Source organism: Schistocerca americana, chromosome 2 (genome assembly GCF_021461395.2).
Source record: "Schistocerca americana isolate TAMUIC-IGC-003095 chromosome 2, iqSchAmer2.1, whole genome shotgun sequence".
Classification (NCBI taxonomy): domain Eukaryota; kingdom Metazoa; phylum Arthropoda; class Insecta; order Orthoptera; family Acrididae; genus Schistocerca; species Schistocerca americana.
The window spans coordinates 914,754,708-914,826,796 of NC_060120.1; the positions used below are offsets into that span (position 1 = coordinate 914,754,708).

General features: G+C 41.5%; 1 protein-coding gene across 1 annotated transcript; it reads left to right on the top strand.

The window, feature by feature from the left end:
• The first annotated feature begins 15,295 nt into the window (after positions 1-15,295).
• On the top strand, positions 15,296-50,326 carry LOC124595844 (dehydrogenase/reductase SDR family member 11-like). Its single transcript, XM_047134746.1, has 6 exons — positions 15,296-15,477; positions 28,658-28,820; positions 41,663-41,792; positions 43,000-43,129; positions 48,019-48,165; positions 50,009-50,326. Exons 1-6 carry the CDS (start codon positions 15,340-15,342, stop codon positions 50,048-50,050), a joined length of 750 nt encoding a protein of 249 aa, XP_046990702.1. The 5' UTR covers positions 15,296-15,339; the 3' UTR covers positions 50,051-50,326.
• Positions 50,327-72,089: the final 21,763 nt, after the last annotated feature.

Here is a 72,089-nt window from a genome sequence, read left to right on the forward strand (position 1 = left end):
GGCCATTAAAATTGCTACACCACGAAGATGACGTGCTGCAGACGCGAAATTTAACTGACAGGAAGAAGATGCTGTGATATGCAAATGATTACCTTTTCAGAGCATTGACACAAGTTTAGCACCGGTGGCGACACCTAAAACGTGCTGACATGAGGAAAGTTTCCAATCGATCGCACATACACAAGCAGCGGTTGACCGGTGTTGCCTGGTGAAACGTTGTTGTGATGTCTCGTGTAAGGAGGAGAAATGCGTACCATCACGTTTCCGATTTTGATAAAGGTCGGATTGTAGCGTATCGCGATTGCGGTTTATCGTAAAGCGACATTGCTGCTCGCGTTGGTCGAGATCCAATGACTGTTAGCAGAATATGGAATCGGTGGGTTCTGTAGGGTAATACGGAACGCCGTACTGGATCCCAACGGCCTCGTATCACTCACTAGCAGTCGAGATGACAGGCATCTCTTATCCGCATGGCTGTAACGGGTCATGCAGCCGCGTCTCCATCCCTGAGTCGTTTGCAAGGCGACAACCGTCTGCACGAACAGTTCGACGACGTTTGCAGCAGCATGGACTATCAGCCTGGAGACCATGGCTGCGGTTACCCTTGACGCTGCATCACAGACAGGAGCGCCCGCGATGGTGTACTCAACGACGAACCTCGGTGCACGAATGGCAAAACGTCATTTTTTCGGGTGACTCCAGGTTCTGTTTACAGCATCATGATGGTCGCATCCGTGTTTGGCGACATCGCGGTGAACGCACGTTGGAAGCGTGCATTCGTCACCGCCATACTGGCGTATCACCCGGCTTGGTGGTATGGGGTGCCATTGGTTACACGTCTCGGTCACCTCTTGTTCCCATTGACGGCACTTTGAACAAATGTTTTCAAGATTTTCAAATCCACTCACTTGAGAGCCGTTCACTAAACGTCGCCCTTCAAGTCGTTCTTCTTTACGCCGCTGATGGGTCGCCGAACTGGTGCAAAGACGTGTACTTAAGCTCTCGTCTGGACGCCTTACTCAGACATTTCTGAAATATTAGAGTAGAAAAGATCCTTACATCACACGGAATTTAGTGAATTAGGAGAGGGTGCAGCAATACCCAGTACTTAAATTGATCTTGATCACACTAGACCGAGTCGTCAGACACTGTTACACATACAAACTTTGTGGGCCCTCACTAAATGCCATTACTCGTTAATGGGACAGAAAAAGAGCTTCTGGTTTACATTCTTAGGAATCACTAGGGTCCGGCCGTCGAACGGCTTCCACGCACCAGCTCTGTCAGGCGTTTGAATGGTGTGAACTTTTTGACGTGGCGGATTGCTGGTGGTTTCCGCAAGAGCGAAAATTTCATTCTAATAGTCGTCTCCACAGCTTTTAACATTTTCTATTATCTCTGCAACTAAAATATTAATGCAGATTTAACAAATATTAACTAATTGTGTTACCACCAACGGCATTTTTCTGTATTGATAAGTTAGTAATGTAGTAAACTACCGGACGTCGTGGATCGATCTCAGAACAATAATTCTAACAGTGATTAAAGAAAAATAAAATATGAGCTGCAGGTAGAATGGTTATTAGTTCTATTAGTAGCTCGTTCAACTACTTATTCTCATTTCGTTCGTTATTGTTCTGCTCATTTCGTGTAGGCGGACATCGTACGACATCCTTCAAGTACATTTCAACCCGCCTAGTTACCCTGCCGGCGTCCACTACACTAGCTGCATCTACGAGTACAATTGGTAAATCTGAACGATCGTCTTATATTGAAATCAGACATATTTTCCAAATAACAGGAACTGTTTCGATAATGTGAGCAGCGAAACCAAATATGCTGAATATCTTGCAAGAAGTAAAATTTCATGCATGAGATTAGACGTTTCAACTTTCTTCCTTTTAGTGGAGGTCGTACTGCGTGAAAATAAGGAAAACAAGAAAAAAATTACAGGGTTAAATGCTTCGTATACCTGTCTCCCCGATTTAAAATTCGTCGGCGGGACCATTTAATCAGTCTGAATTTATGATTTGAGGTTTGTGATAAATAGTTTTCGGTTTTATTTAGATTCTTATTTTATTTAGCGTCAGTTTCGTTTAGCTTCGATAATGAGGTGTACTCAGTATCACTCGGCGTAGAAATTGTAAATGAAGCCTGAAGATCGTTGCAGCCACAGTGATGGTCTCGAAGCTTTCGTCGCTGAGCTGCAGAACAGTTAAATGTTCTTCGGTCGCCTGAAAACTAAAATGATCCTTTAATTTGACTTATACAACTTTTACAATATGCAAGACGGCAACTCAGTACACATGTGGATATCCATATCGTTACCTACGAAACTCACGTTCTTTCCGGACAGCGTCTGCAGATTCGCCAGGGTGCATCCAAAAATCATTTTCCGAAACTCTGTACTCGTATTCGCGGTCCACAGTATCAGGTAAATCACTTTTGAATGAGGAAGAAATACTCATTACCTTTTGACATAAACTTCTATATTAACGGAAATATTACATTCATTTGTGAGTGGAATATCATTAATCTGATACAATTAAATTCGCAAACACTGCAAATTAACTTCGACAGTAGTGGTTACCGCTACAATAGTCTTAAATTTCCAATCAAACTAAACCGTACGCTATCATTCATATCTAGATAAGAGACAATGATGACACAACCGCTGCATTCTTCTAGTATAGCTTATGCTCTCCACAGAGAAACACAACAATCAAAGATTCTCCCCTGCGCACACGCAGTCGAATCACAACCAATATGTCATAACTCAAAACACCTAAACTAGCTTAGGTTATCTACGTTTTCCCGCTCTGAGTAATTGTTGGGACTATTGTTACCTGCCACATGATTACCGACACAGAGTTGCATGAAGCTCTCGACTACCCTCGACAAAACGGGCGCTATCAGGCAGCCATAATTGAGCCTTCTAGGTTATCTAATTAGAAAGTAGGAGAAATAATAGCGCAACTACTCTCCCTGAATATAACCTGGCCAATTACACGTAGTTGTCTCCGAGGCGTGTTTTAAAATCACAGTAGCATTTCAAAGGAACCTCTTTCCATTTACATGAAGAAGAAATATGTTTAAAACATTTTTTTCAAAAAGATTTTGCATACAGTTCATATTCACAACTTGACTTAGTACGTCACAAGCATTAACAAAATAGGTACTGATATTATCTTGTGTGATATTAGCATTGCTGTTGTTGTTGTGGTACTTACCTGATCTACACATCTAATCTTCAGCATTCTTCTGAAACACCACATTTCGAAAGCTTCTATTCTCTTCTTGTCTAAACTATTTATCGTGCATGTTTCACTTCCATACATGGTTCAAATGGCTCTGAGCACTATGGGACTTAACATCTGTGGTCATCAGTGCCCTAGAACGTAGAACTACTTAAACCTAACTAACCTAAGGACATCACACACATCCATGCCCGAGGCAGGATTCGAACCTGCGACCGTAGCAGTCGCGCGGTTCCGGACTGAGCGCCTAGAAACTTCCACACATGGCTGCTATAATATAATAAAATAATGGAATAGATGATAATAAGATGTTGAAATGCGTGGCTTTTTAAAATGTATTGAATTAATGAAATTAATTTTTCGGCATGAATGACAAGCACAATAAGCTGAGCTATGCCTGGAAATAAGTTCGTATTATTGTTCCATCATCTTTCGGGCGTGCACTCGGGACAGCGACAATTCTTCTTTCAATATTTCGGCTAGAAACTTCCGACCCATCTTCAAGGCGAGTCGGAGACTGAGTTCATAGCGTTTGCGCGTGCCTATTTATACGGAGAGTCACGTGATACAAAGCTGCTAAGGATTTAAAGCGCATGAGTCAAAGATATCAAAGTCGCCACTACTGCGCTTGTCATAGATAAGATGTATATACACTCCTGGAAATGGAAAAAAGAACACATTGACACCGGTGTGTCATACCCACCATACTTGCTCCGGACACTGCGAGAGGGCTGTACAAGCAATGATCACACGCACGGCACAGCGGACACACCAGGAACCGCGGTGTTGGCCGTCGAATGACGCTAGCTGCGCAGCATTTGTGCACCGCCGCCGTCAGTGTCAGCCAGTTTGCCGTGGCATACGGAGCTCCATCGCAGTCTTTAACACTGGTAGCATGCCGCGACAGCGTGGACGTGAACCGTATGTGCAGTTGACGGACTTTGAGCGAGGGCGTATAGTGGGCATGCGGGAGGCCGGGTGGACGTACCGCCGAATTGCTCAACACGTGGGGCGTGAGGTCTCCACAGTACATCGATGTTGTCGCCAGTGGTCGGCGGAAGGTGCACGTGCCCGTCGACCTGGGACCGGACCGCAGCGACGCACGGATGCACGCCAAGACCGTAGGATCCTACGCAGTGCCGTAGGGGACCGCACCGCCACTTCCCAGCAAATTAGGGACACTGTTGCTCCTGGGGTATCGGCGAGGACCATTCGCAACCGTCTCCATGAAGCTGGGCTACGGTCCCGCACACCGTTAGGCCGTCTTCCGCTCACGCCCCAACATCGTGCAGCCCGCCTCCAGTGGTGTCGCGACAGGCGTGGATGGAGGGACGAATGGAGACGTGTCGTCTTCAGCGATGAGAGTCGCTTCTGCCTTGGTGCCAATGATGGTCGTATGCGTGTTTGGCGCCGTGCAGGTGAGCGCCACAATCAGGACTGCATACGACCGAGGCACACAGGGCCAACACCCGGCATCATGGTGTGGGGAGCGATCTCCTACACTGGCCGTACACCACTGGTGATCGTCGAGGGGACACTGAATAGTGCACGGTACATCCAAACCGTCATCGAACCCATCGTTCTACCATTCCTAGACCGGCAAGGGAACTTGCTGTTCGAACAGGACAATGCACGTCCGCATGTATCCCGTGCCACCCAACGTGCTCTAGAAGGTGTAAGTCAACTACCCTGGCCAGCAAGATCTCCGGATCTGTCCCCCATTGAGCATGTTTGGGACTGGATGAAGCGTCGTCTCACGCGGTCTGCACGTCCAGCACGAACGCTGGTCCAACTGAGGCGCCAGGTGGAAATAGCATGGCAAGCCGTTCCACAGGACTACATCCAGCATCTCTACGATCGTCTCCATGGGAGAATAGCAGCCTGCATTGCTGCGAAAGGTGGATATACACTGTACTAGTGCCGACATTGTGCATGCTCTGTTGCCTGTGTCTATGTGCCTGTGGTTCTGTCAGTGTGATCATGTGATGTATCTGACCCCAGGAATGTGTCAATAAAGTTTCCCCTTCCTGGGACAATGAATTCACGGTGTTCTTATTTCAATTTCCAGGACTGTAGCAAAGATAAACATATAAGCGCAGAGTGCAAACAAAATAGTGCTGCTGCGAATCCACAGTGCTTGTAAACAAATAATTAATCTTTAAAAGTGGTAACATCTGTCGGAAGTGAAGACGCATAAATTCTTTCCGAACGAAGGTGTGAAGTCAGCGGTTTCCAAGCATTGTCAAGATGAAATCCTTCGTCACGGTTTAGCAGGTTGTCGGCTACTTGTATTTCTACAGCTTCCTTAACAACTGAGTCCCAGAAAGATGAAGCAGTAGTTAAAATCTTAACATCTTTATAATCCATGGCATGGCCAGTAGAAATGCAATGTTCGGCACCTGCTGATTTGTTGTACTGAAGATGACGTGTGTACAGCTGGTATTCGACGCATCGTTCCCGTACAGTGCGCGTGGTTTGCCCTATGTAACGTTTGCCACACTCACAAGAGATTTCATAAACTCCCGCCTTTCGCAAGAGCAGATCATCCTTAACGGATCCCAACAAGGCTGCAGTCTCAGCTGGTGGGCGAAATATCACATCCACTTAATGTTTCTTCAAGATTCTAGCGATTTTAGTAGAAACATTAGCCACGTATGGGAGAAAGGCTGTAGATTTCACTTCCCTTTCCACTTCCTCATCCTTTTCCTGTGATTTTTCTGCAGTTTTTATTTGCAGGGCTTTCTTAATCTGCTGTTGCGAATAGCCATTTCTCCTAAAAACTGCCTCCAGGTGTACAAGCTCATCCTACAGGCTGTCAACATCAGACACTACATGAGCCCTGTGGACCAAAGTTTTCAGAACAATCATAATTTGCGACAGATGGTGGCAGCTAGACGCCTACAAATACAGGTCTGTGTGTGTGGGCTTACGGCATATGCAATGACCTAGGGATCCATCTTCTTTCCGGCGAACCAGCACATCCAGAAACGGTAAACAGCCATTCTTCTCTCGCTCCATAGTGAACTTGATGTTTCCGTGAACGGAATTGAGATGTTCCAAAAACTCTATCAATTTATCCTCTCCGTGGGGCCACACTATGAAAGTGTCATCCATGTATCTCCAGAAGACCGTCGGTTTTAATACTGCTGAACTGTGCACTTTCTCTTCAAAATCCTCCATAAACAAATTAGCCACCAGGGGAGAGAGAGGGCTCCCCATAGCGACACCGTCAATTTGTTCGTAATATTGTTCATCAAATAAAAAATAAGTGGAGGTTAATGCATGCTTAAACAAAGCTGTTATATCATCCTCAAACTTGCTGCTAATGAGATACAGGGAGTCAGCCAGAGGTACTTTGGTGAACAACGAGACAACGTCAAAACTAAGTAATAAATCTGTGCTATTGAGCTTCAGACCTTTCAACCTACTGATAAAATCCGACGAGTTGCGGTTATGATGTTCACATTTCCCCACAAACGGTCTCAACAGAGAGGCTAAATATTTTGCCAATGAGTACGTTGGTGCACCTATATTGCTAACTATTGGTCGAAAAGTCAGCACTTTCAAAATCTGCTCCAAACATGGATTAAGATTTTCAGTTTCTTCTGAACTGGACTGGACTGTTCGTAGTAACTTAACCACGCTCCTGTTTTTTATTCATTATTAAACCTACTCCTGCATTACCCCTATTTGATTTTGTATTTATAACCCTGTATTCACCTGACCAGAACTCTTGTTCCTCCTGCCACCGAACTTCACTAATTATCAGTATATCTAGCTTGAACTTATACTTTTCCCTTCCACTAATTATCACTATATCTAGCTTGAACTTATACTTTTCCCTTTTTAAACGTTGTAATCTACCTGCCCGATGAAGGGATCTGACATTCCACGCTCTTATCCGTAGAACGCCAGTTTTCTTTCTCCTGATAACGACGTCTTCCTGAGAAGTCCCCGCCCGGAGATTCGAATGGGGGACTATCTCCGGATTATTTGATATTAACATTACAGTCATGATTATCATAATCCTTGCTTCGCCGCAGATCAATCTTTACAACATTCCGAGTGGCTATACAGTTTTTGTAGGCCTTATTGATGTACTTGTTATTTGCCTTACACTTTGCTGATCTCGTTTTTTATCTCTATTTACTCTTTAACTTGATGCAACTAGCTTTCTCTTCATTATGATTTTTATATTTATCGTAATAAATCATAACTAACCTTTTTAAGCATCTGCTGAATGGGTGAGAATCACTTAGGGATGGGTGTAGTCATGTTTTCAGGCCGTTGCTTAATTCTTTTCAGAACCTTTATGCAACAGCTTTTAAAAATGACTGTGAAGTATACTGATAAAAACTGCAAATGCATTCTCAACATTCTCACTTTCGAGCAGGATGTCATTCCATCTAATCATCCGCAGTTATGTCCTTTATTTGTAAATAGTCGATCACGCAGTAGCCTAATATGCTTCGTTTCAATGTAGTCAGATAAAAGCTTGCTAATTTTTAATTTGAACGGCAATCTTAATGGTCTGAAAAAAATAAGTATTCAACAATTGTAATTCATATAAATCTTCTTCAGTATCGGTGAAGACATTAACAGGACAGGATGACAGCTTTGTTGTAATGTTATCAACACAATATAGATAATGTGATCTCAACATATTCAGCTACGTAAACCTTCCCCTTCGGAATGTGTAGTTTTTGCCATCACCGACTTTTGAAATTAATTGGTCTGTTCAGTATCTGGAGGTATGTTTCAGGTCAGAAGCAAGTTCATAATATTACATAAATACTCAGAAAATTTGTGGTAAGGTCTTATGGGACCTAACAGTTGAGGTCATCGGTCGCTAAACTTACACACTGCTTAATCTGACTTGAGGTCATCGGTCCCTAAACTTACACACTACTTAATCTGACTTAAACTAACTTACGCTATGGACAACACACACACTCATGCCCGAGGGAGGACTCGAACCTCCGACGTGAGGAGCTAAGTACTCAGGTTCAGTTAAGAAAGGAGCATACTGGAGGCTCATGAATCATCTTCCAATTTTAGGCAAAAGTGTAATGCGCAATTCTGAGCCAATGTGGAGAAAATCACATTTGAAGACTGACAGAGTAGTTCTTTTCCGTACGGTATGTGCTTGTCCGTCTGGAGTAGAGGAGACTCAGCGGTAAGCCAGTAAGCGTTCTGACACATGCAGCCAAAGTCGAACTTCTGAGTTCACATATAGACTTCATTCTGCACTATGCACTGATTGCAGCTAGTAAAATATTTGACATTCGTAAATGTGTATGTTCTGTATCCTAAAACCTCTATTTAAGGAAATTGATTATTTAGAAATACGATCTGCCGACGGAAGACGTTGATATTATGATTCATATTATCTCTGTTCTATTATTTGCGTTGCCATGAAGGTGATGAAAACAGTCCTGCTCTTGTGCTGAGCGGAGCTTCTTATCCGATAGTTTTCTGATCACGTGTGGTACTGTGCTGTGTACAGCTAGTAAAATATTTGACATTCGTAAATGTGTATGTTCTGTATCCTAAAACCTCTATTTAAGGAAATTGATTATTTAGAAATACGATCTGCCGACGGAAGACGTTGATATTATGATTCATATTATCTCTGTTCTATTATTTGCGTTGCCATGAAGGTGATGAAAACAGTCCTGCTCTTGTGCTGAGCGGAGCTTCTTATCCGATAGTTTTCTGATCACGTGTGGTACTGTGCTGTGTACACCATTCTGAGCCTGTTTCAGTACACGTCCTTCACTTACCTGATAAGACATTTGACGATCGAGTGTTATATCCAGATGCTTCTTATTATTATTAAATGTTCAGAAATAAATAACTCTGGGCGTCACACGAGATGTTCCACAAGGCTCTCACATGAGATGTTCCACAAGTTTCCGTGCTTGGACCATTACTTTTCACAAATTATGTAAATGATTTGTCTAGTATGATGGCATCATGTAAGTCCACATTATATGCATGTGACACCACCTCTGTCAAACCTGATAGGGTCTTGGACACACAAGCATAAGGCAGAAGATCCAATATATTTTTCATGGTAAATGAATCACAAAATAACCATTCTAAAACTGTAAAAATTCATTTTAGCCTGTGTGACAATGACAACTGCAGTGGCTCCGTGAAGATTATTGGCATTCATCTTGATCCAGAATTAACTTGGGAAACTCACACAAAGTTAGCCTCAGTCACACATCTGCTAAATAGAATTATTTTATGAGTTTAAAGCTGTTACTGAACTGTTACCATTTCTTTTTCACAACCACCTCATATACATAGTGCTGCTGTGGGGTAATTCCTCTGGAGCGTATTTTTATCTGGTGGAAAAAGGCCATTAGGTGCATTTGCTGGGAATGCTCAACAGCCTGGTGTATATCAAGGAAAACCAAGAAAGCCATATGACACACGTCAGAGGCAGGTAGTTGACAACACATTTACTAAGCTTAAAAGAGCCAAAATAGTTATGTGTACATAAGGATGTGGTTATTTAATATGTTTCCAATTACTACATGCAGCAAATCGCTGAATATCTTCACAAATATTTGAAAAAAACTGGCTTGAATAAAAAGTTTTCTATGGAGTGTAAGAATTTAAAATACATTATAAAAATGATCTAATATACTAAAATTTTGAAACTGCTTTACGATGTGACTGGTATATTATTTGAGATTTTCTTAAATTATTTACTGTTTCATTGTGCTTGATTTTCATAATGATTTAATACTTAATGGCTAACAGTTATCAAGCACGTCTCAATTATATTTGTTAAAACATTTTTCTTACCATCTGTACTCTGTCACACATAACATTTCTTCCTTTTTCATTATGCGTGATGCATTTATATTTAATGATTATTACATGTATCCAATAAAACCATATGTACTTCATTTACATGCTCAGACTATGTGACTTACTATCCAGTTATACACTGTGTATAAAAAGACGATGTCAGCTACATGGAAAATGTTTAAAAAATGGAAAAATAAGTCAATCAAACTAAATGACTTAAGCATGGTTCATAGGGGAGCGACTTACACAAGCCGCTCCTTACTTAGTGGTCGCTTTCCCGTCTTCTGCTAGACATCCACCAGATTCACACAGGCCCATCTGAATGCAATATCATGTCTCAAGGCTTATAGCTCATAAATCTGTTTCCATTCGTTTATAGACACTGCCTGCCACACTCTGAACGACGTTGCGGTGTTGTTCCTGTTGCCACCAGAAACCCTTGTGTACAAAAGTCAACATAATTCTGTGTGAGAACGTTAACATCAACACTAATATCATAAATGAATCCAGCAGCACCTCATAAATATCCTTCAAAGTTTTGGCATATCCCTATTGGTCAATAGTGCAATAAGAGTTACTACAATGACTGCATCAGTAATTGATCATGTGGCCCAAATATGTACAGGGAAAAATGTACAATGGGTTTGACTGACTGACGTTAAAAGACTAAAAGTGCTTCTTACCTATAAACACTACTTGTTACTATAAGGTAGAACACCTGCAACTATAAAATAGAATGTGTATTCATCACTGTCTATGTATGGCTAAGCACATGTAGCAAACGTGAATGACCACCTGTAAGTTGTGGATAGCTTAATATCCGTAACAATAAATGACTAACTACCTTGTAACGAAAATGGCTAACCACTTACAACTAAACTTGTCTCACTACTTATCACTATAGAAGGCAAACAATGTGTATCTCCAGGTGATAAGTTAACTGAGAACGCCATGTTAAAAGGACAAAAACCAATTATATGTGACAGATTTACTGCACAATAAAATGTTGGCTAACTGTAACTGTCAGCAGCACTATGTCAAAATTTTAGCTCATAAGGCACACTGCAAGCCTTTTCCTTTTTTATTAACTGTTGAAAATTGTGAAATTGATAGCTTTCCAGGCGGCTAGATTAAAGCACACCCTTACCGTGGCTCTAGCAGTAACAGCACGCACAGCACGGCAGGTGCACAGCCTTGGTTGACGGCACATCGGTACCCAGGTAACGCGACAAAACGCGGTCGTAATTTCTATGGCGAATTTCACTTTCCGTCGGTAATTTATCGGGCACAGTTGTTCGCCACAGTTGTTGTTCGCTGGAATTTGCAAGTCATTCAATATCAATAATAATGAGCAGCTGTCTTTGCGGTATCCCTAAGTGTCAACAATGATACTAAAAAAAAACTTCGTTAATGTAACGTTATTTTCGTGATATGTTTCGAATACGTAACCAAGAAGAGAACTATGTGATGTGAACAGGCTTCTTCACTAATTTACAGTTTTATTAATACGACATGACGAAATTGATTTTTCCTGTGTCTTCGTCCCGAAAATGCTGCTGAGAGTTATTTTGCAATGTTTAGTCTGTTCGCAATCTTTCCTTCTCACAGCGTTCGGTCAGTGAACTTTTTGAGTTGGATTGATGGGAAACTTAAAAAAGGCTAATGTCTGGGGCAACTAAAATGGCGGACGTCAGCTTCAAGTTTGTGACGTATTGACAACTCCCTTTATTTTACCTCCATAGGCAGAATTTACTTACATATATATCATTGATCATAGAAGATAGAGAATAGATGTGAGCCAAAAATAAAGTTAGTGATGAGTGCATTTTGACTGTAACAAGAATCAATATTTTCAAGCAGTATTTAGAATGAAGTCCATATTCAATGAAACAATTCATTTTAGAAGCATTCTCGTAGGCGAAAGTATTTGGGCAGTTAATTATTCACTGTTATGGTAGAACATGTGTTTAATATATAACAACCAGGTAGTTATAATTAAAGTGCAGCTGCTGAGAGAGGTCCACGGTGTGCTGCGATTAGCATATAGCAGCGAAACTCGGTAGATGTTCTAATGCGTTAATGTGGAACCCAATTAAACTGAAAAAAAATTAGTTACGATTGTGGCTACCAGGTGCAAATCTGGCACTGTGAATACAAGAAAGACCCATAGACATGTTTCCATATGTTATGGATAAGGAACGGGACGTGGGCAGGAAAAGGAATAATATTGATTTTATTATTAACCACCGGTTACACAGTTTGTGCAGTATGAGACGTTGACAGGATGCTGCATCAGTAGAACGATGTGATCAATCGTTGTACGCAGCACTTCCGGTGATGTCTGAGCGACGTGTTCCGGTATAGTGGCCTTCAGATCAGATAGATAAAGAATGGGTCCCTGGCTAACGCATTCGTTTCGATACCCCAGAGCCAAAATCATATGGATTCAGATCAGGTGACACCGCAGGTCACGTGCATCGGGAAAACCTCTGGAGATAGGTGGCGTTTAGCAGATCTTTCACTGGACGACCGACGTGAGACGTTGTCCCATCTTGCATGTAAACAGAGCTTACCACATAGTTGCGCTCTACCAACGCGTGCTATACGAGGATGTCTTCATAACGTGCAGACGTTACAGTAAACCTGACAGGCCCTCTGATGAGTTCTCTTGAAAGAAGAACGGACCGAGAATGATACTTTGTGCATCCCAAATTCGGCACTTCTGTGTATTCACTGCTCACTGCAGTGTAAAATGTGCCTCGTCACTCCGAGGAATATTTCCGCGCCACATGTCATCAACTTTAATCAGAGCCAGAAGCCGAAGAGCAAATTCAAACTGTTGCCGCTGATCATGTATCAGTTGCTGCAGTATCTGGATCTTATACAGTTGACAGGGTAAATCACACAGCATACACTTGATCATGGGATGGACAGTTCTCGTGAGGTTCTAACAAGGGAACCTCCCCATCGCACCCCCCTCAGATTTAGTTAGTTGGCACAGTGGATAGGCCTTGAAAAACTGAACACAGATCAACTGCGAAAACAGGAAGAAGTTGTGTGGAACTGTGAAAAAATAAGCAAAATATACAAACTGAGTAGTTCAAGGCAGCATAGGCAACATAAAGGACGATGGGAGAACAGGCGCGGCATGGTCTCGTGGTAACGTGAGCAGCTGCGGAACGAAAGGTCCTTGGTTCAAATCTTCCATCGAGTGAAAAGTTTAATTTGTTATTTTCAGTTTATGTGATAAACTCTTATGTTTTCATCACTTTTTTGGGCGAGATTATCACATCCACAAGAAAACCTAAATCGGGCAAGGTAGAAGAATCTTTTTACCCATTCGCCAAGTGTACAAGTTAGGTGGGTCGACAACATATTCCTGTCATGTGACGCACATGCCGTCACCAGTGTCGTATAGAATATATCAGATGTGTTTTCCTGTGGAGGAATCGGTTGACCTATGACCTTGCGATCAAATTTTCTGTTCCCATTGGAGAGGCACGTCTTTTCGTCTACTAATCGCACGGTTTTGCGATGCGGTCGCAAAACACAGACACTAAACTTATTACAGTGAACAGAGATGTCAATGAACGAACGGACAGATAATAACTATGCAAAAATAAAGAAAGTAAAATTTTCAGTGGAGGGAAGACTTGAACCAAGGACCTCTCGTTCTACAGCTGCTCACGCTACCACGGGACCACGGCGCTCCTACGCATTGTCCATTATGATGCTTATGTGGCCCATGGACTACTCAGTTTGTATATTTTGCTTATTTTTTCACAGTTCCACACAACTTCTTCCTGTTTTCGCAATTGATCTGTGTTCAGTTTTTCAAGGCCTATCCACTGTGCCGACTTATAACTAAATCTGAGGGGGGTGCGATGGGGAGGTTCCCTTGCAAGAACACTAGCGCCTCCGAGGAGACGTGATGCAATGTCAGTTACAGCAACAGCAACCGCATCAATAACTTGCACCGGGATAGGACGCCTTCCTCTTCCACGTCCTTCACCAAGCTAACCCGTGTTTTCGGATTTCGTTATAGTCTTCTTCAAACCATTCAATGACGTCGGGACTCTCCTCAGACCTTTCAGTCGGCGATACTCTCTCAATGCAGTCCTATTATTACTACCGTTCCCTCAAAACAGTTTCACTAATAGCGCACGGTTTCTCCTTTCGATAGCCATACTGCTCAAAGACGTGATGCGTTGTCAAATGAAAGCATGGATGTCATACCGTCATACAAACAGCGTACAGACCCAGATTTGCACTTGGTGACCACAAATGAAACTAAATTCCGCATGAACATAGTAGCGTATCTACCAAGTTTCACTGCCATACGGTAATTACAGTCAGTAGCTACACTTTAATTATAACCACCCGGTGCATGTATTCTTGTTGCTGGATGTCCAGTGATGATAAAACGTTTGTAGCTAGCACGAAAACGACGCGTAACATATAATTATAAAAGACATCATATTTACTCCAGTGACTGTAACACTTTCTTTATTTCACGATTGCAATTTCGGCCTTGGGCCATTATCAAGTGAAGATGTTATAGCTATTAGGCCATGTCAACCTGATAGTAATAGTAATGACAACGACATATAAATGTGTCAGCTCATTTTAGGCTGACATAGCCTAATAGCCATAACATCTTCACTTGATAATAGCCTAAGGCCGAAATTGCAATCGTGAAATAAAGAAAGTGCTACAGTCACTGGCGTAAATATGACGTCTTTTATAAAGTTCTACATGACTGTGGATCCCAGGTATAAAAAGTTACGTAACATATCAGTTCTACTATTACAGAGCTATTCAAAATTATGAAAACTACGTAGCAGTCGATGTTGTTTACTTAATTTTTTTGTATGTGTTCTGGGTGCAATTTTGCTATCAGAAGATGGTTAAGTAGGTGGAGGACTTTTGTAAAGAAATAGAAAAGCATGGAAAATAACCGATACATTTATAAAGTGCTTCTGCATTTCCTTACGCTGTCGACTACTGCACCGTCAGTGAATAGTCTGATAGCGGTGCCGGTACTATCTGCTACGTATGCGACGCGGCAGAATGAAGATGGCGTACGGCGGGCCGGATAGGTGTAGCAGGGTGTGGAGGTCGCGGCCGTAACGCGTGTGTTACGTCACAGCCTCGTGGCTGCGCTGCGAGAGGAGCTGGCGTGACGTAGCGCAAACAGAAGGCAGCGGCTGTATAAAGCGAAGCTCGCGCCGGGAGCCGTCAGAAAAGCAGAGCAGCGATGGGAATCGAGAGGTACGCAGGCCGCGTTGCCCTGGTGACGGGCGCCAGCTCCGGCATCGGAGCCGCCATCGCTGAGGCGCTGCTCAGGAAGGGACTCACCGTCGTGGGACTGGCCAGGAGGGTCGACAGGGTTAAGGTAGGCGACCTCGTCACTGGAAAACGCCTCCCGCGTTCTCCAGGTAGATGAATTACAATTGCACACTACCAAAACCTACGGTTTGGAAATTTTGATACACTACATAACTGATGTAGTGAATAGCAGGATTAGCGGTACTATTCGTAGCACTGGTAGGGAAAGAAACATGTTGTTTTGTTCTTGTGGTCTTCAGTCCAGAGACTGGTTTGATGCAGCTCCCCATGCTACCCTATCCTGTACAAGCTTCTTCATCTCCCAGTACCTACAGCAACCTACATCCTTAGTTCAAATGGCTCTGAGCACTATGGGACTTAACTTCTGAGGTCATCAGTCCCCTTGAACTTATAACTACTTAAACCTAACTAACCTAAGGACCACACACATCCATGCCCGAGGCAGGATTCGAACCTACGACCGTAGCGGTCGCGCGGTTCCAGACTGTAGCGCCGAGAACCGCTCCCCCACTCCGGCCAGCACCTACATCCTTCTGAATCTGTTTAGTGTATTCATCTCTTGGTCTCCCTCTACGATTTTTACCCTCCACGCTGCCCTCCAATACTAAATTGGTGATCCCTTGATGCCTCAGAACATGTCCTACCAACCGATCCCTTCTTCTAGTCTAGTTGTGCCACAAATTTCTCTTCTCTCCAATTCTATTCAATACCTCCTCATTATTTATGTGATCTACCCATCTAATCTTCAGCATTCTTCTATAGCACCACATTTCGAAAGTTTCTATTCTCTTCTTGTATAAACTATTTATCGTCCACGTTTCACTTCCATACATGGCTACACTCCATACAAATACTTTCATATACCACTTCCTGACACTTAAATCTATACTCGATGTTAACAAATTTCTCTTCTTTAGAAACGGTTTCCGTGCCATTGCCAGTCTACATGTTGTATCCTCTCTACTTCGACCATCATCTGTTATTTTGCTCCCCAAATAGAAAAATACTTTACTACTTTAAGTGTCTCATTTCCTAATCTAATTCCCGCAGCATCGCCCGAATTAATTCGACTACATTCCATTATTATCGTTTTGCTTTTGTTGATGTTCATCTTATATCCTCCTTTCAAGACACGGTTCATTCCGTTCAGCTGCTCTTCCAGGTCCTTTGCTGTCTCTGACAGAATTACAATGTCATCGACGAACCTCAAAGTTTTTATTTCTTCTCCATGGATTTTAATTCCAACTCCTAATTTTTCTTTTGTTTACTTTACTGCTTGCTCAATATACAGATTGAATAACATCGGGGATAGGCTGCAACCCTGTCTCACTCCCTTCCCAACCAAGGAATGTTTAAGAGACAAGCTGGGATTTGACTATTTCTCTTTGTTTTTCGTTTGTTTTGCATATCACTGGAACAGCACATCAGCCTGTCTTAGTCTATTGTGTATTTCGTATCCTTACTGAATGTAAATTGTATTTTGCAAGTAATAAAAATTAGATGATCGCGTAACTTCTGCGCTTTAATGTAACCTAAATAATTACTTTTGATGCATGTCCAGTTTAAATGCAGAAACAAACAAAATTAAATTTATTATTGTTATTTTCTACTCTTCGTCCTGATCAAAGGCAAGAGTTTTCTGTTGTTATTGATAAATGTGAAAGTTGTTTATGAAGAAGAGAAACATGTTTTACATAATTTGAACGAAATACTGAAGCGATGTTTGAATATTTTTTTTGTTTTCTGTATGTTTTGTTTTACCTTCTTGTTGAGGACACTGAGTTTTCTAGCGCTGTTTGATAATTCTGTATTGTTTTCTTTCTTTCATCTGTTTCCTGTCATATATCAACAATTTTCGAATAAAACGTGATTTAAACATTGAAAATTTAAATTTTACTGTAAATACTGTTTATTTTTAAGCAACAGACAGGCGGATAACTATGTAGGACACAAATGTGTCTTAGGTAATGAAGCCTTTTATATCTCCTTACTCAAATTCTATACAGTTCACCGCTTCCGGTTTTTAGCGGAATATAGTAAGATATATGTTTTGATTTAACTAAGGCGTTTGATTGTCTTGATCACAAAATATTGCTCAAGAAGTTGCACCATTACGGAATACGGAGAGCTACTCACAATTGGTTCACCTCTTACTTCAGTGACACACAGCAGAAGGTCATTATTCACAGTGTTGAGAATGGCTGTGATGTGGGGTTTGATTGCGGTACAGGCAAATAGGGGGGTGGGGGGGGGTGCCCAGGGATCAGTGCTGGGGACACTCCTGTTCCTTATTTATATAAATGATATTCCCTCTTGTATTACGGGCAACTCTAAAATATTTCTGTTTGCTGATGACACTAGTTTGGTAGTAAAGGATGTTGTGTGCAACATTGGCTAGGTTTCATATAGGGCAGTTCACGACACAAGTTCATGGCTTGGAGAAAATAAACTAACGGTAAAAATCGTAAGACTCAGTTTTTACATTTTCAAACACATAATTCAACAAAGCCCGCCGTTTTAATTTCACAGATTGGGCATATGATTAGTGAAGCTGAACAATTCACATTTCTAGGTGCTCAGATAGATAGTAAACTGACGTGGAAAGGCCACGTTCAGGATCTTGTTCAAAGACTTAATGCTACCATTTTTACTACTCGAATGATATCTGAAGTAAGGGATTGTTCGACACGAAAATTTGTCTACTTTGCTTATTTCCATTCGTTTATATCATATGGTATTATATTTTGGAGTAACTCTTCCCCTTCTAAAAGGATATTTTTGGCTCAGAAACGGTTGCTTCGGGCAGGATCGGACTTCTTTAACTCTTGTGGGAAAAGGTGTGCAATATACTGCTGCATCCATTTTCAATAAACTACCACTCGAATTCAAAAATCTTACCACTAATCCACGCGCTTTCAAATCAAAACTGAAGAGTTTTCTCATGGGTCACTCCTTCTATTCTGTCGAGGAGTTCCTTAAAAAATTAAGGTGATTCTTGTTGTACTGTTGATTGCGTTTACTTAAACTTATGGCTAGACTTTTTTAGGGTTCATAAACATATTATTTTTATCTGTTATTACTTTTGTGTTGTAATTTCATGTACTGACACGTTCCATGACCTTGTAGATTTGCTCCTGGATTTGTTCCTATGGAACTTGGCGTGTAAATAAATAAATAAATAAATACTGATCACTTACTTAAAGAAAGTGATCGTTATGAAATAACGTCCTATAGGTAAGCAGAAACGTAACGTATAGGTGAAATAGGTACGATCTTAACTGACCAAAGGTACTAGGGAGATTACCGTAGTCTACGCTTGCTTACGATAGCCTACAATAGCCTACAGTATTTTCATAACTCTATATCTATTTTTATAGCACTACATCTATACTATTGAACGATTAACCCGCTTCATGGCACCTGGTCCAAATTGCAGGTCACCTATCTACCGGCTTCCTGTGGCAATAAAAATCTAATTTTCAGTATTTCATATAATGATTGACCAAATTTAAAAATTTTAGTTTTGTCATAATCTACCCATTAAGAGGTATAGCCTTATGTTCCAGGTTTAACACAGTAAGACAAGTGTTACTACAGTCAGTTAGTGTATAATTCTAGAGGCAGTGTAACTCATGGCGCAAACACCCAGAATACGTTCTTACAGTATTTGGGAATAAGAGCAGTTAGTGACTTTTAACAAACTTTACCCGTAATTTCTCACAAGTGTGACACTTTTTCTCGCTGCTAACCCCGACAGATGATGAAACGAGAAAACTTTATCGCTTACCATACGTTCGCTGTTCATACAGTAAAACTGCCGCATAGTGAGTGACGTTTTAATGTAGTACTTCTTTACGTGTAACTCTATTCGCAACACATTTCTCAGACATTATCCATATATACCACAGAATGTAGGTGGAACCTTGTATTATTCTGTGGCACATATTTCAGGACATGTGACGTAATGAAACCTGAGATGCGTTGAAACTAGATTGTACCGAAACTGGGTGCCAATTCCCAAACTATGATCATCCAGCGTTTGATAACGACAGCGCTTAGCGACTTCAAACGAACTTTAAACATTATTTAAAACCCTTACTACACGTTTTCTCGCATATATCCGCACGTAGTGTTTAATGTATTATCTCAATAGCAAATTGTTAGGTCGGGGCTTTGGTGTGATGGGTGCTGTAGTTTTTTCCATGTGGGTGACTGTAGTGGCGTGGGAATAGGGGAAGTAAATGAGACTCATCAGTGGTTTTGTAGGATTTGTAGTAGAGATAGGAAGATACTGGAACAGGAGGGGAAAATTGCTGCCCTTCAGGCTGAGTTAGACAAGGCCAGGGGAGATCTTGACAGGTTAAGGAGGGAGAAGGGTAAAGAGAGGTGGGAAGTGGCAACAGGCAACAGGAGGAACAGGCCTAGAACTTTGTCTGACAGCTTTATGGTGAATGTGGAAAATAGATTTGACCTGTTGCTTCAGTTAGAAGCTGGTGAGCCTCAAGCAGTTACAGGTGTAGACAGGGCACAACAAACTTTCAGCAGCAAATTGAAAAGTAAGAATGTAGGGAAATCAGTAAAGAGAAAGAAAGTGTTGTTGTTAGGTAGTTCCCATGGAAGAGGTGTTGGCCAACTCTTGCAGGATGAACTAGGATCAGAATACCAGGTCACCAATTTTTTTAAACCTAGTACTGGTCTGGAGCAGGTGACAGAGGATTTAGGATCACTTTGCAAAGATTTCACTAAGGAAGACACCGTGGTTATAGTGGGTGGGGCAGGTAACAGTATTGACAGAGATCCTGGGTACAGCATAGAGTGTGACCTGGCGAAGATTGCATCAGCATCGAGGCATACCAGTGTTGAGTTTGTATCTGTTCTTGGGCGCCATGACCGACCTCATTTGAACTCTTCTGTCAAGAGAGTTAATTTGGAGCTGGAACGGCTGCTCATGTCAGGTGCGGGGTCACACATTGGTGTGGTTCATGTTGATTCTGTCAGTAGGTGGGATTATACTAGGCATGGCCTTCACCTCAACAGGAAGGGGAAGGGTAAATTGGCTGGGGAAATAGCAGGAAAGTTAAAGGGGGGAGGCACTGTCATGAGTGGTAAAATACCAGTGGTTATAGGATTCAGAAAAGACCCTTTTTTAGGGTAGGGAGGACAGAAAGAAAACAAATTTTAAGAGAGGTTAGAACTGAGACAAACCTTCAGTTTGAGAAAGAAATCAAAAAACATAATTCCAGCTTATTACATCAACATAAACAGCCATTGGTTAAGAATTTTCAACTGTCAGCAGATATTTTAACTCCATCCAATTTTAAGTCAGTCAATGTGAAATGTCAGCTATCTTTATTGCATCAAAATATTCGAGGACTGAGAAATAAAATTAATGAATTAACTATCTGCATAGATGAATTAGAGTCTTCAAACCCAGCTGACATAATCTGCCTCTCTGAACATCATGTGACCACTGGTATAGAACTTTTAAGTGTTACAGGGTTTAGGTTAGCATCTCACTATTGTAGATCAGAAATGGAGAAAGGAGGAGTTGCCACATTCATCAGGAACTGTCATAAATTTAAGAACATAGACATTCATAAATTTTGCCTAGAACAGCATATGGAAGCATGTGCAACAGAATTAGATTTTCACAAAAAATCTTTCATAATATTAAGTGTATATCGAGCACCTGCAGGTAACTTTAATCTGTTTGTAAACCACCTTGAAGCTGTACTGGCCCATTTAACAACCAAAAACAAAGAAATAGTGGTTGCTGGTGATTTCAATGTAGATTTCCTTAAAGACTCTCCCAATAAGAACCTATTTGAGTTAGTAACACTATCATTCAACTTAATTCCCACAGTAAAGTTCCCCACTAGGATAACCACTTGCTCACAAACAGCCATTGATAATATCTTTATAGAAAAGTCAAATGAACAAAATTATATTACAAAACCAATAGTCAATGGCCTCTCAGACCATGACATGCAGTTCCTTCTGTTAAATGTTAATACTGAACAGGATATAAAATCTGTTAAATCTGAGCTCAAGAGGGTAATCAGTAAGCCAAAAATTGATTATTTTAGGACACTCCTCAGAGACATTCACTGGACTGATGTTTACAGTGCTCATGGCATGAATGAAAAATATAACATTTTTGCTAATAAAGTGCTTACCTTATTTGAACACTGCTTTCCCCCAAAACTTACCAAGGTTAGAGCAAAGTCTACAAAGAAGCCATGGATTACTCGAGGAATAGGGGTATCTTGTAAAACAAAAAGAAAACTGTATCTGTCAATCCGAAACATTTCCAATGTTGATGCTATAGCACATTATAAGAAATACTGCAAAATATTAAAGACTGTAATACGGATGTCAAAGCAAATATATTACAAGGAAAAGATAGTCATATCAGATAACAAAATAAAGACAATATGGGATATAGTGAAGGAGGAGACCGGTAGAACCAGACATGAAGAGGAACAAATAGCATTAAGAGTAAATGATGCATTGGTGACAGATGTGTATAGTGTTGCAGAACTTTTTAACAAACATTTTATAACTGTTACTGAAAAGATGGGGTTGTCAGGTTCGGTAGATGCTGCTATGGATTACCTTAGACCAGACATTTCAAGTAACTTCCATAATATGAATTTGACCCTCACTACCCCAACAGAAATAATGTCCATCATAAAATCTTTAAAATCAAAAACATCTAGTGGGTATGATGAAATATCAACAAAGTTAATTAAAGAATGTGATTCTGAGCTAAGTAACATATTAAGCTATCTGTGTAACCAGTCGTTTATCAGTGGAATATTTCCCGAATGGCTGAAATATGCTGAAGTTAAGCCACTGTTTAAGAAGGGAGATAAAGAAATAGCATCAAATTTCCGTCCAATTTCACTGTTGCCAGCATTCTCAAAAATTTTCGAAAAAGTAATGTACAGTCGTCTTTATAACCATCTTATCTCAAATAACATACTGTCAAAGTCACAGTTTGGATTTCTAAAAGGTTCTGATATTGAGAAGGCTATCTACACTTACAGTGAAAATGTACTTAATTCATTAGACAAAAAATTGCAGGCAACTGGTATATTTTGTGATCTGTCAAAGGCATTTGACTGTGTAAATCACAATATCCTTTTAAGTAAACTAGAATATTATAGTGTAACAGGAAATGCTGCAAAATGGTTCAAATCTTATATCTCTGGCAGGAAACAAAGGGTGTTATTAGGAAAGAGACATGTATCAAGCTATCAGGCATCATCCAACTGGGAACTAATTACATGTGGGGTCCCACAAGGTTCCATTTTGGGGCCCTTACTTTTTCTTGTGTATATCAATGACCTTTCATCAGTAACATTACCAGATGCCAAGTTTGTTTTGTTTGCTGATGATACAAACATTGCAATAAATAGCAAATCAAGTGTAGTCTGAGAAAGATCAGCCAATAAAATATTTGTGGATATTAATCACTGGTTCCTAGCCAATTCTTTGTCACTAAACTTTGAAAAAACACACTACATGCAGTTCAGAACTTGTAAGGGGTGTCCCAAGAGTATATGTCTAACATATGATGACAAGAAGATAGAAGAAGTGGACGATGTTAAATTCTTGGGATTACAGCTTGATAATAAATTCAACTGGGAGGAGCACACCACAGAACTGCTGAAGCGTCTTAACAAATCTCTGTTTGCAATGCGAATTTTGTCAGACATAGGGGATATAAAAATGAAAAAGCTGGCATACTATGCTTACTTTCATTCCATAATGTCATATGGGATTATTTTCTGGGGTAATTCATCAAGCCAAGCTAAAGTTTTTCGGTCACAAAAACGTGCAGTAAGAATTATATGTGGTGTGAACTCAAGAACATCCTGCAGAAGCCTGTTTAGGGAACTAGGGATACTAACTACAGCTTCCCAATATATTTATTCCTTAATGAAATTTGTCATTAAAAATATATCACTTTTTCAAACCAACAGCTCAATTCATGGAATCAATACTAGAAATAAGAATAATCTTCACAAGGATTTAAAGTCACTTAGTCTTGTACAAAAAGGTGTGCATTATTCAGGAACACACATTTTCAATAACTTGCCAGCAGCCATAAAAAGCTTAACAACCAATGAAATTCAGTTTAAGAGAAGCCTAAAGGATTTATTGGTGGCCAACTCCTTCTACTCCATTGATGAATTTCTGAGGAAAACCAACTGATTTGTATATAAGTACAACATAACTTCTGCACAATTTCAGTGCAGGAATGTGTTCACTGAAAATTTGTGTGTGTGTGTGTGTGTGTGTGTGTAAGTATAATCTAACTTCTGCACCATTTCAGTGCAGTAATGTGTTCATTGTAAATAAGTATTACAGTAGTTGTATTACATGTTTCTTACCTTATAAATAAATAAAAAACTTTTTTATTTTAAATTCAGTGCAATAGCATTTGTAAAATGACTCTTAGTGTTCATTAAAAATGACGATCATTCCACTTGGGACCTGTGGAATGGTACATTAGCTTATTTGTTTTAGTTTAAATATTTGTCATGTATTGTTGTTTTTCTGACATGTTCCACATCCTGGAGGACCTCCTCACTACGGATCAATTGGAATGAAAGTAAATCTAATCTAATCTAATTAATGAGACACTTAAAGCTGATTTGTGTTTGAGAGTTCGAGTCTCTTAAGAGCCGAGAGTTTACTGGTGCTTCACTGTGTCAAAAGTATTTGTTAACTCCAAACAAACATATACATTTCTGCACCGTCATCTAGCAAACAAAATGGGTTTATACGGAATATACGATCAGACAATGGGGATTAACTTGAGCTTTCGGCATAGCCCGTTAGATCTGGGCCGTGACGTAGTACTCTTGCTGTGGACAACATGGTTCTTCAGTCACAAATTAAACATTTTCTTTCGTTGTGACTAAACACTATCTTTGGTTTCCCTAGTAACGAGCGGAAGCAGTTACAACTTTTATATGTATGTGGAATTATTTACGAATACGTTTTCCTGTCGAAATAAAATTCCGTCCCCGACATGCTGGCCTGCTTGCTTTGAGAGGTCGAGGCACAGTATCTGTATTATAGATATAGCTTAATATCACCATAACTACGACCATTATTAATGTTTTCGATACAGCGTTTCGCTGGTTGTCGAAAATTTTCCCTTCGTGAATTATCGTTTTCTTGTCTTCCTATACTACCATACGTTTTTGGATTTTCGTATTCATATCGGCGTTTTAATTTGAGCTGTATAACAGGACAAGTCATGTTTCTGACATTATGTTTCCTTAGTAATCGCGAGTTTTGGCTCTCTGCATTGGTATATCTTGTTGGGGTGGAGCTGTAAGTTTTAAGCATCTTTCGTTTGTTCTCGCCATTGGTTTCCGTTTTTAGCTTTCTGGCCAAAGGCCTTGCCGCAGTGGTAACACCGGTTTCCGTCAGATCACCGAAGTTAAGCGCTGTCGGGTTGGACTGGCACTTGAATGGGTAGGTGTACCGAACGCTGTTGGCAAGCGGGTTGCACTCAGCACTTGTGAGGCAAACTTAGGAGCTACTTGATTGAGAAATAGCGGCTCCGGTCTCGGAAACTGACATACGGCCAGGAGAGCAGTGTGCTGACTACATGACCCTCAATATCCGCATCTGGTGACGCCTGTGACCTGAGGATGACACGGCGGCCGGTCGGTACCGTTGGGCCTTTATTGCCTGTTCGGGCGCAGTTTAGTTTTAGCATTTTTTAGCTTTCTGAATTGCGATCAGTCTGCTCAGTTGAGTTCTGTAGATGAAGTGATTATTTCTACATGGCATTTCTTTAATTTTGGCTACTGTGTTGGTATCTTTCTTTTTTTGTTTTTGTTTTTCTATTGCTATCGGTTTATGCGTTTTTATGTTCGTATAGTTCTTTTAAGTTGAGCTACGCTCAAGTGATCATTTCGATACTGCGTCTCGTTAGTGCTAACGATTTTTGTATCCGCATTTTCAGCTGAGCTACATCATGTGATGTTTTCGATTGCTCTTAAATTTGGTTAGCGTATTTTTTTTTTTTTTTCCTTTACGTCTTTGAAGCCAATAATTCTTTAGCGTTCCTCTGGTTGTTTCATTTGTAATTTTTTCTGTTCTTGTTTTAGGGTTGTTAGTTTTGTCCACGTTTACAAACACGAGTTTTTCACCTTGCTCCACTAGCTTATTATTAAGAATTTGTACGATTTTGTATTACATGTTAATTATTTCGGCGCCATGGGAGCAGACAACGAAATTGGTGACCATTTTGAAATCACGTTTGTGCTATATTTTAGGGCTTGTTATGACGTTATGTTTCGAAGTCAACGGATGGCATTGAAGGCTCTGATTTATCTGACAGATTGTGATTGGACTGATGACAAACGCAACTCATTATGACTTTTTAATGAGGAGAAATCGTCGGAAGAAAAGTGAGAGTTCTTTATCACTTCGTCGACTTCTAATCAACGTACTATTTTCTGGAAAATCTTCGCCCATATGTAACCGGCCCACTAAATATTTCATCAATGGAATCCAGTTTATTGTTCAAGACGGCTAATGTTTTACGGAAAAGAAATTAAAGTCAGGAATGCTTCTAGCAAGCATAGTATTACCTCAAATCACAGTATCCATAAACGATATATGAGGTGTGTGCCGCAGACCTCGGTTACAGCAAAGTACCCTGAAGTGAACAGAGTAGAAAAAAATACTGAAATAATTTTGCTGTTGAAGATCTCGCTTCGGCAAAAACGTTTCATCCAATGTGCAGCTTCATAAAGCCGCATTAATTTCTTCTCACTGTTTCTTGCCGTGATAAGCATCAAATTATGTTTGTTTCTTCGCTTATTTTAGGTTCAGTCATTCTCATCTGATGCCCGTCCATCTGCAACACTTACGATACCAGCAGCATCTCTCATAAAGCATTCAAGCTGTATGATGAGCTCTCACTACAGCTGCAATCTCTTCGGTTTAGCGACATTTCTCGCCATGCCAATCAAGACTGGCTGTTATTGTTGTTGTTGTCGCTGACGTCGTCGTCATCGTCGTCGTCGTCGTCATCATCTTCAGTCCGAAGACTGATTTTAACACGTGCAAGCCTCTTTGTCTCCGAATAATCACTGCAACTTAGTTCCTTCTGAATCTGCCTATTGTATTCATCTCTTGGTCTCCCTCTACGATTTTTACTACCCACACTTCCGTACAACACTAAATCAGGAATCCTTTGATGTCTCAGAGTTTGTCATACCAACTTATCCCTCCTAGTCAGATTGTACCACAAATTTCTATTATCCCCAGTTCTGTTCAGTACCTCCTCATTAGTTATGTAATCTACCACTCTAATCTTTAGTATTCTTCTGTAGCACAACATTTTATAACCTTCTGTTTTCTTCCTCTCTCTCTCTCTGTGTGTGTGCGTGTGTGTGTGTGTGTGTGTGTGTGTGTGTGTGTGTGAATTCCTAAGGGGCCAAACTGCTGAGGTCATCGGTCTCTAGCCTTACAAACTACTTCAACAAACTTAAAGTAACTTATGCTAAGAACAACACACACATCTATACCCGAGGAGGAATCGAACCTACGGCGGGAGCGGCCGCGCAATCCGTGACATGGCGACTCAAACCGCGCGGCCACTGTTTATCATCGCTGTTTCACTCACATTCTTGGCTACAATCCGTACTAATACTTTCAGAGAAGTTTCTAGAATGAAATTTTCACTTCGCAACGGAGTGTGCGTTGATATGAAACTTTCTGGGAGATAAAAACTGTATACCGGACCGAGACTAGAACGCGGCAGAGGTCCTGGAAACACCCCCCCCTCCCCCCCCCCCCCCCCCCCCCCGGTGGCTAAGCCATGTCCCCGCAATATCCTTTCTTCCAAGAGTGCTAGTTCTGCAGTGTTCGCAGGAGAGCTTCTGTGAAGTTGGGAAGGTAGGAGACGAGGTACTGGCGGAACTGGAGCTGTGGAGACTGGTCGTGTTTGGGTAGATCTGTCGGTAGAGCGCAAGGCAAAGTTGCCAAGTTCGAGTCTCGGTCCGGCACAAGTTTTAATCTGCCAGAAAATTTCAGTTTCAGAGAACATTTTCTAACATTTAAATTAATATTCCAAGTGAACAAATTTCTTTTATTTAGAAACGCTTTCCTTGCCATTCCACATTTTATATCTTTCCAGCTTCGGATATCACCACTTATTTTGCTGCTCCATTAGCAAATCTCAAATGCTACTATTAGATTCCCGTTTCCTAAACTCTCTATGTGTCACCTGGTTTAATTAGGCCACATTCCATTATCCTTATTTTGCTTTTGTTGATTTTCAGCTTATATCCTTCTTTCGAGACACTGCCCATTCCATTCAACTGCTCTTCCAAGTCTTTTGCTGTCTCTGACTGAATTACAATGCCATCGGAAAACCTCAAAGTTTTTTTTCGTCTCCCTGAACTTTAATTCCTACTCCAAAATTTTCTTTGGTTTCCTTTTGTACTTGGTCAGCGTACAGATTGAATTACATGGTGTATACCCTACAAACCTGTCCCACTCCATTCCTAACCACAGCTTCCCTTTCATGCCCTTCGACTCTTATAACTGCCATCTGGTTTCTGTACAAGTTGAAGCTAGCCATCCGCTCCTGTTGTTGTATCTTCGCTGCCTTCAGAATTTCAAAAGAGTTCATTCCAGTCAATACTGTCAAGAGCTTTCTTTAAGTCTACAAATGATATGAACATAGGTATAATTACTGTAAGTATCCTTATGAAGTCAGAGCCGTGTATGACTTCCCTCAGTTCTAAATACAAGTACCTCACAAATGCCAGATTCGTTTCGATATTCGTATATATTTAATCGTTCACATTTTTATGATTTTCAGCTTTTCAGTCCAGTAACTATTTGCTTAACTTGATCGTCGGTTGGAATCGTAGATCCATGTGGGTTATGGCTATTTAAGAATGTGTTTCGTATAATTGTTGAAAGGAACCCAATAAGTTCCCGTCCTCGTCCCTTTCCCTGTATCCTTGCATAAAATTTCTATTCCACTTCAGTCTCTCACGACACCTGTATTTTCCTTTCCTTTCATGCATTTGACTAGTTGATTAGATTCCTCATGCACTTTCTCCATCTCACCAGTTTGCGATGTGGTGTGCACTGCTGATTTCAGTCATGGGATTATTTTTTAAAACACTTATTTAGGACTGGAGGACAGTAGAATTCTATTTAGTCTTTCATTTCAGGCCCTCGAGTTGAAAGATGCCCCGGGGAAGCTTCATGCAATTGAGGGTGACGTCACCAATGAGGAAAGTATTCTCGCAGCATTTAAATGGATCAAAGAGAACTTGAAAGGTGTCGATATCTTGATTAACAACGCTGGCGTTGGCAATGATGCTGATCTGATCTGTAAGTATCTAAATGCATTCCTATAGATACGTAGCAGCGTTATAGGTATTTAAGCAACAATCCTTGAGCGTGATTACAATCATTGGATTTTTAGTTTTTTATTATTTTTAAGCATGTGTGAATTATTGTAGCTGCACTAGAATTTCACCATTGTGATGTGATTTTCAAAGACACTGTCCCTAACTAAGGGGACTGAATGGAAGTTCAGAATATAACGTTCTTTCGACTTCAAGGTCATCTCGTAAGGGAATTGTCCAATCTGATTTATCGGAACATGCTCTGAAATTTCTTTTACAGGAAGAAGACATCTTGAGACAGATCCTGTCCCAATTTTAGCTGCTAAGACGCACAGCAAATAAATAAATAAATGTTGAAAACTGCCAAACTCGTAGCTCAGCAGGTGGCGAGAGAATAGTACACCTTTACAAGAGTTGTACCACGCTGCACATGAACAACATGGGACGGGCAAATCTTTGGTAGATGGCGCACCGGTAAATACACTCCTGGAAATGGAAAAAAGACCACATTGACACCGGTGTGTCAGACCCACCATACTTGCTCCGGACACTGCGAGAGGGCTGCACAAGCAATGATCACACGCACGGCACAGCGGACACACCAGGAACCGCGGTGTTGGCCGTCGAATGGCGCTAGCTGCGCAGCATTTGTGCACCGCCGCCGTCAGTGTCAGCCAGTTTGCCGTGGCATACGGAGCTCCATCGCAGTCTTTAACACTAGTAGCATGCCGCGACAGCGTGGACGTGAACCGTATGTGCAGTTGACGGACTTTGAGCGAGAGCGTATAGTGGGCATGCGGGAGGCCGGGTGGACGTACCGCCGAATTGCTCAACACGTGGGGCGTCAGGTCTCCACAGTACATCGATGTTGTCGCCAGTGGTCGGCGGAAGGTGCACGTGCCCGTCGACCTGGGACCGGACCGCAGCGACGCACGGATGCACGCCAAGACCGTAGGATCCTACGCAGTGCCGTAGGGGACCGCACCGCCACTTCCCAGCAAATTAGGGACACTGTTGCTCCTGGGGTATCGGCGAGGACCATTCGCAACCGTCTCCATGAAGCTGGGCTACGGTCCCGCACACCGTTAGGCCGTCTTCCGCTCACGCCCCAACATCGTGCAGCCAGCCTCCAGTGGTGTCGCGACAGGCGTGAATGGAGGGACGAATGGAGACGTGTCGTCTTCAGCGATGAGAGTCGCTTCTGCCTTGGTGCCAATGATGGTCGTATGCGTGTTTGGCGCCGTGCAGGTGAGCGCCACAATCAGGACTGCGTACGACCGAGGCACACAGGGCCAACACCCGGCATCATGGTGTGGGGAGCGATCTCCTACACTGGCCGTACACCACTGGTGATCGTCGAGGGGACACTGAATAGTGCACGGTACATCCAAACCGTCATCGAACCCATCGTTCTACCATTCCTAGACCGGCAAGGGAACTTGCTGTTCCAACAGGACAATGCACGTCCGCATGTATCCCGTGCCACCCAACGTGCTCTAGAAGGTGTAAGTCAACTACCCTGGCCAGCAAGATCTCCGGATCTGTCCCCCATTGAGCATGTTTGGGACTGGATGAAGCGTCGTCTCACGCGGTCTGCACGTCCAGCACGAACGCTGGTCCAACTGAGGCGCCAGGTGGAAATGGCATGGCAAGCCGTTCCACAGGACTACATCCAGCATCTCTACGATCGTCTCCATGGGAGAATAGCAGCCTGCATTGCTGCGAAAGGTGGATATACACTGTACTAGTGCCGACATTGTGCATGCTCTGTTGCCTGTGTCTATGTGCCTGTGGTTCTGTCAGTGTGATCATGTGATGTATCTGACCCCAGCAATGTGTCAATAAAGTTTCCCCTTCCTGGGACAATGAATTCACGGTGTTCTTATTTCAATTTCCAGGAGTGTAGATAATACAACTCAAAGCGATCGTGATTTGTAAAGCGAATATCAGTTTGGAGAACTATATGCAAAGATCCTCATTCTGTTCATCGAACCACCTTCACAATCCTCTATTATTCCAATCTCGTACAGCGCGCGGAAAGAATGAACACCTGTATCTTTCCTTACGAGCTCCGATTTCCCTTATTTCATCGTGGTGATCGTTCCGCCCAATGTCGGTCTGTGTCAACAAAATGTTTTCTCATTCGGAGAAGAAAGTTGGTGATTGGAATTTCGTGAGAAGATTCCGTCGCAACGAAAAACGCCTTTCTTTTAACGATTTCCAGCCCAAATCCTGTATCATTTCTGTGACACTGTCTCCCATATTTCGCGATAATACAAAACGTGCTGCCTTTCTTTGAACTTTTTCGATGTACTCCGCCAGTCCTACCTGGTAAGGATCCCACACTGCGCAGCAGTATTCTAAAAGAGGCTGGACAAGCGTAATGTAGGCAGTCTCCTTAGTAGGTCTGTTACATTTTCTAAGTGTCCTGCCAACAAAACGCAGCCTTTGGTTAGCTTTCCCCACTACATTTTCTATGTGTTCTTTCCAATTTAAGTTGTTCGTAATTGTAATATCTAGGTATTTAGTTGAATTTACGGCTTTTAGATTAGACTGATTCATCGTGACCGAAGTTTAAAGCGTTCCTTTTAACACTCACGTGGACTACCTCGCACTTTTAGTTATTTAGGGTGAACTGCCACTTTTCGCACCAATCAGATATTTTTTCTACATCGTTTTGCTGTTTGTTTTGATCTTCTGATGACTTTATTAGTCGATAAACGACAGCGTCATCTGCAAACAACCGAAGACGGCTGCTCAGATTATCCCAAAAATCGCTTATGTAGATAAGGAACAGCAAAGGGCCTATAACACTAGCTTGGGGAACACCAGAAATCACTTCTGTTTTACTCGATGACTTCCGGTCAATTACTGCGAACTTTGACCTCTCTGACAGGAAATCAGAAATCGAGTCACATAACTGAGACGATATTCCATAAGCACGCAATTTCACTATGAGCCGCTTGTGTGGTACAGCGTCAAAAGTCTTCCGGAAATGCAGGAATACGGAATCGACCTGAAATCCCTTGTCAATAGCACTCAACACTTCAAGTGAATAAAGAGCTAGTTGTGTTTCACAGAAACGATGTTTTCTAAACCCATGTTCACTGTGTGTCAATAGACCGTTTCCTTCGATGTAATTCATAATGTTCGAACACAATGCAAGTTCTAAAATCCCGCTGCATATCGACGTTAACGAAATGGGCCTGTAACTTAGTGGATTACTCCTACTACCTTTCGTGAATATTGGTGTGACCTGTGCAACTTTCCAGTCTTTGGGTACGGACCTTTCGTCGAGCGAACGGTTGTATATGATTGTTAAGTATGGAGCTAATGCATCAGCATACTCCGAAAGGAACCTAATTGGTATACAATGTGGACCAGAAGACTTGCTTTTATTAAGTGATATGAGTTGCTTCACTACTTCGAGGATATTTACTTCTACGTTACTCATTTTGGCAGCTGTTCTCTATTGGAATTCTGGAATATTTACTTCGTCTTCTTTTGCGAAGGCATTTCGAAGGGTTGTGTTTAGTAACTCTGCTTTGGCAGCATTGTCTTCGATAGTATCTCCATTGTTACCGCGCAGAGAAGGCATTGATTGTTTGTTGCCACTAACATACCTCACATACGACCAGAATCTCTTTGGATTTTCTGCCAGGTTTCGAGACAAAGTCTCGCATTGAACTCCGCGCTATGTTTCGAGCTTCTGTAAAGGATCGGCAACCTTGGGGATTTTGCGTCTGTTTAAATTTGGCATGTTTGTTTCGTTGTTTTTGCAACAGTGTTCTAACCCGTTTTGTGTACCAAGGAGGATCAGCTCCGTTGTTTGTTGGTTGATTTGGTACAAACCTCTCAATTGCTGCCGATGCTATTACTTTGAATCTAAGCCACATCTGGTCTACACTTATATTATTAATTTGGAATGAGTGGAGATTGCCTCTCAGGAAGGCGTCAAGTGAATTTTTATCTTCTTCACAACTTCAAGAGACTTTTTGGTGATCAAACAACAGACAACCAATGAGATTACAATCGTCCATACCAGCACATCCAGCATGCTACATAAGTTCACAGATGTGGAATACAGATACCTGTAGTGGCCGTTGCTCAAGATGCAATCCAGTTAAGGTAGCAGATATCACGCGGATGCACTTCCTGTAACCTGTAAAGCCCTCCGCCGATTTCTTGGAATGTTCAATTACTTCCGCCGATATTTACCACATTTAGCTGAGACGCAAGGCCCTATTAATGAATTGCTTAATGGCAAGAACACGTGAGATAACAGGAAAGTCCCTTGGAACCTGGAGACCACTAAAGCTTATGAGATCTTTGAAAATAGCCTTTGAAAATAGCTTCAGCAGACGCCATGCTGCTTGCTCACGCTGTCCCTGGGGCCCCCATTGCTGTGATGGTAGATGCGAGTCAAACCGCCGTGGATGCTGTGTCACAGCAAATCGTTTCGTCCACATGGCAGCCTTTGGCATATTTTTTGAAGAACATGTCGGAGAAACAGAAGCACTGGAGCGCTTTCGACAGGGAACTCTTGGCCATTTACTTGGCAGTTTAAAAACTTTTGGCCAATGTTGGAGGGACAAGTGTTCAAATTTTCACAGATCGTAAGCTCTTGGTTGCAGTTTTCAAACATGTTAGTAAGCTCAATTTGACCCCACCAGGTAGGTCAAGCTGATTTTATCGCACAATTCTATACGGATATCCAACACATTCCAGAACAGCAGAATGTGATAACTGACTGTCAATCCCGTAGCTGCATCTGTTATTGACTGGGCAGGAGTGGCTGCCGTGCAAGAGGCTGACCCTTTCCTCCTCAATTGCCGATGAAACCCTGCTTCCACTGGACTGCATCTTGAGCAAGTGCCACTACAGGTATCTGCACTCGGCATCTGTTGTGACACGTCAGGCAACAGCACGCATCCTTTCATTCCACCAGGTAGGATTCATGCCGTTTTCTATGCATTCCACAATTGATCACATCCAGGGATCATGGCATCTGCAAAATGAAGTCGTGTGGCCTGGGGTGCAGGAAGATTGTCGTCGTTGGGTATGAAGCTGCTGTCAGACATTTAAGATCTCCCGACACATATTTGTCCCTGTAGAAGCTCTTCCTACAACATAAGGGAGATTTTCTCACCTACATGTAGATATTGTTTGTCCCCTAACCCCCTCAGAAGGCATCCGTTTCTTGGTTACCGTGGTGCACTGATTCTCTAGGTGGCCTGAGGCAGTTTCTGTTTCTGACACCTCAGCTGTTTCAGTCACGCGTGCTATTGTTTCCTCTTGGTTTTCCCGTTTCGGTATTCCACAGCTGACAACATCAGATAGAAGGAGGCAATTTGTCAGTTGTCCGAGGAACTCTTGCGTTTGTGTGGATGTAAGCATCTCAAAACTACGAGCTAGCACTCCGCCAGTAATGGAATGGCGGTTGCGAATGCACCGCACTTTAAAGGCTGCTCCATCTTGTGAGGCAGAATCCTGGACAGCTGCGCTCCCACTAGTGCTACTTGACTTAAGGACTGTTGTCAACAACGATTTGGGATGTTCCTCGACCCAGCTGGTGTACCGGGAGGCTTTGAGAGTACCTAATGAATGTAGTTCTCCAAAGTGGTGACCCCGTACTGAACGAATTTTTCTCATTTTCTCCGTCGTGCTACACACTATTCACAAATGAACCCTTTCGACGTGAAGACGAAAGATCCAGTTTTGCCATCCGCTTTTGGTGTTGTAGAGGCGTCTGCTGCTTCTGCATACGTCGACCAGGGCACCGACGGTAACAGATTTTCAAACATTAAAATTCCGCTCTTCTGGTCAACATGAGGACAGCTTTGGCCTACCCAAGTGGAACCATTTTAATGCTGCGTGGCATTGCGTCGGGTACTGACTGATTATTTCTCAACCGTCGCTTGATAATTCCGAGCTTTCTGCATTACAGGTGGAATATGCGACGCTTAACGGAAAAATCTGCGAGATCAACGTCTTGTACGCCAAGGAAGTGCAGAATGTTGCTACACTACGTGAAGAAAACACCGATTTGAAATTGAATGAGGCAACACGAGAACAGGAGTTGGGAAACAAGCTCGCGGAGCTACGGTACCTGTTTGATGGGACCAGTTCCCCTTCCTCTGCGCCCTACTTCTTGGACTCACCGGCAGAGGACAACGACCTCGGTCAGCTGCTTCCGCCAGAGTCCCAGAACTGACAAATCCTGTTGTGGCTCAGGGTCCAGTGAAGCACTCTACTACGCACCACATACGCATAACTCCAGGCCTTTCCGTGGCTAGTGCGCCTGGGCGCTCACCTCTTGAAAAACTACACACTGCTGGAGCGTTTGATGAAATGATTTCTGATGGGACAATGTCTAGGTCACGCAGTGCTTGGGCATCGCCGTTGCAAATGGTAAAAAGGAAAAACGGATCATGGCGCATTTGTGGGGATTATAAGGGTCTCAACGACCGCACTGTGCCTGACAGATACCAAGTTTCCAATGTGTCTGACTTCAACAATAATTTGAGTGGTGCTAGTTTCTTTAGCGTCATTGGTTGCGCCAAGGCTTTTGCACAGATTACGATGGCAGATCGGGACACACATAAGACAGCTGTGGCAACGCCATTTGGTCTTTTCCAGCATAATTTTATGCCTTTCGGCCTTCGAAACGCACCCCAAATTTGGCAGCGTTTCAGGGATGAAGCACTGCATACGCTGCCTTTCATTTTCTGTTGTGTTGACGACATGCTGGAATTTTCTAACACAGTAGAGCACATCAGACATATGTGTGCAGTACTATCAAGATTGGAAAAGTATGGAATCAAGATAAATATAGACAAGTGTTTCTTTGGAAGAGAGAAGACTTGACTTCCTTGGTTACATTATCGCACAGTTTGGCATATCTTCAAAAACGGTTAAGGTAGCAGATATCATGCGGATGCCACTTCCTGTAAACTTTAAAGGGGTCCGCCGATTTCTTCGAATGCTCAGTTACATCCGCCGACATTTACCACATTTCGCTGAGATGCAAGGCCCTATTAAGGAATCGCTTAAGGCCAAGAACACGATAGGTAGCAGGAAAGTCATATGGAACCTGGAGACCACCAAAGCTTACGAGGCATTGCAGATAGCTTTAGCGGACGCCACAACTGCTTTCTCACCATATCCCTGGGGCCCCCATCGCCTTGATGCTAAATGTGAGTCAGACCGCCGTGGGTGCTGTGTTACACCAAATAGTTTCGTCCACATGGCAGCCTTTGGCGTATTTTTCTAAGAATCTGTCGGAGGAAGAAGGAAATCTTGGTTATTTACTTGGCAGTTTAAACACTTTTGGCCATGGGTGGAGTGCCAAGTGCTCAAGATTTACACAGCTCACAAACCCCTGGTTGCTATTTTCATACATGTTACTGAGCTCAACTCACCCTGCCCGGTACGTCAAGTTGATTTTATCGCGCAATTGTCTACGGATATCCAACACTTTCCAGGACAGCAGAATGCGGTAACTGGCTGTCTATCCCGTAACTACATAGCCATGTCTGTTATTGACTGGGCAGCAGTTGCTGTCGAGGCTGACCCTTTCCTCCAAACTACCGATCAATCCCTGCTTCCACTGGACTGCATCCTGAGCAAGTGCCACTACTGGGACCGGCACTCCGTATCTGTTGTGACACGTCGAGCAACAGGGCCCGTCCTTTCATCCCACCATGTTGGCGTCGTGCTGTTTTCTATGCATTCTACAATTTATCACATCGATGGATCAGGGCATCCGCAAAGTTGATATCAGATAAAGTTTTGTGGCAAGGGATGGGCACGAAGCTGCATTCAATGTCAGAAGTGTAGGATCTTCCGACACATATCTGCCCCTGTAGGAACTTTCCCTAAACCATCAGAGAGATTTGCTCGCCTCCATGTAGATACGTCCTCTACTCCCCTTTGAGGGCCTCCGTTTCTAGGATACTGTGGTGTACCGATTCTCTAGGTGGCCTGAGGCGGTTCCTGTTTCCGATAACTGAGCTATTTCAGTCCGATCTGCTTTTGTTTCCTCTTGGTTTCCCGTTTCGGTATATCCCAGTTGAGAACGTCAGATGGAGGCAGGCAGTTTGATTCTGAGCTGTTCGAGAAACTCTTACGTTTGTGCGGATGTAAACTTCTCAAAACTACTAGCTACCACCCTGCCAGTAATCGGACAGTGTTTGCGTATGCACTGCACTTTTTAGGCTAATCTGTCTTGTCAGGCATAGTCCCGGAGCACTGCGCTCTTATCACTGCTATTGGGCTTAAGGACTGTCTAGGACGATTTGGGTTGTTCCTCCACCCAGATAGTGTACAACGAGTCTCTGAGAGTAGTTAATATATTTTTCCCCTACCCCTCCTTCACGTTTATTGGTTGGAGAATATTCCGAAATTTTGCAGTACTTCAAATCTCACATGCGTAGCCTTCAGCAAATAACTCCTATCCGACATTGTACTAAGCCATTGCTCTACCACAGGTAAGTCTTTACTTGTAAAGTCGTTTGGATCAAAGACGATATGGTCAAGCCACCACTCACCCCCGCAGCATGTGTGTTCTTCTCTGGTGATTGATAGAAATTGATAGGAAGGAAAGCGGGATACGATTCAGTTGACCGCCTTAAACCGGCATGCATTGAGGATGAACAGCCTGCCCTTGAGCAAGAGTTCTTGTCTGCCCTTGCCATCCTTCTTCTGAGCATTTTGATATTCCTTCCCCTTCACAGGCTGCCCCACAAGTAGTGCAGTCACGCTCCTGCAAGCCAGTGGTCAGTGTTGTTTCCTTGTGTCAACATTTGCTTGATCAGTTGCTTTTATCTGCTGTTACCTTGCTCTCACAATACCTCTATCTTTTCTTGTGTTCTCCATTGTTTTGCATTCATAGTAATTATAGCTCCACAACACTGTAATATTATAATAAGAATTTTTTGTGCCGATTGTTATGAACATATGGCGAATATGGCCGAGCTACAACTCTCCCAAAAAAGGGGAGGGATTTGATGTGCCGGATGCACACATAAATCGAAGATCGATTGTGAACTTAAGCTGAGTAAGTTCACAATCGATGTTCGATTAATGTGTGCATTTGCTACATCACGTCGGGGCACCACTTTGGAGAACTATATTCAGTGATCCTCTAACACACTTTCTGATGTGAGCAACTTCATTATTAACAGCTATGCGTATAACACAACTTGACAAATATTTGAGGAATAGACAACAAGAACCAAAGAGATTACAGTCTTCGATCCCGGTGCATCCAGCGTGCTGCATAAGTTCACTGTCTATCTTCGACATCCGCATCCGCCACATCAGTTTTCGTTGATTGACTGTCCGCAGTCACTGTTCATTCAGTTGTTAAACTCCTTTAATATCAGTAATAAATACCAGTTGTTTTTGCGGAAGCGCAGGTGTTACCACTGGATATAAAACTAAATTGATATCCATCGAGTTTAACGCTTGATGTTAATCAGTGTGCAAACCGGGTTTTGCTTCGTAAAATCTGACTGTGAAATGGATAAATGAAATGAAGACTAGCACTAAGTATTTAATAGATGCCAAAATGAAAATCGCAGAACTGTGAAAGAAAAACTGCCCGAAAGATTTGCCGTACAGGTGACCACAAAATCTCGTTACATCCCATTAATAACCAACATAAATTCACAAACTTGAATAAACAACATGAACATAATTTCTTTAGAGGACTTTGCTTAGGATGTGAACAATGTAGAGCTGCTCGTGAGGGTCAGTGCACGATTACTGATGGAGGTCCATGAGAATGGACCCTCTGAGTCGCAGTTGAGATGAACGCTCCCAGTTTGAAATCTGCTTCGACCTCTTTAAGCCCGCCAGGGTGGCCGAGCGGTTCTAGGAGCTACAGTCTGGAAACGCGCGACCGCTACGGTCGCAGGTTTGGATCCTGTCTCGGGCATGGATGTGTGTGATGTCCTTAGGTTAGTTAGGTTTAAGTAGTTCTAAGTTCTAGGGGAATCATGACCTCAGAAGTTAAGTCCCATAGTGCTCAAAGCCATTTAAACCATCTGAACCTCATTAAGCAGAGTCAAGAAATCATATAGTATAGGAAGATGCAAAGTAACGAAGAAAGATGTAGAGGAAATGCGATTAATTCGTTGCTAACGCCGATCAGTCAGGCTTCTTGAAAGAACTGCGAGCAAACCTCACTACGTCATTCAGAGGCGAAAAAGGACAGAGTCTGTTGTGCAATAGATTAATGCTATGACACATTCATATACAACAATGACGGTGATAAGTATGAGTGCCTCCCTGTACTGTTTTTGAAGCTTTATATTTACCTTCGGGACATCAAGGCATATTAGGAACAAAAATAAAAATAAAAGATCTGTTTAGTGGCCAAAATCTTATAATTGACCTATCAAAATCAGGAAAAATAGGAAACAATGATTTTTATCATTTCATTCGAAACAGTTTCTAACTACTTGCAGATATTAATTCTTTGCTTTTGTTGGACTCTTGGCCCGGGCGTAACTATACCTCTGTCTTTCAGGGGGACAACGAAAAGATTGTTGATATAATTCAGAATCAACCGGCAACAAGCAATGTGACTATCGATAAAGAATTATTTCGATTATGGAAATTATTTTTGAGGAAGTTGTCGGTCAGTATAATTTCCGATAGCTAGGTGTCATTTGAGGTTTATTAGGAGAACAATACTTTTAAATTTAAGTCATTTCCGCGCTGTCAGTTTGCATCGATATCTTTCTTTTACACGTTGCTTTACGTACGCTCGATATGCAGCACAATAAGCAAAGCAACAGCTAAGACCATTTCTTACTCCACAGTAATTCTGCCTGAATAGAACTAGTAGCTGCTGTGCCTGGAAGCACTAATTTTTCTTTCGTCATGTGTGCTTTGTGTAAGGAAAATTTTTGTTTCGTCCCCTAGAACTTAGACCTTCTTAAACCTAACTAACCTAAGGACATCACACACATCCATGCCCGAGGCAGGATTCGAACCTGCGACCGTAGCGGTCGCAGCCGGCCGAAGTGGCCGTGCGGTTAAGGGCGCTGCAGTCTGGAACCGCAAGACCGCTACGGTCGCAGGTTCGAATCCTGCCTCGGGCATGGATGTTTGTGATGTCCTTAGGTTAGTTAGGTTTAACTAGTTCTAAGTTCTAGGGGACTAATGACCTCAGAAGTTGAGTCCCATAGTGCTCAGAGCCATGTGAACCATGTGTAGCGGTCGCGCGGTTCTAGACTGTAACGCCTAGAACCGCTCGGTCACTCCTGCTGGCGTAGTGGTTAACACTGGACTCGCAGTCGGAAGGACGACGGTTCAAACACTCGTCGGGCCATCTAGATTTAAGTTTTCTGTGATATTCCTAAATCGCTCCAGGCAAATGCCGGGATGGTACCTTTCAAAAGGCACGGCCGGTTTCCTTCACCGCCCTTGGCACAATTAGAGCTAGTTCTCCATCTCTAATGACCTGGATGTCGATGGGACGTCAAACCCAAATCTTCCTTCCGTCTTTCTTCGTGCCCTGTCAGACCACTGAATCTCACTCGGACCATTCCCCTTGGACTAAGATATTTCAGAGAGTCGACTGTAAAGCTGAGCATCTTGATATTTTTCTCAAGAGTATTTGGAAAAGCGCGAAAAACTTTCATTGTAATTACCGGATGATGGTTTGAAACTTATTCCTTCTGAACAGAAGAGAGGAAGATTTTTCAACTTCACCTTCATTTAGTTAGCTTACCTTACTAGACTCGGATCTCAGGCAAAGATGTGTGGTATTTATTTAATTTTGGCAACTACTGCCTGTGCACAATTTAGAGAAAGTGTTTTCATGACGCCAGATATCGAATATTCTGGTGTAAACTACTTTGGAATGATATAAAACTGTTGTACGACTCCTTTACGTTCTGTCGTGATGGCAGTAAGAGACTTTCAACCATCTTTGTTCTATGCAAATGACCCTTCGGTTTCCATTTTGTCACCGAGAAATAAAAATTTCACTGATTTCTGTTTATTTTCTATGCATACCAAGCTCGCTACTTCGATTTTACTAGCGCCTTTGGACTTTAATATCGCTGTGTCAGTTACTTTCAGACATCTCGTCCAAGTTTTAGTTCATTTCCGTTGTTTGTATGTCATCCGTCGCGTGTTCTGGCTGAAAGGTATCATATGGTTCACTTCGTTATGTTTTTGAGCCTTCAAAAGCTCACATCTGACTTATTTTCGCAGGAACCAGATCCTTTCTCCATGTACATGATCAAACACATACATCAGGCTAGGTGAAGCACCTCATGCTCCATTGTTGCTCTTCATTGCTGGCATTTCTGTCTCAAGCTCATCTTAATCATACGGGGGCTTTTTCATTACATTTTTGTAACTTTTATCTTAACTGATGCTTTATAATATCTGAATTAGGTTGTGAACACCAGCGCACGCTTACGTTCTGATTTCAGCACTTAATATTCGTTTTCTATTGCTTTGTAAGTGTTCAACGAACTCTGTATCTCAGCTAAGGAATAGTATTTACTGTAATTGTTGTACTGCCCTTCCCGTGCACACGCATCACGACGATTAGCTTCGATTAATCAGTATTCAAAGTGGCTGCTTCATGCAAGTAGGGTCGATGCTGATGCTTCCAAGTCCAAGCTGTAGCGCGTCATCTTCATTGGTTCCATTTATTGACGGAAGCTATGGGCAAGCGATGTGAGACATGCACAAGAACCGTCGCTTTTTAAGTCGAGCTTCTGAGACGTTGAACTATAAGCTTTGCCGCATCTGCTTCGTGTACACTGGACCCTTGATAAGGGCTTTATTTTTTAATAGCTGGTAAAACAGAAGACTGGAAGCGCATTCTGGACGTGAACGTGCTGGGCCTCAGTATCTGCACCAGGGAAGCCGTGCAGGACATGCTGAGCAGGGGCGTCGACGACGGCGTCATCATTCACATCAGCAGGTAGGCAGCGCCAGCAACTAGTACTACTTGTAACAAGGCGATTGGTCTACATATAAAGCGTCCTGTTCGTCGAAGTCTGACATATAACGGTTATACATCTTCCTGTGCCACCTTCAGGAAGTTTTTCATTTACTTCCTTTGTCGGCAAATTTACCTCCTTACGTTCACGTAGTAATTCAGTATTTTCTTTGGTAGTTTTACAGCTCCCATTCAATTCACAAGTGGTTTTCACCTATAATCTGTGTATTCAATTATTTCCTCACTAACAGCAAATACATGTAACATTTATTTTCTTTTTATTCAGCTTCTCGCCAACTCACTCCCTGACTAGTTTTTATCTCCTATGTTCTTTAATTTCCTGTATTTATTGCTTTGTTTCAAGATATCGCCTTTAGACTGCCATTACGAGAGGTGATGCATAGCCATTGTCACTAATTGTTTCTCATGATTTATTTCGATCGACTAGTCCGAAATCTTTCTCAAAACTTTTAAAACTCATGTGGGTTTCTAGGCACAGTTACTTTTGTTTTTCTATGACTGACTTGCTTCTTTAAATATATAGTTTTATTCACATTCATGTCCCAAAATATACTACACATTAGCAGTATGATGCTAATGTGTTTAGTACATTGTTGTCATTGGTATGTCTATATCCACTTCAGTGTGTTAGTAGTTTTTCCTCTGCACCTTCCCATTAAAATGTCACACAATTTGCTATCTGGTGTTTTCAGCACAGTCGTAACTGCACCATAAAGTGAACTGTCAGTATAGACTCACCGTTTAGCATCCACGTGTCCACACACCAACATCTGACCTCCTGTACAGGGGATAATGCTCATTGATAGATTGCTCCTGTACTTGCAACCTAAAAGCTTACTGTTCCTAATAACTATAGCTACTAGTCCGCAAATGACGTAACTACTGATTTAACGTTGTTCAGTACGTTGTCCTCAGTCACCAATAGAAATAACTGCGCTTATAACCGTTACTACACACACACACACACATATATATATATATATATATATATATATATATATAATGTGCGTATATTGGTTCTAATTATACTTACAATATTACACTGTAATCCATAATGGATGAAATCATTAAGAACCTTCCTTTCGACTGAGAGGTTTAAACAGCAGCTTTGTCAGTCTAATGCCTCACACAACATGAAAGTTTTGAGCAGCACCCCTTCCGTCCGCAGTGGTCTGGCCCACATGTCGCCGCCCATGGGGAACATCTCGATGTACACTGCCAGCAAGCACGCCGTCAAAATTCTGCTCGACGGACTCCGGAAAGACCTCGCCAAGAGGAAGAGCAAGATCCGTGTTGGGGTAAGTCGTCATTGGCAGACTGATGATACGAACATTTGTTGTATTTTTTGTGTATTGTAGCTACATTATTTTCACAAAAAAATGGTATAACACTTGATAATGTCACTGTAATAGACCTCAGAAGTGTTGAAGGTCCTACGTATAAACAGCTGACCATTATTAAAGGGAAGTTTGATGCAAAAATAATCTTCAGTTATTGAGTTTTGATGTGTCTACTCAACCGCAGTTGTTTGGTTTCTGTAGCCCACAGACAGGTATTGGCGAACTGCAGTATCAGAATTTTATTGTCAGTTAGCACTTACGTGGAGCTCATCCTAAAACACTGACGCAGACATCTGACAAGGAATATCTATGGGTTACTGAAAATGAGTCATCGCTCAAAACCTGTTTACATGAGAATTTAACTGCAATAAAAAACTGGTTGTTGCTCTCCGCCAATAACGTGGGAAATATGGACACGTGCGTGTTTGAATAAAACTAATTTGGTAGGCTGCACTCACAGTGCCTCATTTGACAGAGAGACACGTGAGTGTCATTGTTGATGTTGGGGCCTCTAGGGATTGAGCAGGAGCTCAGATGCATCGCGGCATTCTCAATGTAGACCACCTCTATTCAGCGAACGGGTTTTTACAGTAAGTAATTTATATGTGAATGGGGGAAAACAATCTTCCAATTAATTCCAACCTAAAACCATTTATTTTGTTTCAAAGTCATGAGCAACAAAAGTGAGCTGAAAATTGACCTTAGTGTAATTATTAACAGACTGAAGGGATATTGCTACTAATGTGTGGTGGAAAGGTAAATCTCAGAATAAGTTTTGTTTTGTAATGTAATACAGCCATAGTTACAACCAGAATATTTTGTTGTAGAAAAAATACAATTGCAATGTACTTCGCATTACATTGCTGCACCTAGTGCATTTTATCCTCATATTTGTAGTTGACTGAAAGCGTCAAACTACAGTATAATACCTATAATTAATAAATTAATTCATGTAAATTATTCTCTCAAGAAAGGAATATTTATAATTTACTTATAGCTAATAAATTAATTCATGTATATTAGTTACTCAAAAGATACAAATAACAAAACCATCCCTACTTATTCAATTTCCTGAGTGGCGTTAACCAATCTAACACTATGTAAAAATGCTTTCCAATGTGTAACAATAAATAAAGCACCATAACATAAAATGGGCAGTTAGTGGCTGACTTTCGAAGATGGAACATTAGTGACGATATGACTTCGCGACAGCTACGTTATGTAAAGTTCAGTAGAAAGTAGCGTCAGGAAACCGAATGACTGTACAGAGAATATTTTCGGAACATGCGTCATCATAAAGGGAAGAAATTTTTCTCCGTGGTCGAAAATGTGCAAGAGGTTAAATCGTTGAGACAACATGGGTGTTCGAGAAAGAGTTGTTCACGTGGTAAGATGCCTATTTGGAAGAAAACAGCCTAGAAATTGCTGATAGAACAGATATTAAAGCCCGGGCACAAACAACACATACTAGCAATGGAGCTGAATGACGATGAACCCAAGGTCCAGTCCTCTCAGTGCATTACATTGTACTGGAACATTGGGTGTGGTGGTTGTCGCCTCGAGCCTTTGTTATGATATTTTTCCACTGTAATGTGTAAGCTTTTTTAAGACGAAATGGTTTATTCATAATTACCACTACTTCTTATTTGCTCTGAGCAATCAGTATTGGATTGTCTAAGACATAAATAATTATAAACAAGGGGATATAGATATTTTACGGTTAGCAATGGACTTAATAGAGAATATAGATTACGGATAAATAAAGATAACGAAAGCGATGGACACTAGAAAGAAATATCCAAAAACTCAGTGTTAAAACAGAAAACACGTAGTAATAAAAGACAAATAATTCATCTACCCAGGAAGCAAAATTATCCATTATGACTAATGCAAGGGAGGTATTAGAAAGCTTATCAGGAGGTTCCAACATAGTACACATTCCACTGAAAACTGGTAGATTCATTCTGGTTACAACCCCCTAGGCCAGTGGTTCCTGACCCTTCTGACATCATTACTATTAAGTGCAACGGTACATTAACTGGCACCGCTACCTCTAGTCTCCCACTGCTATCAACATTAGCGTCTAACTAATTTTTGGAATGCAGAATTATTTTTAAGACTTTTATTTTTAAAATGATTAAATAGAAGTGATGCTTAGTTTTTGTGTTGTATTAAACGAGGAAATAGTGAGTCAATGTGACAACTGATACTGCTTGTTCCTAACAAACTAGGTTTTAGAATGATGAAGCAGTTCTCAGGGCACCACCAGTCCTACCTACAACTCCTTCTCAGGAAAGAAAGCTATCAACATTGAGGGTAGACACTTGTTACAAAGATGCTTGCCCTGCAGCAATGGTCTCCCTAGCACCACTTTCTTCACCCACAGCCTGCAACCTCTCTAAATCAGTCAAGGTACAATGGGTGCACCACACTTACTCTTTGTAAATGTCTTTATTGCTGGGCTCCTCACTCATGAAATGGGAAAAACTTGTAAGACTTCAGAGTGCTAAAGCTTTGTGTCTGACCACTGCCCCATAACTGTAATAACATTAATAATAATAATAATATTGTGTAGGCCCTACAACAGCGTAGTAGCCACTACGTAGTTACTATTTTGTTATGCTGTCGATTAAGTTGTTTCTTGTTGTGAAGTGAATGATAAAGCGATTTTGATGTTTTGTGGGAACTACCTGCATCTCGGAGAAGGCTATTTCATGATACATTTAAGCATATTTTACTGCTATAGATGTAGGGTACAACGTAAGGATTCGTTGTAGTGGGTGGACTATGTGTAGAAGACGTTCATATATTCATTTCACATGCTGTAGCTTCTTCCAGACTACATGATGAGTTAGTGGTGGCACATATTTGAAATAAAAGAAATTAATTACGTTATTGATTACTTGCATAATTAGCATTAGTAACTGACCGAAACGCAATTGAACCATGTTTTTCTTTGTAGCCATCAGGAAATTTCATTTTACCTCAGGGGTTAGTTAAAGCCACGTTCCGAACAACTGGTATAGTCTGTTCCAGGAGTGTTAATGAAGCAAGATGTACAGGAGATCTTGTGGGAAGTTTGGAAAGTATGGGAGAGATACCAACAGACCTGTAATAAACAATATGAGTCACCCTATGACAGGTCAATAGGTAAGAACATCACTGATGAAAGGCAAGGCTGAGTATTTAAGTGCCGATTCCACACACAGTTTTTTTCTGCCAAGAAGTGTGTTTAATAAACTGATAACGGCGAAGAAAGCTCTCTGTAACAAAATATTTATAATTCTACCAAATGATGTTACGAAACTGCATTATAAGTGCGTGATAGTGTATGTTCAGAGTGCAGTACTATATGCAGGTGGAACGTAGACCATTAAAAATAGCCAAACTGGTCGGTGAATTTGAAATGTGGAACTAGAGACAGGTGTTTGACATTAGATGAAACAGATAATCGGAGACGTAACTCACCTTTCTAAACACTCACGTTGTTATGAATGTGGAACCAGCAACGTCTGTCACAGAATTTCCTCAAACTGTATTTGCTGACTTTCGTAACACCTTTGCAAGACACTGCACGTCTCTTTCAAACCAAAATATTAGCATTTAATTCCCATTAACATCCATTTTGCTGATAGTAATTTTCCATTATTTGTTGAGTGGTGTCACCACTTCATACCGAGATTCTTCCAGTCACCAAATCTTGTAGCTGTACTTATCAGGATAGCCTCACCTACACTACAATTTCATTAGCATCTCATTTCTCTGCTTAAAATTTGATGTTGAGACATAATTACATGCTTTTGGAGGCCAAAATAAATACTAGAACTAAATAAAAACGTGCAGGTGTGATTACTTTTGAGTCAGAACTAAATAGAAGAACTAATTAAAAACTTGCAAGTGTGATTACTTTTGAGTCAGTAATTCAAATTACAGTACCGTCCTAATGTCCGTATTCTAACATTCAGTGCTTCTGTTTGGGGAGCATTGCCTTATTCACATTTATATTTCGCTGTCGTCTGCAGCATCAAACAGTATAGAAATCTATACATGCACAGTGGGAAAGCTGAATGATGAACCAGACATATCGGGAACGTTGAAAGGCGATGAGGAGAAGAAAACTGTTGGAGGGGCACATTTAAAGCATTCAGTATTAGTAAACATAGCCCCGAAAGGAGCAGTAGAACTGAAAATTGATTAATAGAAAGAAACGTTACAATATTTAATGAAGATTATCGAAAATGTGGAACGCACATGACTTAAAGTAGCATAGCAAAGGGAAGAGATCGAGGATTTTATCAGCAGGTCGAATAATTGATAATTTTAAAAATAGAGCCTCAAGGTGAACTCATTTTCTCACACCACTGACTATAAAAGAATTAATATTTCCGCAATACATTTTATATGCACCTGAAGTTAGGGTGTCCATGAACGAGACTCGGTCTTGATGACGTCGAGATCTTCTGCCCCACTGGCTGACAAACTCGAAATTTCCCACCCTGAACAGATCTGTCGCTACATTTGTCCCTCAGAAAATCTGCGATTCCCAGGTACAAAATGAACAAACCACCAGCAAACACAACTAAAAATTAGCCTTCAGAGCCTTACTGTGAACTATCTCTTGCTAGACCTCTTCAAATAGTTTATAACGTGATTTTTGAGTAGGACGTTCCAAAATAAAGGTTTATTGGTTCTACATTTTGTTATTCGGAATGAAGAAATGTCTCTCTCTCTCTCTCTCTCTCTACCTCTCTCTCTCTCTCTCTCACACACACACACACACACACACACACACACACATTGAAGAGATAAGCATGTAACATACTGATGCTCTTCATTTATTACAACAGGCTGTTTCCCCGGGACTTGTCAGAACGGAGTTTGCCTCAAACTTCAAAGAATTCAGTCCGGAGATGTACAAACTGATGCCCGTGCACGAGTCAGAGGACGTAGCGGAGGTTGTCATCTGCATGCTGTCTCAAGACCCAAGAGTTCAGGTAAGGTCGTCTTACTTGATCGAAATATTGTGTTAGAGTCTGTACTGTGTTTTGTAGTTTGCCTCAATCGCCCTGCTCACGATTTTTATTCCTCGTCTTATTGGCATCGCTATTTCGGAAATATCATCATTACATTTTATTTTTATTTTCTGTATTCAACATCATACGCTTGAAATGGAGATTCTTAAAATGAACTTTCTGGGATAACGATCACTGATTTAGAGTACTGAATAGCCTTCCTGAGAAGACTGGCACACACGCTTCGACAGGTGACTTTTCCTGTCTAGTGCCGAGCAGTGCCATACAAAAGTTAAATAACAGGAAGTGAGCCAAATGAGGAGGGAGTCTTCAAAAGACTGGGGACTGGGTGTTACGTCCATTATCATTTCATCATCATCAACACACTAGTTGCCAAAGTGGCATCTTCTAGAAAGACTTGCACTAGGTGGCCGAGCAAACCAGCAAACCAGATGGGCTTTACCGGAGAACAATGCAAGAAGATCATTTTATTTTTTCCCTATCCTGTGCCAGTCTTTTCATCTACGCAAAACTATTATACCCAGGGTCCTGCGTAACGTTCATCTGCTTATTCTAGTCTTTGCCTGCCCATACTATTTAACCCCATTTGTCGCGTCTTTTAGCGCCAGGGTACGTGTTTCTGGCTGCTATGGCAGGCCTGTTGGCTTCTGCAGTCACCCCAGACAGTTTCCAGTTGCTGGTGGAACAGATTTGGGGGGAAGGGGGTACATTTGTTCGGCCTTAAGATGATGGCCAAATTTTTCAGTATGCCTCCAAAGGGGAAGGTGATCGGAGCGAACTAGGCGGATTTTAACGGAGAGTAATTTCCTCGGGAAGTCTGGGTTTTCCAACACTCATTGCACCAGAAAGCAGCACCTTGAAAAGGAACTGTAATCTGCCCTGTGACACATGGCATCTTGCTCCAGCCAGAGAGCTCTTCAGTATGTGTTGCTTTTGGCATACAGATGGCAGGGTGGCACATTTTACTGGAATGAGTTTTATTTTCGAAACAAAAGGTGGAAGCTGACTTTCCTACAGATTTACCTCTGCCTTAATTAACAATCAGACGAATGTGATATGACTTTTAAGGTTCTGTGAATTGTCCAGCTAGTTCCCCAAAACTTGAGGTTGACGTTTTCTGTGTGTTAACAGGGTGGCTCGCTTATCTGCGATTTATGTAAATGATCAGCCAGCCAGTTTTCACCTTGTCTTATTTAGATTTTACAGAGTCACAGTTGTGCCATTGCAGTGTCATTGATTATTTCTTTGTATATTAAATTTTGTCCCCCCTGTGACTTTGATTTCGGTTTACTTGGCGTCCAGAGCTTGTACTCTATTTAGACGTCTAAATCACACGTTCACATTGCATATTGAATTGTGCAGAGAAAAAATATAAATGCTTGTTTACAGAATTAAAAGATCAGTTTGTCAGAATGTTTCCCACAGTAATGTTTAAACAAACAGCATGATAAGTAAGTTACTGACTTCTGTGTAATTAATTCATGCTGTTTCCTAAATTTAGTCATAAGCAATAAGGAGAACTGAAAACATGAATACTATTGAAAACTGTCAAACATTCCAGATACGGGAAACATTAAATAGAGAGTAAGAAAGATGTACTGTCGATGTCAGAACTGTGTTATCACAAGATTGGGGAAAGCAAACACAAAATTGTGTTCTTTCACAAAGGCAGATCCTGTTTTTATTTCACGTAAGCTTGGGAATCAATCTTGGAGAGATACATGTGTAACAGTCTTACATTATTATTTGTGTAATATTTTTCTTTCTCACGCTAACGACTAAATAAAATTTACTGTTGTTACAGATTCATGACGTCATTATGAATCCTACAGGTAGTGTTTACTGAAGCTGCCAACAGTCACCTGAAAAATGTCAAACGCATCATTAATCAATAGAGAAGTCACATCACTGGGTGATAGTGTGCGATAGTTGCACAGCAAACTAGAACTTTTATCTGGATTGTGTATATTCCACACTGTTCTTGACAACCCATTCAACAGATGGTGATCAACAGTCATCAAGAAAGAATGGAAATTATTTAAACGATGTAGCTTATTTATAATTGCAACTAAAAGTAAAACAAAATACGTTTGCTGTTTTGTAGAACTATCTAAGTTGTATAAAAAATAAACAAATAAAAATAGAAAGGAATTTGACTTTCAGTTTAAAAAAGAATTATCGGTACCTCATAATACACCTCAGTGGTTCAGATATTTTTAGGGATAGAAAATAGACAAAAATTTCAATATTCGAAAGTAAGCAAAAAAAAAAAAAAAGAAGTGATGAACAGATGTCTTGATCAGTAGTTTAAGTTCACAAATAAGGGCATAGTTGTAAATAGTAGGCCCTATATATATAGGACTTTTTCTAAATTCAAATTACGTTAGTATTCAGATAATTTCTACCTTCCTTTCAGTAGTTTCTCATATACGAAAGAAAAAGAAATTTTGGACTAAATGTATGTTTAATGTCGAAGGCAATGGAAACTGGGCGTAAAGAGAAGTAAATTGAGAGCGGCGTTCTGGAAGAAGCAACAGAGTACATGGAATTAGTAAATCTAAATGGCAACATGAGATTTCAAACCCTAATCATACCTATAAATTCCATTTATGGGAGACATCTTCACATGACGCCTCTTTACAATTTAAGTTTCTTTACTTCAGCTGTGGCAATTTTTCACCTAAACCAAAATGAAAAAGCTCCATAGCTTTGTGTAAATTAGCGAATGAAGGAAAAAAGTCATCATTTCTAAATCGTGCACCAAAGTACCTGACTGCCAGTCAAGTCCTGACCCTTGTTTTCGGCGACCTCTACATTCTTTGCGGCTTTCACTCACAATAAGAAAAGGTCACTGCCTCGAGCCGACTGTAGGTATTTTACCCTGACAAGTTGTCCTTCAAATACCGACTTGAGTTTACGTGAGCCACGTTACTTGATCCACCTACAGCATTACATACAATTTCATCATAATGTTAATGATAAATTACTCGAAGCCCCTGCTAAACACGCGACAACTTCGAAGAAAAATGTCACTAGACACTCCAGTCCATTTAGATGGACGAGACAAGCAGTGAAGCCAAAAAAATCTGTATCATTAAGAAACATATGGGTCAAGTATACATACTGCACATGCAGTGTATGTAATACATATTCATGCACCAAATGAAATCGCTGGTAGTCAAAACTGTCCAATGTTTTCTTTCCAGTGACTTTATGGTACCTGGTAACCATATTTATAAATGCCAATTAAATATGTTTTAATGGAAAAGTTAAACTGCACCAATAAAACGAACCACAGTATTCTTAAAGAGATTAACTGCTAAAGCTTTGTGATATGCACTACAACGTAACTGAGGTTCATATATGAAACTGAATTTAGTGAAACAGGAAATCGATGTATACTTCTCGACTCGCTGAACACTGTCATTCTGGCAACTTTGCATTTCTTTTTTCTTTTCGGTTTTGAGAGTTACTTACAGTTCGATGTCTGTAAGTGTACTGCTCCATTATTCCCTGCGAGCAGAACACTGCAGTTTTCCAATGTACAGTAACTTAAAAAGTCTTCTCTTATTAATTGACTAAATCGATGAAGGAATCAGGAACGGAGTTCAAAGTGCCACTGATATGTATCACAAGAGGGAATCCAAAATACAGTTATAATTTTAGATAACAGAATTATCAGTACTCTAAGATTTTCGACACTAAAGTGTACTCGATTCTTTCCACCTCCCATTTACTGAAACGTCTCTTGGTTAACACTGAAATGGCATCTTCAACTACGTGTATCGCATCAAATGACTCTTTACTTTGCCAATAATCATACTTTTAAAGGTGTCGATGCTGCTAAAGACATAACTCGATCGTTACTGATAGGACGAATACACATTCGCCAGGCGTATCACATTTGAACACTATTGCAATGATTCTGATAGGCCTATAAATAAATTTGCTCTCGGTTTAGTTGCTCATTAGCCAGTCACAATTCTCTGCTTTACTGTTTTTGAAAACTAAAAAAAATGGCTCTGAGCACTATGGGACTTAACTTCTGAGGTCATCAGTCCCCTAGAACTTAGAACTACTTAAACCTTACTATCATAAGGACATCACACACATCCATGCCAGAGGCAGGATTCGAACCAACGACCGGAGCGGTCGCGCGGTTCCAGACGGTATTTTGAAAACTGTTACTTGAAACTGGTTCTCAGCAGAACATTAGGAAATAGGTCTAAATATACAACGTGAATGAATGTGTTAATGACACAAACTTTTAACAGATAATTTTAATTTCTTGTTCTAATCTAGAAAGATAACAAACGACCAACTCCTGAGTGTCATAATTACAAATCATCATTGTTACAATCTTTGCCACTGAGTGACCACAAACTTTGTTACAGCATGTCAAGTAGCCTTTATTGATTTATTATAATGACACATTAGCAGGAATTGCTGCAATAAAATGTTCATTCTAGCAAAAGTAGGCTGATCAAGGTCACCGAGAAAGAATTGTTATCACAATAGAATTTAAAATATTTTTCTTAACCCATCAGTTCACCAATAAAACGTGCAGTTCGAAAGTACAATGAGGAGGATACTGGCCAAACACCATGTACACCTCAGTGATAAACAACATGGTACCAAATGGCTCTGAAGTCACAGTTGAGTTCAGTCATGTAGTAATTCATGTATTGATGTAGATTATCATAATTATCAACAGCTGCTGCGTTTCTAAGGTATAACGTATTCAAATATAGAAAACAACCATTAGTTTACATTGGACAAATACTCGGGCTAGGGACTCAACCACATTCAACACCCCGGTAATATTACTTTGGGACTCACTGTAGATTAAATTTTAGTGTCTACCAGCATTTAATCTGTGCCTACAATTAAGCATTGCATGAAAAGTACACAAAACCGAATAAGTCAGCAAACCACCAACAAATAAAAAAAGGTGCAAGATGCAAAACGGTGTACAAATAAAGGGGGCCATGGATCTGTGATATTCAGTGTGAATGCACAGTAACCATTCACTGGCAGCTGGTGGCAGCGGTAGCAGTGAAGGGCATACAAAGCGTGTGCGGGGGAAGCAGAAAACAGTGGAGTCATTCTTGCAATGTAACCAATGCAGAGAGACTGGTGGCGCACCACAGGCCATAGAGGACAGAAGCGAACGATGGCTGCGGAGATGCGAATAGATATGCAGCTGCTGAGCAACTGACTGCTCAGATGAACCAAGGGGCTATCAATGGTGTTTCCTCAACGACCGATCAGCGAATGTTGCTGCGCATGGACCTCTGCGTCAGGCACCTGGCTCATTCACGTCATTATAGCAACTTAACGTCCACTGAGTGGTGACAGGTGAGCTTTTGATGTGAATCACATTTATGCTCCATTGGCGTGAATGTCTGAAAGCAAACATGTTGCAAACATCGTAGGAGCTTTATGGTCAGTGGAATGTGTTTGTGGTACTCTCTCGGTAATCTCGTCATTCTGGAAGCCACAATGGATGAACCCAGGTATGCATCTATGCAGTTTGTTTTTCTTCGGTATTATGGCATCTACGACGGTAATCCCAAAAGTAAGGTCCCCTATTTTTTTATAACTACAGAACGCTGTCTGTGTGGCAGTTGGTCACACTGTTATGAAGAGCGCTTCACGCGCTGTGTGTAAAATGCGCACGCCGCGCTGAGGCGCTGTCTTGGCGTGGCAGCCGTTGAGAATGGACCTCCCGTTGGCTGTTACCGCCGAGTGCGAATTGCGTGCAGTTATTCGGTTTTTGAACTCAAAGGGCACCGCGCCGATTGAAATGCATCGCCAATTGACGGAAGTGTATGGTGAGACATCGGTGGATGTAAAAAATACTCGTAAGTGGTGTAGAGAGTATGCAGCTGGTCGGACTGAAAATCACGACGAACAATGGAGCGGGAGACCGCCAATTTCTGAGGAGACAGTGTTGAAGGTTGAGCAAAGCATGCGTGAAGATCGGCGGAGTACCCTGGGTGATCTCTGCACGTTGGTTCCTGAGGTTTCCCGAAGCACCACTCACAGAATTTTAACGGAAACATTGAACTACCGGAAGGTGTGCGCAAGATGGGTACCTCGCATGCCGACTGAGGACCACATGCGGCAACGAGTTGATGCTTCCCGCGCATTTCTTCACCACCTTACTGCCGAACAGGACAACTTCCTGGACTCAGTTGTCACAGGGGACGAAACCTGGGCATACCACCTTACACCTGAAACCAACCAACAACCACGCCAATGGCGACATCCTTCTTCGCCAAAGCCGCGGAAATTCAAACAAACACAGTCTGCCGGTAAAGTCATGACAACCGTTTCTTGAGATCGGAAAGGGGTAATGTCGGTCGACTATATACCCACTAGGACCACAATTAACACTGAAAGGTACTATGAGACTCTGAAAAAACTCAAACGGGCAATTCAGAAGCGGAGAAGAGGAAGGTTGAGCAAGGGCGCACACATTCTACATGACAATGCTCGCCCAGACATCGCTCGGCAAACCGTTGCTCTCCTGCAACAGTTTCAGTGGAACATAATCACTCACCCACCATATAGTCCTGACTTGGCGCCCAGTGACTATCACCTGTTCTCTGAGTTAAAAGAAGATTTGGCCGGAAATCGATTCAGCTCCGATGACGAGCTGAAAGAAGAAGTTCATAACTTTCTGAACAGCATGGTGGCGAGCTGGTATGACATGGGCATACAAAAACTGCCACAGCGTCTACAAAAATACATCGACAGAAATGGCGATTATGCCGAAAAATAGCTAAAAGTTCAACCTGTAAACTGATGTAAACCATTGTAGAAATAAACAGGTCTATGTACTTATAAAAAGCAGGAGACCTTACTTTTGGGATTACCCTCGTACTAGCAGAGAACGCAACATGTCACATCTCGCAGTGCAAGACATGTGGTTCGAAGAGCACCCGGATAAGTTTACCGTACTCTCCTGGCGATCGAGCAGTTCGCGTCATAGATCCTCAGATGAGAACCCTAGCGCAGCTGCCCACAGCACTGGAGTCAGCATGGCTCCACATCCGTGCCGGTACCTTCCAGAACCTCACTGACTGTCTTCCCGCACGTATCGCAAAGATGTATGCTGCAGAAGGTGGTTATTCAGGCTTTCGACCGGTGGCCACACAAATCTGACTGGACAGCGTAAAATCAACTGAATGAATGAGTGAAAGCCATTGAAGGATGGCAGTTGGCTTAACCAAAGAGCAGCCACCTTCCTTGTGAGGAGTAGATGGCAATAGGAAACAGAACTACACCAGCACAAAGAGCTGAACAAAGGCGAAAAATGCCATGGACGATGTAACACGTTGGAGGGACGTTTAGCAGCATCTGCCCCAGATATACATGACAGTCTATAGCAACAATACTACTGAATACAAAATTGTTGAGGCTTTCGTGGCCACTTGTTGACAAACTGCCTGCTGGCTTCTGTCTCGGGTTCTTCGGCCGACGTTCATCTAATGATTTTTCTGACGTTTCGCCAGCACGAGTGGCTGGCATTGTCAAAGCTTCACCCTCCATTGCCGGTGGTGAACTGGAGCCGAGCTCGCGGGCGCAGACTATATGTATCTGGCGCGCCAACGTCCGAGGGCTTCTCCGCGGTCATTTCCGGTGCGGTTCTCCTCTTGCTACCTGCGACGGTCGTTCGCTGCAGTACGGGAAGCCAGGATCCGTTTACCTTAAGGCTTTCCTCTTTCTTGTTCAAACTATTCGCGTGTTTTTGTATTTCCACAGCTCCTCTGAACAAGCGCGTGTGATAGTGCTTCTCTACAGCCAGAACTTCCGTGTCGGCGAATTTTATTACGTGGTCGGTCTCATTCAGTGCGTGCTCTGCCATGGCCGATTTCTCCACCTGCCCCAACCTGCAATGTCGTTTATGCTCTTTGATCCTGGTGTTAATGGATCGTCCAGTCATTCCGACATAAACTTTTCCGCATGTGCATGGTATACGGTAAATTCCCGACATTGCAAGTGGGTCTCTTTTCTCCTTCGCCGATCTAAGACACTCTTTGATCTTCCTTGTCGGTTTGAGAATCGTCTTTACGCCATGTTTGCGCAATATACGGCCGATTCTGTCCGTCACTCTGGGAATGTAGGGCAGAAAGGCCGTACCCGACATTTCTTTTTATGGTTCCTTACTTCGCCGAGTGTTTGGCTCTGTTACACTTCTAATATAATTTGTGGAGTACCCATTGCTCCTCAGGACAGTTTCCAGGTGTTGCATTTCTCGTTTGATGTGTTGCGGCTCACATATTCGTCCTGCTTTCGTTACGAGCGTACTAATCATGCCTCTTTTCTGGCTCGGGTGGTGGTTTGACAGTTTGTGCAGGTATCGGTCCGTGTGTGTCGGTTTTCGATACACACTGTGTCCCAGGTTTTCGCCGTCCCTTGTGACCAACACATCTAGAAATGGCAGTTTCTTGTCCTTTTCTACTTCCATGGTAAATGTTATGTTGGCATGGAGGCTGTTCAGGTGTCTTAGGAAGTCACCGAGCTGTTCTTCACCATGGCTCCACACCACGAAAGTATCATCGACGTACCTGCACCACACCTTAGGTTTGCAAGTCGCCGAGTCCAGTGCCTGTGCTTCGAATTGTTCCTTGAAGAAGTTGGCCACCACTGGACTGAGAGGACTACCCATGGCGACGCCTTCCAGCTGTTCGTAGAAATCGCCATTCCACGTGAAATAGCTCGTGGTGAGACATGCATGGAAGAGCTTTCTGATGTCTTGCGGGAAAATGGAACCGATGTGCTCCAGAGCGCCACTAAGTGGCACTTTCATAAATAACGAAACAACATCAAAGCTGACCAGGATGTCGTTTGGTGCAAGTTTCAGTTTCTTAAGCTTCTCAATGAAATGTCCTGAGTCCTTAGAAATGTCCTGAGTCCTTAATGTATGTGTCGGTCTTCCCCACGTGTGGCTGGAGCAGAGAGGCCAAGTGTTTTGCCAGTTTATATGACGGTGATCCAGGAGCGCTAACGATCGGTCTCAGTTGAACGTGTAACCTCCCCTGAGTAATTTGGAATAAGTGACAATAGTGTAATTTCACCAGAGAATTTTACAATGACAATATTTAAATGTTAACGAGAATAGAACCTAGTGTAACCTCCCCGTAAAAATATAAGTCAAAGACAATAAATGTGAGAACTAGCAATCTGAGCCAAGTGTAAGCTCCCCACAAAAAATGTAAGTCAATTCAATGATAATGAAATCTCAGTGACAATGAAAACGCAAATAGACCGAAATGTCGATCTTAGGCCCTGTGCAACTTTGAATTTAAGTGAAACTTTTCTTTAAGGAAATGCATGGGAAACTTTCTTTCAATTCAAATGATTGTTTTCTTAAAAATTTGCTTTGAAAATAAAATTATTATTGGGGCATTTCTTGAACAAATTAATTACAGTTAAGATATATTATATTCTCAGATGTGCGCAATGCTGCTTCATTACCTTATTTAAAAAATATACCTCGTCCCGAATCTTGACCAGAGGCCCATTTCGACGCCCGCCGACTCCTCACACACAACCGCGACTGTCTTTCGCGCGCTACTACATGCTCTCGCGACTCGCTACGTACAACTGAACTCTGTCGCAACTCGACCGCAACTGCTACTGCCGACTCCCTACATGCAACTGAACTCTCGCGCGGTCAAGCGCAGACTAGCAACGATAAATAACTCTCTGGTCAGAGATTCTGTTATGCCTCGCCATCGCTGTACTAAATACATACGCGTTTCATAACCCTCCACTGGGGGGGCAAAAATTTGGCAGCGATGGTGAGTCATTTCGACTTGCCATGAGCAACAAATTTTGTCTTAACTAATTAACTGTACAATTACAAAGAATATACTGATCTAGCAAATATGGTGCACATGCACCGAGTACATAACATATCAGACAATGACAAAATGTGAGTACAAAACATATTAGCAAATCAGAAAAATGTATATACACTCCTGGAAATGGAAAAAAGAACACATTGACACCGGTGTGTCAGACCAACCATACTTGCTCCGGACACTGCGAGAGGGCTGTACAAGCAATGATCACACGCACGGCACAGCGGACACACCAGGAACCGCGGTGTTGGCCGTCGAATGGCGCTAGCTGCGCAGCATTTGTGCACCGCCGCCGTCAGTGTCAGCCAGTTTGCCGTGGCATACGGAGCTCCATCGCAGTCTTTAACACTGGTAGCATGCCGCGACAGCGTGGACGTGAACCGTATGTGCAGTTGACGGACTTTGAGCGAGGGCGTATAGTGGGCATGCGGGAGGCCGGGTGGACGTACCACCGAATTGCTCAGCACGTGGGGCGTGAGGTCTCCACAGTACATCGATGTTGTCGCCAGTGGTCGGCGGAAGGTGCACGTGCCCGTCGACCTGGGACCGGACCGCAGCGACGCACGGATGCACGCCAAGACCGTAGGATCCTACGCAGTGCCGTAGGGGACCGCACCGCCACTTCCCAGCAAATTAGGGACACTGTTGCTCCTGGGTTATCGGCGAGGACCATTCGCAACCGTCTCCATGAAGCTGGGCTACGGTCCCGCACACCGTTAGGCCGTCTTCCGCTCACGCCCCAACATCGTGCAGCCCGCCTCCAGTGGTGTCGCGACAGGCGTGAATGGAGGGACGAATGGAGAAGTGTCGTCTTCAGCGATGAGAGTCGCTTCTGCCTTGGTGCCAATGATGGTCGTATGCGTGTTTGGCGCCGTGCAGGTGAGCACCACAATCAGGACTGCATACGACCGAGGCACACAGGGCCAACACCCGGCATCATGGTGTGGGGAGCGATCTCCTACACTGGCCGTACACCACTGGTGATCGTCGAGGGGACACTGAATAGTGCACGGTACATCCAAACCGTCATCGAACCCATCGTTCTACCATTCCTAGACCGGCAAGGGAACTTGCTGTTCCAACAGGACAATGCACGTCCGCATGTATCCCGTGCCACCCAACGTGCTCTAGAAGGTGTAAGTCAACTACCCTGGCCAGCAAGATCTCCGGATCTGTCCCCCATTGAGCACGTTTGGGACTGGATGAAGCGTCGTCTCACGCGGTCTGCACGTCCAGCAAGAACGCTGGTCCAACTGAGGCGTCAGGTGGAAATGGCATGGCAAGCCGTTCCACAGGACTACATCCAGCATCTCTACGATCGTCTCCATGGGAGAATAGCAGCCTGCATTGCTGCGAAAGGTGGATATACACTGTACTAGTGCCGACATTGTGCATGCTCTGCTGCCTGTGTCTATGTGCCTGTGGTTCTGTCAGTGTGATCATGTGATGTATCTGACCCCAGGAATGTGTCAATAAAGTTTCCCCTTCCTGGGACAATGAATTCACGGTGTTCTTATTTCAATTTCCAGGAGTGTACAAATTATTTGATAGATAACAAAAGTGCACACGCACTGAAAAACTCTTTAGCATTTTCAGAACAAATAAACAGAATTGCAAAAAATCATGTTGACAAGTGACATAAGTGCACATGCACTGCAGTTGAGAATATATCAGCAAATCAGGAAATGTATATACAATGAGTAACAAATGACATAAGTGCATACGCACTGAAGTATTGAACATATCAGGAAATCACAAAATGTATACAGAATGAGTACAAATCATACTGAAAAATGAGAAAAGTGCACAGGCACTGAAGTTCAGTAGAAAACATATTAACACATGACATAAGTGCACATGTACTGTAGTTTAGAACATATCATCAAATCAAAAAAAAATGTATGGGTCATAAATACAAATTATGTTAACAAAAAATGTTTTTTTACTATTTTACAAGAATTAGGATAGGAAAGGGAAGGATTGCATCATGGTTGTAGCACTTTAGGTTGCACACAGTTGCACTGAAAGTCCATATCTTTCCACAGAAATACAACACCAAGTGAGACAATTGGCAGTTCTTTTCCCAGAAGTATTTATCAGCCTATCCAAGACACTGAAATGTCATGGTTGTAGCACTTAGGTTGCACACAGCTGCACTGAAAGTCCATATCTTTCCACAGAAGTACAACATCAAGTGAGACAATTTGCAGTTCTTTTCCCAGAAGTATTTATCAGCGTATCCAAGACCCTGAAATGTCATGGTTGTAGCACTTAGGTTGCACGCAACTGCACTGAAAGTCCATAACTTTCCACAGAAATACAACACCAAGTGAGACAATTTGCAGTTCTTTTCCCAGAAGTATTTATCAGCGTATCCAAGACACTGAAATGTCGTAGTAATATTCCCTGTTATCATTTTGGCAGTACATCAGGTACACCAAACAGTGGGACCATAATAACGTCGTCATCGCTCACGGTGGTGGACAGCATGTCGTGTCAACACCACGCTCTTACAAGGCACACCAACGTAGAATTAGTGCAAAAACCAAATATAGTGCTCCATGATCATGAGGATGGACAGGACAAATGGATATTGCAGTAATTCAGGGTAGTTAGCTCAGAAGGTGAAGGACATTAAGTCACATAGTAGTCTTCATTGAGAATTACATTAGTAATTTGCGGCATTCATAGCCCAGTTATTGAACGTTTCTGTACCATGTATTTAGTATTACAGAATAATGTTCATAAAATTAACTGAATATAGCAATTATTGGCATCATGGGTAACGGTATTACAATAAACAGCGGCAGTCCTTGGCCAGTTACAAAGCATATTTAGTATGACAGAATAATGTTCATAAAATTAACTGATTATACTGAACATTGGCACTTATTGGCCAATTATAAACCATCAGAAGTTATCATTGAAAAGGAGAGTCAATTATTGGCATAGCATTAACATAATTCATTGAGTTATACTAATTATTGTCACTCATTGGCCAGCAAGTATTGAATAGTACAACATTTTTAATTATTGGCAGTCATTGGCCTGTTACAAAACATCAAAAGTCATCATTGAAAACAGGAGCTAATGAATGGCATAGTATTAACATAATTCATTTAGTTACACTAATTATTGGCACTCAGTGGCCAGTTACAAAACATCAAAAGTCATCATTGAAAACAGGAGCTAATGAATGGCATAGTATTAACATAATTCATTTAGTTATACTAGTTATTGGCACTCATTCGCCAGTTACAAAACATCAAAAGTCATCATTGAAAACAGGAGCTAATGAATTGTATAGTGTTAACATAATTCATTTAGTTACACTAATTATTGGCACTCAGTGGCCAGTTAGAAAACATCAAAAGTCATCATTGAAAACAGGAGCTAATGAATGGCATATTATTAACATAATTCATTTAGTTACACTAATTGTTGGCACTCAGTGGCCAGCAAGTATTGAATAGTACAAAACATTGTTCATCATTCAGTATTATTCAGAACTCTCTTAAATGGGTAGCATTATTTGGAACTGGTGATACTTTTTTTTTGTTTTTTTTTGTTAGCAATGCATTGCTTTGGGTAATTATAAGGGAAAGCAAGAAGAGAAAAAGAAAAATGTGTAACGTCATTCGTCATGAGTCAGCTGTAGCAAGGTTATGAAACAAGGAAGTATATGTGATCACATTTATAAATGATAGACACAACTGGGTAAAAAAATGCAAGTACTAGTACAGGTTTAGTAAGTAACAGGTTTAGTAAGTATCATGAAAAGCTTCTCCTGAAAAAAATACAAAGTGGATTATTGAGCTGACAGAAGAAACGCATACTATGCTGAAAAGTAGTGATCTTCGAATTAACAGGTAGTGAAATGTGTATAAAAAATGTGTTCCATAGCTGTCCTTTCCAAAACTTTCAGTCATCATACCATACGATATAAAACATACTGTCAAAACAAACTGCAACAAATACTTAAATAACTACATAGCATAAATACATAAACTTCAACATCATCCTCATCTGTAAAGAAAAAACTTCATTATCCATCACTTCATTATCCATATTATCATAACTTCATTATTATCATCACCTGTAAAGAAAAAACTTCATTATTCATAGTAGCATATTCTTCATCATTACTCTTCATCAGCATTCATTATCATCTGCAAAAAATCACTTCATTACTCATTACACAACAATTCCTTATCTCTAGCATATTTCATCACTAAAACTAAGATGTGTAGTTCTGTCTGACAGCCTGCATCAATCGGCTTGTATTCTGAAAGAAAAAATTAGTTAAGACTGCTATTCTACGATGTGTATAGTATATTCTTGTTAATGCTTGTTAATACTGATCCATTTACTCTTCCTCATAAGGTTTTTGTATCTTCTTTTGATCATTCCGCAGTTGAAATTCCCATTTCTGTTTAATTTATTTCCTTTACACGTTATTTCTTTCTGAAAATGATGAACCAAGATTAATGTCTTGCATTTACATCGTATACCCATTAAATAATGACTGGTTTATAGTAACATAATTTGAGCATACAGCAGACCATGACAGAAAACGTAATATGTCGAAAGCATAAACAGTGTTCAAAGGCAAAAATTTACACAGAATATCACAATGCAGCAGCAAAAAAAAAAAAAAAAAAAAAAAAAAAAAGTAAAACAGTCACGATGTTGAGATATCATAGGGCAAAAACTGTCAAAGTCAACTGGTGTGTGTTATACCTTAACTATTTCACAGTGCATACAAACAAAACATGAAAACAATCGTACATACATAAGAAAGACGAAATGTGACGTTCGTTGTGTTCAGCTTCTATGTAGTGTAGTTAATAGAGGCGAGAATTAAAGACTTTAATGGAGAGAGAATTTGATAAAATTAATACGTCACTACATAGAATTGCATAATTATTCATAAAATACGTAAGTTTGTCTGGAAAAATATGCACGGTCTGATGTGTAACGACAAGAAGAGCGACCTGCTAACCTTACCTTGCCGGGCACTTGCCACGAAAAAATACGATAGTCATCAATAATTAGTCACGTGAATATAATTGTATCAGTGGTCATAAGTGGCATCATAGCACGTTAAATCATACAGTGGTTTCATTCAATAAAGGGTTTAATGTTCGACACATGGTGGTACCCTTACTTTTCCTGGTTCTCAAAGTTTCGACGTGTACAACATTGGGGTGAGAAAAGCTGCGAATCCGATATGGACCTGCGTCTAGAAGTTCAAATTTACTGCACTTACCTTTTATTCTGCTGGATAAATAGTGTGTACGTACTAATATCTTCTGTCCAATGTGAAAGTCACGGCGTGTACAAACCTGTTTTTGCTGTCTTCTTCGGCGCTCTGCTGCACGTTTGATGTTGTTTAGCGCAATGTTAATTATTTCATCGTGTCGTAATCGACGAGATGTAGGAAAGTTTACTAATTCTTTAATTTTGTTAGGTGGTTCAGCATTTTTCAGTATAACAGACGGAGATAGCATAGTGGATTCATTTGGTATGGAATTAATTACATCTTGGAAGGAGAATATGTGTGTATCCCAATTAATATATCTTTTGTGGACACATATTCTACACAGTTTACCAATTTCTTTCATTAATCGTTCACAAGGGTTCGAAGAAGCATGGTACCTGGATATATAGATCGGAGAAATGTTTCTAGCTCGTAACATGCGTGTCCATATAGCAGAACGAAATTGTGATCCATTATCGGAAATTACTCTCATCACATGCCCTACATAAAATAGGAAATGTTTTACAAATGCTCTCGAAACAGTTTTAGCAGTAGCTTTGCGTAACGGAGTGAAAGTAACAAATTTTGAAGTGAGTTCAACAGCGACAAAGATGTAGCAAAAACCTCTGTTAGTTCTCGGAATTGGATCAAAAATGTCTACAGCGGCCATATGTCTTAATTTAACAGGTACAATGGGATATAATGGAGGAATATGTGAAGTGGTGTCTGACTTAGCTTTCTGGCAAATTTTACAGGACGCTAAAACTCGCCGTATACGTTTTTCCATGTTGGTAAAATAACAGTTATGTCTCAGTATAAGAAAACATTTTCTGGCTCCGCAATGTGCGTAACTTAAATGAGTATACCATATTAATTTGTTAACCAGTTCGTCAGGAATGTATAATAACCAATTGTTCCTGTCAGGATGAGAGCGGCGAAATAGAATGTCATTCCGTACAGTGTAATGGTTTCTAATCGTAACATTATTCTTATCTTGCCAAAGGTGTTTAATTTCTTTCCACACATTGTCTTTACTTTGCTCTTTTGCTATGTCCTGTAATGACGACGAAATAAAATTTTCAAATGCAACTTGCTGAATGTACATGACGCTGAAATTTGCTTTGCAGAAGTTGGTTGCTACGTCTTGCTGATTGTTGCTGAGAGAACGCGATAGTGCGTCTGCTATAACATTTTGTGTGCCGGGAATGTGAACTATTGTAAAATTAAAATCCTGTAAATAAAGCTTCCATCTGCTTAATCTGTCGTGAGTGAATTTAGCCGAAAGTAAAAATTGTATCGCTCTGTGATCTGTGTAAACAGTGGTATGTCTGCCATAAAGAAAATGCCTAAATCTCGTAAAAGCCCATACAACACATAATGTTTCAAGTTCAGTAACGGAATAATTTCGTTCAGCAGGTGATACAATGCGGCTTGCAAATGCGATGTTTTTGATTACTGTAGTCCCATCTTCTTCAATTTCCTGAAAAATATGTACGCCTAAAGCGATGTTAGAACTGTCGGTGGCATGGGAAAAATTTCTGCTAAGATCTGGGTGCGATAAAAGTGGAGCATTCAACAAGGCTTCTATCAAGTTCACAAATTCAGAATGTGCTTGCTTATCCCATGACCAAATAGTGTTTTTACCTGTTAATTGGCATAATCTAGGTGTGTCTAAAGCAGAGTGATGAATAAATTTGCGAGAAAAGTTGATTAAACCCAAAAAACTGCGTAATTGTTTCTTTGTCGTAGGAACAGTAATGTCACGTAGAGCTTGAAGTTTTTCCGGATCAGGCGCAATGCCTTCTGCTGAAATTACGTGTCCAAGAAATTTTATGGAAGTTTTGCCAAAGTGCGATTTACTCAGATTAACTGTGAGTCCTTGTGCATGAAAAGTTCGTAACAGTCGTTCAAGAATCATATTGTGTTCAGACCAGTTAGCTTCTGCGATAAGAATGTCGTCTACGTACGTCGTGATTCTGTCTTTAAGTTCTGTCGGAAGTATTGTGTTCAAACCGCGAATAAAAGCTGCAGAAGAAATAGTTAATCCGAATGGTAATTTGCAAAATTGATAACAGTCGCCAAAACAGAGAAATGCTGTGTATTTTCTGCAATTCTGATGAAGTTGAATTTGCCAAAATCCCGATTTCAAATCTAGTGTGGAATAAATAGCAGTACCGTGAAATTTCTGTAGAAGTTCCTCTAGTGTCTGTGGTCGATCTGTTTCATTAATAATTATGTCATTGATATGGCGTGAATCAAGTACGGGGCGAAGTGAGCCATCTTTTTTCTTAACAATATGTAGCGGGTTTATGTACAGGCTAACTGCTGGTTCTATAATTCCTTGGTCAAGCATATCCTCCAATTCTTTCTTAACTTGTTCTCTATGGATATACGGAATGGGAAATGGGATAATGTTTAGCTTTAAATGCGTCGTGCTGTTTGACTTGAAATTCATACATAAAACCGGACATAGTACCAGGAATATTGTCAAAAACTGGAGCTTGCTGTAAAAGAATTTTGTGTAGTTGCATACGTTCGTCGTCTGTATTTGCACAGCTCTCCTGAACCTTATCAGAAATCATCTGCATTACATCATAGTCAGCTTCGTCTGGAGTATTATAGTTATGTACGTACGTATCTGTGAACAATGTGGAATTACAGTCTATGTTACGTGATACGGAAATGACCTCTGTGCGATTAATTGTTTGTTCTTCCGCAGATAGTGAGTGCTGAAATTCTATAGCAAATCGTATATTTTCATCCTTCAACATTAAATAAGAATTCTGAAAATCGATAACTGCGTCGTATTGTACCAGAAAATTCGTACCTAAAATAACGTCTGTTGTCAATAAAGGAACAATCCAAAAATTTGAGTGAAATGTGTGACCTGCAATACAAAATGATAAATGTGTCTGTAATTTAACATCTACTCCTTTACTCGATACTGCTCCTTTCACTTTCGTTTTGCCTAATGGTAATGTGGGATAGGTATTCTCTTTATTACACTCATTGAAAGTCTCCTCATTTATAACTGACATAGGTGATCCAGAATCGATTACTGCTGAAAATTTCGATGGACCAATTTTAATTTCGATGACAGGATGTGAAATAGTTTTCTGAACAACTGGTCTTTCCTGCAAGAGAGTGTCTCTGATGTCGTCAAAAGTAATAGCATTTTCGTGAACAACGTTCTGCGTGTCTAAAGTAGTGCTTGTGTTACTGGAAGATGCGACCTGTACAGTATCTAGTCAGATTTTATCTGACGTGCTACTATTTTCAGGAGGATGTTGTGGCATTTCTACTATTTGAACTGTTCTATTACTTCTTCCAGACGTGTTACGCTCTGGATGATACCTACTGTCGGGTTCATTCATGAGAATATGTTCTTGCGGATGATTTTGCTGTTGGTAAGACCGACTGTTATTATATGTACGTTGATAATTGTGCTCATCGTTTTTACGTCTGTCGTGATAGTCATTCCTATACGGTGCATTGCGATAGGAATTGAAATAGTGTGTTTCTATACGTAGTTATTTCTTTGCTGCTGTGCGTTACTATTTGTTGTAGCTGAGATTATACGTGCACGCGGCGAAACATTAAAATTTGGTTGACCTTGTAGACTGCATTGTTGGTTACGTATGCTAAGCGGCTGACTTTCATGCTATTGTGGTGAAAAACATCTATTGTTACAAAAATGTGGTTGCGACTGCTCAAAATTCTGTACATACTGATGATTACGATTTTATCTGTAGTTAAAGTTCTCGTGATTCTGAAGAGCCTAATGAAAATTGTCACTTTCGGTAAAACTTTGTCATATCCAGTTTTCATTACATAATCTTAATACTAGGTAGAGCAAAAGTTAAAGAGCTATTTTGATAGATATAAAGGATAGTAAAAGAGAAGGCAGCAGTGCAGAAAACTAAAGATGAAACGGCACTACTACAGCTCGGGGCCCTATGCACACTACAGCACATGTTCATTAAAGCGTAATGAATCCCCTGAGGTCTATTACGCACTGCAAATAAATTTTAGCTTTTGCGTTACAGGCAATAGCGGTAAAAATCCAAAAGCAAATTGTTGTATCCATGCTAATTCCACTTTCTGCATTACAGGTAATAGCGGTGAAAGTACAAAAATAAATTGTCGTATACAGCTCAAAGCGTGTACCTGTGTTCTGTCATTATTAAATTCCTTTGATTTTCTTACAAATGCAAATTGCTTATAATCAACGTTCTCGTAACTGAATTTGAGAACACGTTCAGTTTTGTGTGAGAATCTGTTTGTCTGTGTCATTTCGGATTTCAAGTTGCGTAACTTTTCAGATTTTAAGTCGCGTAGTCTCTGTAAATTGCTCAAATTATACACGCTGCGTGAGTCAGACAAATGTTCGCAAAGTGGCGTCTGCTGTGATGTGTTATTAACTGAAATATTTTTTATCTCTGTTACCTCTTGCTGTAAACGTGACAATTTTCTATGCAATGTGTTATTAGACGAATCGATCTCATTAATTGTCTGCTGTAGATTTTGAAATTCAGGTGTTTGATTAAATGAAATCGGTGCAGTATCGTCTGATTTATTGTCATTATTACTTTCAATAGCGTCAATACGACTGACCAATTCATCACATTTTTCAGTCAGTATTTTTACCTGATCATCGCTTTAAGTGACAGAAGTATTAATCTGTTTTTGTAATTTACGTGTAGTTTCGTTCAATTTTTTAACATCAGCTTTGACGACATCGGAATCCTGTGTTAGTTCTAATTGTTCGAGTCTGTCGGTCACTGTTTGAAAATCTGTTGTGTATGTGTCTGTTTTCGATTTAAGATCAGAAATTTCGTCACGTAATTCTGTGTTCGACTGTTTGATGGTATTAATTTCGTCGGACACTGAAGCAATATTGTTGTCTACGTATGTTTTTGCTTTCGCAAACATTTTACGTTTGTCGTCTCGTCTCTGTGCAGTGATTGTTTCCATTGCTTGACGTTTTACTTTATTTTGATCCTGAATAAATTTGCGGAAACGCGTATCACTGTTTTGTATGTGGTGATTAAAACGTTCGTCAATTTGAGAGTTCTGTTGGTCGAATTTCGCGTCTATCTTTGCATCCATTGTACGCGAAAGTTCTGCTGTCATTGCTTTAAACTTAATTGTGTAGCCTTTTCAGAGCATTGTTTACCGACTGCGCTAATTTCTTCCCTAAGTGTTTCTGTTGTAACTGTTTGCATATCGCTTAATTCTTGAGCAACAGATCTAATTTCTTCGCTACTTTTCTTTGAACAAGCCTCAATTTCCTCGCGTAACTGTTCCTTAGTGTCATGGCACTGCGCGGCAACGGCTCTAATTTGTTCACTAAGCTGTCTGGAATTGTTGTCTAATTTTTCATTAAGCTGTTCGGAATTGTTATCGAATTTTTTATTTAACTGTTCGTTCTGTTCACTAAGTTGTTTGAAATTTTCATCATTGGTGTCTAGTTTTTCATTAATTTTATTAAATTTTTTGTCCTGTTCACTAAATTGTTCTTTGAAATCTTCGCTCTGTTGTTTGTTTGATTCAAGAATTTGTAGCAATAATGCCCTAATTGGATCCGAGACAAAATTAGCATTTCTATTCTCTGTGCTGTTTAATGGTGGATCTGGAATTGTCTCGCTTTCTGTAACCATTTGGTTATTCTGACATTTACAAAAAGGTTTGCCAGTCGAATGTACACTGTCGGTCACTATTTCGGAATTAAATGGATCCTTCGTACCTTCAGTACCCTGTCCATTTTCATTAAAAAAATTTGTCTGTACATTATTTGAATTTTCCAAACCAGGTGTGTTATGCTGGGTAGCGCTCATTACAATAGGGCGCCCCGCGTCATCAATTGTCGTCAAATTAACAGAGGTGACAATTGAGTTCGTTTGTTCATCAGTAAGATAAAAATCATCATTAGTGGTTGGAACGCATTGATTGTCAGTGAACGCAGCATTGTCATTATTACACTGCGTGACACAATTACTATCGGTCACGTTGTTTAAGTCGGTAAATTCATTCATAATACCTCGCTATACACTATTCATAGTCTTTCACGGCATTTTTACAATAGTCACAATTATTCACAAAAGAAATAAGCACAAATGCAAAAAGCAACAAACACCAATACAGCAGAGCAACGAATTGCCGATGATCTGAGGAGAGAAAGTCACAAAATTAGTAAAAGCGTTGCGCCAAATCCTAATTATATTTAAGCAAATAAAAGCAATTACCTGACTGTTTCTTAGAAGATTCCCAAAGAAATACGATCCTGGCCGGATGTCGCCAAGTGTAACCTGCCCACAAAATTTTATAAGTATTCTTATTCAAATTCTAATGGACATATAGCTAAGTGTAACCTCCCAGCAATGGAATTTAATGACGACAATAAATAAAAAATAGCAATCTGACCCATGTGTAAGCTCATCACAAAAAATGTAAGTCAATTCAATGATAATGAAATCTCAGTGACAATGAAAACGCAAATAGACCGAAATGTCGATCTTAGGCCCTGTGCAACTTTGAATTTAAGTGAAACTTTTCTTTAAGGAAATGCATGGGAAACATTCTTTCAATTCAAATTATTGTTTTCTTAAAAATTTGCTTTGAAAATAAAATTATTATTGGGGCATTTCTTGGACAAATTAATTACAGTTAAGATACATTATATTCTCAGATGTGCGCAATGCTGCTTCATTACCTTATTTAAAAAATATACCTCGTCCCGAATCTTGACCAGAGGCCCATGTCGACGCCCGCCGACTCCTCACACACAACCGCGACTGTCTTTCGCGCGCTACTACATGCTCTCGCGACTCGCTACGTACAACTGAACTCTGTCGCAACTCGACCGCAACTGCTACTGCCGACTCCCTACATGCAACTGAACTCTCGCGCGGTCAAGCGCAGACTAGCAACGATAAATAACTGTCTGGTCGGAGATTCTGTCATGCCTCGCCATCGCTGTACTAAGTACATACGCGTTTCAAACGTTGTTCTTATGGATCTTGGGTAATCCATACAGCCGAGGTGGTAGGACTTCTGTGTTGCGCAGGTTTCTCTGTATGTCCGCCGCCAGAGAAGACGCCTTGATTAATCGATTCGTATTCCGTGTGATACGCTGCGTCGGATCTGAGCTTAGTTTTCGGTACGTCGTCGGATCTAACAGGTCTCGGATCTTTTGCTCATGATCTTCGGTCTTCATTACTACGGTCGCATTCCCATTATCGGCAGGCAGTACCAATATACTCTGGTCGGCGTTGAGATTCTTAATCGCTTCTACCTCTTCTCTCTTCAGGTTGCAAGCTGGTGGTTTTGCTCGGCGCAGTATCCTGGCTGTTTCAGTGCGTATTTCCTCTGCCCTTTCACAAGGAAGGGTCCGAATGGCTGCTTCGGTGTTGGCAATGATGTCCTCCATAGGTATAGTTCTCGGGATGATAGCGAAATTCCCTCCTTTTTGCAGAACAGACACTTCCTCTTCGGTCAGTTGTCGTACAGTGAGGTTGATCACTGTGTGTGACATGTCGGGAATCGCCTTGACGGTCTGCTTCCGGCATCTTTCAAACTTTTTCTTCTGTCGCTCGGCGCAGCGCTCGAGTTCGTTCTGCATGCTCCTGTGAGTGATGCTGTCGATCTTGTCCCAGTCGTCTCGCTGCATTCTGCTACTTAGTTGGTAGAAAATGTCCAGTAGTACCTGATCCGTTCTTGCCAAGTCTCTCCGTGTTGTATGTATTCGCTCACGAAGAAAAGCTCGTTCAATTCTGTCGTAGATACGATGTGCTTGGGCGGTGGTGAATAGGCGCTTACATCTCAAGAACTTCGGTGTAGCACATTCATTTCGGCACCGTGACAGAAAGGCGAGAGAGGACATCAGTCGCGCTTTCTTCTACCGTCGTTGGTCAAGGCGTCGGTACAATCTGCAAATCTCCTCCCCGTAGAGGCGTAATACGAAATTGTTGAGGCTCTCGTGGCCACTTGTTGACAAACTGCCTGCTGGCCTATGTCTCGGGTTCTTCGGCCGACGTTCATCTAATAATATATCTGACGTTTCGCCAGCACGAGTGGCTGGCATTGTCAAAGCTTCACCCTCCATTGCCGGTGGTGAACTGGAGCCGAGCTCGCGGGCGCAGACTATATGTACCTAGCGCGCCAACATCCGAGGGCTTCTCCGCGGTCATTTCCGGTGCGGTTCTCCTCTAGCTACCTGCGACGGTCGTTCGCTGCAAAAAACATGGCCTCTCTGCTACAGCCACACGTGGGGAAGACCGACACATACATTAAGGACTCAGGACATTTCATTGAGAAGCTTAAGAAACTGAAACTTGCACCAAACGACATCCTGGTCAGCTTTGATGTTGTTTCGTTATTTACGAAAGTGCCACTTAGTGGCGCTTTGGAGCACATCGGTTCCATTTTCCCGCAAGACATCAGAAAGCTCTTCCATGCATGTCTCGCCACGAGCTATTTCACGTGGAATGGCGATTTCTACGAACAGCTGGAAGGCGTCGCCATGGGTAGTCCTCTCAGTCCAGTGGTGGCCAACTTCTTCATGGAACAATTCGAAGCACGGGCACTGGACTCGGCGACTTGCAAACCTAAGGTGTGGTACAGGTACGTCGATGATACTTTCGTGGTGTGGAGCCATGGTGAAGAACAGCTCGGTGACTTCCTAAGACACCTGAACAGCCTCCATGCCAACATAACATTTACCATGGAAGCAGAAAAGGACAAGAAACTGC

Bases quoted from the DNA above. Each gene is read 5' to 3' on its own strand.
- LOC124595844 (XM_047134746.1), top strand. From the start codon at position 15,340: ATGGGAATCGAGAGGTACGCAGGCCGCGTTGCCCTGGTGACGGGCGCC. The intron at 15,478-28,657 runs GTAGGCGACCTC...CTTTCATTTCAG, and splicing joins GGAGGGTCGACAGGGTTAAG to GCCCTCGAGTTGAAAGATGC. The intron at 41,793-42,999 runs GTAGGCAGCGCC...TTCCGTCCGCAG, and splicing joins GTCATCATTCACATCAGCAG to TGGTCTGGCCCACATGTCGC.